Source organism: Chaetodon trifascialis, chromosome 4 (assembly GCF_039877785.1).
Source record: "Chaetodon trifascialis isolate fChaTrf1 chromosome 4, fChaTrf1.hap1, whole genome shotgun sequence".
In the NCBI taxonomy this organism is placed as follows: Eukaryota; Metazoa; Chordata; class Actinopteri; order Chaetodontiformes; family Chaetodontidae; genus Chaetodon; species Chaetodon trifascialis.
The window spans coordinates 3,846,692-3,907,069 of record NC_092059.1 but is presented as its reverse complement, the minus strand read 5'-3'; the positions used below and the strand labels follow the sequence as shown (position 1 = coordinate 3,907,069).

Genomic DNA, 60,378 nt, shown 5'->3' with positions numbered 1-60,378 from the left:
ATGCTCCTCTGATGGTCTGATGGTGAGCTTGCTAGGTACTCTGATATGGTCCTGATGTGATAGAATATTCTTAAATATCCTCTTAGATTTTCATTATTATGATGGCAGATGGTGTTTACAGTTTTCTTATTGTCAACAAATCCAATCTGTCTCTCAGCATTTTTTGATTTCTCTATCTTATCTGTGGCCCAGGAACATAGCAAGGGCATTAATCTTAAAAATAAGTCACAAATATAAAGTTAAGTTCCTTTAAAAAGGCTCTGTGGTTTCCTAAAGCAGCAGGACACTGCAGTTTTTAGCGAACAGGAGTAAACTGTGTTCATGTTGGGGATTATTTTCCATTGATTTATAGACATTTGGCGTGCTACTGTGTGTTTACAGCTCAGGACGGTGTCTGGAGTTTAAATACAAACTGCAGCGTGTGTGTTCATGGTAATGAAGGATGGTGTCTCACAGTTCAACGCTGTGGCTCACTGATCTGTTTTTGATAGGTTTTGGACTGTTTGCGCTGCCTATCAAGCCTTCCAATTTGACACAGTAAATACAGTATATGGTCCACAATGATGGCAGATTTAACTCTGGAAACCATATATCATTTTCACAGCCAAGTGTCCTTGATTTCAGACAGAAGAGGGCTCTTCATTTCCAGCTGTGACTGTTGATGCCTAGTTTGACGTTTTTTACAGTTAGCTCCATGAAACTGTTTCCAGCTGTTTTTAAACAGGAGCTCCATAAATGATCACGCGATTGCTACATACATGAAATTGCTTGTTTGTCCCAGTATTACCAGTGTGATCAGAAAATATATAAAATATAAATCCTTTCCAGGTTAAGCTTCCCTAAATCTAACACAGACAGAGCCGCTAGCGTTAGCCTAAATAGCAGCATCTTGGAGCTGCTGTGACATCACCCTTTTGGTTGCTAACCTGTAACACCAAAAACATTGGCCTTGTTTGGGAGTTGTGCAGTTGTGTGCTGCACTTTAATGGAGGTTAATCTGTTTTTCCTGCAAAAGTTAAAAACGTTGTGTCCAAGAATGTCCCACACACTTGATGAGACAGCCCAGAGCGAGTTAACAAAACATAATGGAGCTTGAATGACCTTGACAGGAATGCTAACACAGGGTTGCTACTGTTAGGAGACATGTTGACCTGTTTGCAGCTTATATTAGAGCAAAGACACAGTTCAGTCCATTCTTACATAGGAGAGGGTTTAAAAAAAGAGACAACCAAAGACTGTATGAAGCATCACTCCATCTACAGCCCCATGCACAGCGATTGAACACGTGGAGAGATTCAAAGCCCGTCCATCCTGCTGTGTCTAGTTACCATTGCCTCACTATGATTGGACCATCGGTGTTAAGGGGAGGGACAGAGAACAGTCAGTTCATTGCTGGTTTTGGTCTTTTTGCCAGCCTAGGGACTTTTTTTGATCTTATTACATGTTTGATGTTTGCACTTTATCCATATTATTTAGGACAGTTTCTTAATCTAGTCTTAATCTTAATCTTAGTCTATGTTTGAAAACATCACCTGAGTGAACAAATATTCTTCCCCTCACTCATTACAATTGAGTCACTGCTCCATGAAATCATGACATTCAGTTTTGACAAAATCATGCAGATTTTAACAGATTTCATAAGAGAATGTTTATTCTTTTAATGTCTGGTGAAATACGTGATGCTCGTGATAAGAGTCAACAGTTTTATGGTCCAAAATGGCCGTTTCTGTTGAAAACGCCATTAAAAAGACGATCACACTGCAGAGTTAACGACCTGAGCGATTGGATGGTTAACGCATCAACATATTCTCCAGAGTCAAATAAAGCGTCACATAAATTTCTGAACTGCACGTAATCTCAAAGTGCTGTCTTTTAAGGTAAACCCTTATCTACGGTGAGACTTTGTCAATGCTCTGTCTCAAAGTCCACCTTAAAATGTCAAGTGAGGTCCACTTTTGGATTTGTCCCTAGTGCTGCAAATTACACATCACTCCTGGATACAAAACATCTGGGCAACAAAGGACTTGGAGGAGTTTAAACTGAGGCAGCTGTGAGGAAACTCGGCAGACGAACAGATTTCTTCAACATGAATCCTGCTCCGGTGCTGTTGGCGTTGTCTTTGCTGGCAACAGTGGCAGCTCAGTCTCACGACCATCATGACATGGCCTGGGTCAACGGCTACCGCCAGAGCTTCAACTTCCAGTGTCCACACGGAGAGGTCATCGTGGCCATCAGAAGCTACTACAGCGAGCAGGACGGCTCGGACCGCTTGTGGTCGTTTGAGTGCCAGCCAACACCTGAGGGTCTCGGGGAGCCCAGCGACTGCTGGTGGGATGACATCTCCCGTGCTGGGATGGAGTGGTGGGTGATTTACTTACTTATTGAACACCTGCTTTCTAATGTCTTTGATTGTACATTTGTGAGCTGGGGTTGGAGACAGTCACGTCTGTTCAGGGTTTATGATGAAATCCATATGTGTTACATGCATTTAGAGAACTTAGGATGCATTAAAAGTTTAAACATCACATTAATTTCATGTCAGTAGTTTTCACAGTAGGATGTCTAACCTGTACAGGGATGCACAGAATTCACTGTACTGTTGCTGCAGGTTTCTCTCCTGCTCATAATCTTTCTGCAAACAACATTACGCCGTCTTAGTCAACAGAGAATTAACAAGCAGTGATATGAATAAATGATGCAGAATGATGGACGACTACAGTAATTCAGAAATGCACTGAAAGGAGGTGAGTAAATCAGTCATTTGGGAACATGTGAGTCAGATTACATGTTTGCAGTGAATGTTGCAGTGATGTAGGCTTTCAGCAGTTTTCTTTTACCCTGCACAGCAGCTGTGGTCATGTTCGGATTTGCTTATTTTATTCATTTATTCATTGAGGTCCAAAGCAGCATTTCAACAGGACATTTATTACAGGCAAATCCACGTGAAAGCCACGTAACAGGCACATCTTAGGTCCATCTGTCACTTCTTGTTCCAATCAGCAGGAGGAAGTACCGATCAAAGATAAAGATGCCTTCACTTTTAAGTTATGTCCCTTCACTCCTTAACAAACTTACACCAATAACACTGCTAAAGGTCACTATTAGCAGACAACAAAGGCCTTTTGGAGGCTTGAGTGGAGTTTGCTGCTGAAACTGTTGTATGAACAAAACACCTGTGTTGTTGGTGGATTGCACACAAATGGAAGACCTCCAGCTCATCTAAAGCATGAAGACACAGCTGCAACCAGAGGATGTTTGATCTGTCGCAACTTCAAACTTAACCTTGCTATGATTTACACACCCCTAACTTAAAACAGGTTCCACCACACAAATTATGCGTGGTCTTCCGTAGGGGAGAGTCAAAATTTACGCTCAGTAACTGCCAGGAGTGACTGCTGTGTAGCTAACTGAGATAGCTATCTTAACAAACAAAACGAAAACATTAGTGTGCTAACAAATGACCCTGTTAGAGTGATTAGAGGTAATATGGAAAATGGTCCAGACATTAACCTGATAAAACGCTGTTTAGTAATAGTTTTCCTGGGAAGATTCACTTCAAAATAACACAACAGACCTCAAATAACAAAATGTTAGCCAGGTTAGCATGATCGGATACTTCCCGCTCATTCTAAAGCACATGAATACTACTAACTCTGACACACACATATTTCTCCATGTATGCATAAATAATACATAGTTGATAACTTTTGATTGGTGCAACGCATGTTTCCTAGCACCTGATTTACACAAGACTGAAGTCTTTTTTAGCTAAGACACTTACTCAGTTTTAATTTTTGCAAGCACGCCCAGTAAATCGCTAATTTGAAACTAGTTAGTTCTTATAAAGAACTTCCACACTGAACTTTAGCGATGGACTTGCAAATAATTGGTGCAACCTGACCTTTACAGTCTGTAAAACTTACTAAATGTCTGTGCTGCAACACAAGATTTGAACTCACACTTTCCACATGTGCATATTTTTATTACTTTGACAAAAAAAAAAAAAATCTCTCCACTGGATCAAAGCCAGGTCCTCCTGGGCCTGTATAAATCGCTGTCTCACTCCAGAAAGGCCATATGTGTCTTCACGTGACTACCTCCAGATTCATCCAACAGACTGTGTCCGTGGCCTCTCACAGATATGTATTTTATAGTCCAGCATTGTCCATAATTTTTGAAACATGCCGTTCACAAAAACTACAACAATCCACAACAGGTTCAATCAGGTGCATGAATCTGTTTTATCCACTGAAGAGGGAGAAGAAAAACATCTCTGCCTTCAATTTCCCTCCTGTGACTGGTTTCCCTTTTATGCAGCCAGGTAATCTTTTAATTTCACCTTGCAAACGCCAAAACCTCACATATTCCACTAGCCATCAACAGCACAGAAAGGTTGACATAATTAAAGGACTTGGATCGACCTTTTTGGATGGAGAATTGTTGCCTACCATCTCTGTGTGAACAGCATCTTGAATCAAACAACTTAACAGATGCTGGCTCAACTTTATCTGCACACAAGAACGCATTTGTGCTCTTCAGATTTCTTTCCAGTTAAGCTCGACTGCACCCAGCCCTCTGATTCAAAGACAAACACTGTGTATGCTCTATCGCTGCCACGCCTGCCTCCTTTTAACACAGCTGTCTGTTTGAATTACACTGGCGAGGACATTACCCTGCAGGGAAACACCCCCACTGGCTGAATGGCTGACGGCTGTGCCCATGTTGCCATGACAAACTTCTACACATTGTGCAGCTCCTGCTGCTTGGACCTGGTATTCTTGGATGTGTTGTGGTGACAGCAAAGTGTATGGGCCATAAACAAACTAGCGTCAACAAACCAGTATTTACTTCAAAACAATGTAGTATAAACTTACAAAAGTAGACTGACTGAAGAATGACTTGGAAATGACAGGAGAGTATGAGGTGTCACTTTGGATCGTTTTCAGTTTCTAAATTAAATTTGGTTTGTTTTTTATGAAACTGAATGATTCTGTCTTTGCAGGACTTCAACATGCACTCGTAACGGCCTGGTGGCAGGCGTGCAAAGCAAGTACTTTGAATCCGTCCTCGACCGGGAATGGCAGTTCTACTGCTGCTACTACAAACGCCGCTGTCCCTACTCTTGCATGTATGTTTTCACGGGGCTTTGTTGTTATTCTGGTATTTTGGAAAATACACTTTTCCCTTTCTTATCAAGAGTAAGTGAATAAGATCCGTATCACTCTCATATCTGTCTGTTAATGAAGCCAGCAAATGATTAGCTTAGCTTAGCTTAGCTTAGCTTAGCTAAGCTTAACACAAAGACTGGAAGCAGGGGAAAACAGCCAGCCTAGCTCTGGCCAAAGTTATCAAAATGTGCCGACCAGCCCCCTTAAAGCTCACTAATTAACATATTTTATCTTTTCTGTTTAGTCTGTACATCAATAGAGGTTTAAAAATCACAACCTCCTGGTTTTACCCACGTTATTGTGCCAGACCGTTTCTTAGCTGTGAGGTTGCTAGCGGAGTCTTCAGAAATACAGTATTCCCACACATTACCGCACATAATACAATTAATTTTTGTACAGATTAAACAAACAAGGTACAACAAGGTAATTAGTGACATTTAGAGGTGCTGTTAGGCAGACTTGTTGACCTTTGGACAGAGCCAGGCTAGCTGTTTGCCCCTGCTATCAGTTGCTGCAGTAAGACAAGCTAACCGTCTCCTGGCTTCATATTTAGCGCACAGACTCTAGAGTGGTATCAGTTGACAAAATGTCTGCATGACACCAAAATAAGTATATTTCCCAGAATGTGAAAGAATCTTTTTATAGGTTTCTACGTTAGTGCACAACTCGCCAACACTTTATTTTGTTGCTTTCCACAGGAAGACCACTGACATTCCTGAATACTACAGAGAAGAGGCAGAGCTGGTGGTCCCGAGTTACGGCTACTTCATCCGAGGTGCCCAGACCACCTTCACTGGAGTGCTAAGGTTTGTTCACAGCATCTGTTTAATAACTTCTGATCCCATAAAGCAGCAGTTTGGGTCTAGAATCCATGCAAACGTTGAGGAAAGCCTCTTGTGACTGAGTTGGAAGAGCTCCATAGGAAGGCCTATTGGAACAGAATTTATTGGCAGACCAAACAAAAAACAGAAGAAACAATAAAGTTTAATGATTTATGACTGTGCGACTGACAGGATTTTGTCTTGTACTCTGTTTCAGAGACCGGCAGTGGAAGTACATCCTGTGCAGGATGACAGACTTTGACTGTGATTTTGAAAATTTATAGATTGTAAGCAGCATTTTTTTTCTTATTCATAAACAATTTTAACTAAAAATGCATGTTTACTCATACAAGTAAACAAAAACATAATACTGACATTACACATAACTGGTACAATTCCTGTTTTCATTCATGTATTTACATTTGTTAAGTGGATCGACCACAGGCATGTCACATACGCCTGTACAGTCAGATTTTTTAGTCTAGCATGGAAAAAGACTGCTCATATAAAGGTAAAAGTAAACATCGACACAGAGGGTCTACGGGGGATTTGGGCTCCTCCAGATACTTTGGACAGCTTAAGCTTTCAGTTGCGGGAGGAACAGGAAGTCCTTTGGCAGCATGTGAAAGTGGTTTTTCCAAAACAAGCTCAATTATTTGATGCTGCGGTCATGGTGGTGGAAAACACAGTGTCAGGCTGTCCTCCAGCATCTCCTAGTTGACGTCACGTGACAGTGATGGCCAAACAAAATGGTTCACACCATTTTCGCGGTCTTAAGCGAGCTGCAGTGTCTGGCTGATGGGGATATTGTCTTGGAAGAAACGCTTGGAACAATCGTGTATGTGTTGGAAGTAATGAAAAGCTCTTTCAGAATCACTGGCAACATGAGCTTTGCGTGCAATGAAAAGTGCCCCACCTGCTTTCAATCGACTTCGTATCCCTCCGTTATGAAAGTGCCTCATTCAGTTTGGCTGTTTCAGCTATGGAGTGTACTGTACTGGAACTCATGTAACTATACCATGTGGAACTGGGATTAAAACCATCCCCTTGTTATGATAAAGTTGTGAGGTCATTTATTGAACGTATAGGTATGATGTATTCAATCAGCATGATGCCAAAAAATCTGTTTTCCATTTTGAAATAGCTTATATAACAGAACATTATATGTTTAAAACAGGACTTCAGATAAGAACCTTATGAGCATTAATGTAACTGAATACAACAGGCTAAACTTTTCAAGGTTGAGGAGAAAGGCTAATCTAGCTACATGAGGGCATAAGCCTCCAACAGCACACAGAGGATGAACTCAGCCGTGATGATGTCAACAGCTCCTTTGGGTTTAACTTGGCTGAAGGTAAACTCAACACTGCCTCATGCTGCCATAACACACTGCTAAAGGGTCTGACATCGAGGATTATCTCCGGCTAATCAGGCTTACATTCACGAGAGAGTCTGTCAAATATGAAAAGTGGAGGAAAAATTCGAAACAAATGTATCTAATGCAAATCAATTAATTAATACTTCAAAGAAATAGGAATTAAATTCAGAGTTGACGCAGCTATCATGTCTGACCATTCGGTAAGTATACAGCTTCAGTCAGCAGCTGGATGGTTTATCGTAGAATAAAGACTCAACACAGGTGGAAACAGGTACCCTGGCTCTCCAAAGGAACAAAATAAAAGCACCTCTAAAGTAATCAGTTACATCTTTTTTCATGAATCCGTACAAAACGTGTTAAAACAAGAAGGTGCAGTTTTACTGAGCATTATGCGACATGCGTACCTTATTTTTACTTTTGGGCAGAGCCAGGCTAGCTGTTTCCCACTGCTTTTAGCCTTTATGCTAAGCTACGATAACCAGCACCTGGCATCAGCTTCATATTTAACAAAGTATGAGAGTGGCCCCATTAAAGACAGTTGAGGTTTCCAGAAAAAGCTTGTAACTGGACCTTGAGTTGGGATTGTTTTTCATTTATATTGTTTTCTTACCATTGACTCACATCCAAATTTTCCCACTTCATCAACCAACCTCCCCACGTATGAAACGTGTTTTTCTTCCCAAACATGCCAATTCAAAGCAGCAGTGACAGAGCAAATATGGAAAAACAAAGCGCCCAGCAGGGACTTTGTCCTCATTGTCGTTCCATTGGTTTTGGAAGGGACAAGTAGAATTTCTTTACCAGCTCAACTCTCCAAAGTGCAGTTAAAACTATTGGAACTTAATGGAGTGAGCTGAGTGAAGGTCAGCCGGCTGACTGTGCCGTCTTGAAAAGAGCTGGGGACTGAGCCAGTAGCTTTCAGCGCCGTTTGTTTATGGCAACTGCTGTCTCGGGGCACAGGGCCAATCAGGCAGCGCGACACAGCTGTCCCCTGAGCCTGTGGACGGTGGCGAGCCACACGCCTGCAGAGGCCTCCTGCCCTCGGAGACCCGCAGTCCCTGTGGTGGAAACGTCCTTCCTGATCTGGGAAAGACGGGGGGGATACATTGTCCCACTCTATCCTCTCCTCCCTCCAACACGTTTCATTACAGCTGGATGAAGAACAATCCTTTCAAAACAATATTCACACTGGCTGTAATTAGAGTTTAAGGAGGAGCCACAAAGCTATTAAAGTCTCCTTACTGCAATCGCTTTTGGAATCCGTAGTTGGCCACCATATAATTAAGAGCTAAGTATACATTTATGGCAACAGAACCCCGGAGAGAAAAGGGGATTTCACTTCTGATGAAAACTGCTGTTTTCAACAGAATGCATGAGATATACTATGTCTGGATTTTTAATGCACACTTGTTGTGGTTGTGTGGAGTGGACATGACCACATGAGACATATAGGCAACCACCAGTTGGACAACTCACTGACAGCATGCAGACAAATACCATCTAAAAAAACTTCAAATACTGAATAATGATGAAACTGCACATATATGAAAATAGTGATGCAACATTTAATTTACAGTAGATAGAAATAAATAAACTGGTTTCATTCTTCATACATGTTGAAAGAAAACTATGTCTAAAATAAGAGAAAGTTGGGATTTAGACTGGCCAATGCAGCACCTTGTCGAATGTTGTCGCGTTTCGTTGCAGCAAAAGTTGAGCCTTGTTAAGCATTTTAGCTGGATGAAGCTGCGTCGTTTCACTGTAGCTGACAGACCGGCTTCATTGAAATGAATGAGAGGGCTGCAGCTTCCCCAAACACAACTCAAATCAAAGGTCTGAGAGGCTGGACTGATGATCAGCAGCGCTTTGAGATAAATGCTAAAATCACATGCTAACATGCTCACAACGTCAAAGCTAACGCGCTGATGTTTCGCCAGTATAATGTTTACCTTAATTTAGAATCATAGCATGCTAACTTTTGCTAAATAGCATTGGACAAATTTTTACATGATGATGCTACAAGATGAAAAGTCACCGACAACAGATCACCGACGTTATTACATTACATAGAAAAATGGGCGCTACATGCTAACATCAGACATACTAGCACCGAGCCAGCGATGTGTTTAAAAAACCTTTACTAGACTGCTAGACATATCAAAATAAATATCAGTGACATTATTTACTGGCCTAATTCATAAAAGCTTTTTAAGGTTTAGCTCGGTGCTAGTGTGTCTGAAGTTAGCCTGTAGCCTGTTAAAGAGCACCTCACATTCACCTGGAGTTTACTACTTCACAACTGTGAGCACCTGGTACTTTTTATCTTGTCATCACATCTTGAGGCTGATGGCTGTCTGTACCAAACTCTTATTTGCTATATGGTGTTTGTCCATTACACTGTAGCTCATCCGCTGTAAGTGCTCAAAGAAAGCACTTGTATCAATTACAGTACTTGAAATTATCAACAACAAGAACACACCCCATGACGCCTCTTCAATCAAGCATCAATCATGTCTGAATAGAAAGAGATCATGTGATGTTTTTGTGCTCACTGCCATTTCTCAGCAATCACAACCGGAAGCATGCTGGTGCAGTTAATGCCTGAGTTCATTAGCTGTGATCCAGCGAGGCCTCTGTGCTGCCAGAGCGAAGCATGAGATGAATAACAGCTTCTCATAAAAAGAGGAGACGGCACCCATCCTGAAAATCCACTCCAAAATTAAGTTTAGCTCTCCAAAACAAGCTTGTTGACTGCTCAGAGTGCAGAGCTTGGCCTAAATCCTTCTGGTGCCAGTCCAATACCTTTGTTTCTCTACCAATACTTTACATTACCGAATATCAATGTTGTTTTTTTTTAAATGTACTAAAACAAGTCAAACTATACAAGAGACCTGCTTACCACCCAGCATGTGTATCTGCACACAGTTTGACTTGACCCATGACAGCAGGCTGAGCACAGATGAGATCAATAACATGAAAAACTAATACCAAATCCAGGTTTAGTGGCATTTTGCAATAACACAAATATGATATGAAAGAGTATAATATCGTTCATAAATCCATCTGTGGAAAAAGATGTGTGCCAGGTGGCTCATTCCATATGTTATATAAGGACAGTAAATCTTTAATAAAGATGGAATTTTGTCCAAGTCCATGTCCAACTTGAGAGGCTGCGGTTAGTTCAGGCATGTGTGTAATAACAGCAGGACTGACCAGAGAAAACTTTATTTAAACAGCAGAGATTACATATAGAAAGTGTTAAAGAATATTACAGATATGAATTAAATCAAGTTAAAATGATAAAAGTACCCGTGCTGCCACATTTTCGTATGTTCACAAGGAAACCTTTATTCAACTTTGTAAAATTCACAAAGGTTTCAACTTTCAAACTAATGACATTCCCGTCAGCTGCAGCTGTTCCATGTGTTCTCTGCTAATTAGCAATTGTTAGCATGCTAACATGCTAGACTGAGCACACCTAGCATGTTGCTGTTAGCATTTAGCTCAAAGCACTGCTGTGCACTTATTTAAATTTAACTTTTTTGCTTAAGATCATGACTGAATATGTATTTACCTCTAAAAGTGGGTTTAGGTTCACTATTTAAAAATAAAATAACATGTTTTTTTACACTAAACTCACAGTATCTTTGATATTGACTGACTTACTGACAGGATATCCTGAGAGAATAACATTAACATTCAATATTACATTGATTACATGTTTTCTAATTATTCATGACAGTTACATCCACTTCAGTGCTCATATTGAATTATGTTCATATAATATTATGCGGCTTCAAAATCAATTAGCTGACCATGAAATAAGAAATGTAACTCCTGTCACACCTCATCTCCTTCAGAGACAACAAGTCAGGCACAGGGACGGTTTTTCAGACTTTGCAGCTGGTCAACATATTGTTTTAATTGAGGGAAAACACTCTGTTTTGAAGCAGTGCAGAAGTGAGGCGCTGTGTTTGGATGTGGCAGGGAGAGCCCGAGCGAGCGAGCACCATGGAGCGTGACCCTGGCCCGGCCCCGGGGCTGCACAGATAGCCTGTTTATTTTAGGGAGCCTCTGCCCGATCTCACTGCTCTCACTTGAGGACAAAAACAGCTGCCTCGATTCATGTCGGACAACCGGGGGCGCAGTGCAGGGGAGACCCACCACAGCTCAGTTTGACCAACTCTTCACTGCAGAACTGAGGTGCTTTTTGACAACATCTGAGTTATAATGGTGTGAATTCACAGTGTTTGTACACAGCAGAGAACATGAAACTGGTGGAACTTAAAGGGCCCCTTCAGTTTCTGCATCCAAACCAGCACAACTGAGGTAAATTTAATTCTGTGTCTAGTGGTTACAGAGCTAAAAAAAATAACACTGAAAAAAATCTTTCCAAAAACAAAGTCCTTGTTTCTATGGATAATCCACAGACCCTTTCTCAGGAATTTTAATAGGGGCCATTTCTCCAGAAATTCAAGTGAAAAGTCTCGACCACAGCCACCATTTCTGCAGGACTAGCTACCACTGTGGGTAAGTAAGAACACATGTTTGTTGCATTTTTGGGCTGACCGACCCTTTAAAAGCTGGATTCTTTGAAGATTTAAATGGCTTTGTTCACATTAAATCAAGAATATGAGAGTTTAGCTGAAAAACAATAAGAGCCGCAGGATAACTGCTCGGTTGCTTTAAAGTCATCGTTAGGGGGCCTGACTGAGTGGGACGGGACCACAGGATGGAAACAACAAAGTCGTCTCCTGGTGAGGTACAGTGTGATTACTTCATGTTTTGTTTTCGTGATAAAGCTAGTTTAATGTTGGCAATGGTAAGCATAGAAGAGCTGACTCAGTAATATCAGCTGCACGCTTAGCTAACATTAGCCACCCTCAGCTACTGGTCATACCAGACCAAGTTAGACTGAAGCAACAAAACTCCTGAGTGTATTGAACTGAGCAAGAGAGTTTCTTACTGCTCATGAAATCAGCTTTTCATGCACAACAACACAATTGTGTTACTTCTTCTCTCAAAAGTGACACTCTCACTTTAATAGCTGCTGCAGGACGACCACCAACATCCATTTTAAGCTGCATCACTGCGTCAGAAAGCTGGCAGCCCACCTCAGTCGGGCCTGGTGCACATGTGCCAGCATGTGCAGTATGTACAGTATGGATCCCCATAATAGAGAGGCTGTTGTTCATGTGGCAACCTGTGGCTCGTTGGGCATGGCACAGCTTAAACCTGTGGGCGTTTCCTCCAGCATGATTCTGCTCTACTCCTGGAGATAAAGGCACATTTAGTCACAATGAGGACGTGATTTGAGTGTTCATCTGAGGTTCCCGCTTTCATGACGGCAGCGCTTTGGGATTTTCACCGAGAGCTCATTCACTTCTATTCAGACTGTTAGCCATTCAGAGGAACCTCTTCAGCTGATGCACCGTGAATAACAACACTCTGCTTATTCCACCAAAGTGGATTCCTTAATGAATCTATAAACAATAATTTTGTGGGAATCAACGTGAACAATAAGCTGATGGGAATCCTAGACTTCCCGAGTGTTGGCGTTCCCAGTCGCTGGCTCTTGGGAAAGATTCTTTGCATTGAGGACTCAGGAGGGAGCTCTGCACTCGTGTTTACACAGTCAACTCGTGTTCGTCCTGGGATCACAAAATGATGGTGTCAGATAATAGAAGCTGGTTGAGATTTAAAGTTAAGAACAACAGCTTACTCACTTTTTCCCCTCTGGCTCTGTGGAGCAAAAAGTTTGGGATTTGATTTGGGAAGGCAGCCAAAGCATTGTGGGAACAAGAGGTGTAAGGTGAGCTCAGTGGCCTACTGGTTCCCAGCCTTCCCTTTGGCTTTCTCACTTTCTCTGCTCACAGCGCACCTCCAGACAAAAGCATCATTATTGCTCTTGGACTCTTCACTGGTGAATTCTTGGTAGTTAAACAGCACAGAATAAATTAGACGGTTTATGGCCTGTGATGGAGAGAGCTGAATGGATCCATGACGAGTAAGCCAGCGTCGGGTGTTTCCAGTCATTCAGACTCTTAGCGGGAAATGTTACACCACAATATTTCCACTGGAGGTTTTGTCTCTCTCATTAGCCGTGATGAGCTTGTGGCTGCATTTCCTGGAAGGCTGAGAGTAAAACAAATGGCAGCAGAGAGAGAAGCCTTTGTTTTTACAAGGTGTCAGACCTTATTCTGTGATTTTACTGGATCTCGCTGCAGGTGAAAGGTCAAGGCTGTGAGTGTAAAAGATGTTCTGTGACTTGTCAGCGTGTTAATCGGTGTGTTGGCCAGCGGCCCGGGCCGAGAGAAGAGCAGGACTCAAACAGTACTGTGTTACACAAAACAGGCTCTTCTCACAGCGTCGAGCACGTGCTCGGGTCTTAGTTGTGTGGAACCCAACGGCGACTCAGAGTGGAGATACGCTCCCACAGTTTCTCAGGATGTAGAAGATACATCACAAAGTACAGAACGGTGCTCACAGGACGCACGCACACTCTTCATATGGCAATTTGTGTTTTTCCATTAACCGAATACCCTTGATGTACCTGTGAGCTCACAGAGTCGATCTGTACGTCAGTCATTTCAACGGCTCGTCCAGGTCAACAAATAGTGTACTTTAGTGTATTGGAAATATAATTGAAGTAAAGAATTACAAGTACATTTTTCTTTTTTTTGTGCTTAATTTAAAGTATGTTTGACATATACTTTTAAAACTTCTAAATAGATGTCAGTTAAGTATATTTAAGTATATTTACAACACATTGGTGATATAATACAACTGAACTGCAAGTGTGTTTTGAATGCTCACAAATCCTGATTTTCATTTGTGTACTTGACTAATTTAGCAACTATACACACTATACACTATACAAGTATATTCAAGTATTACTCAAGTGGTGCTCAAGGATTGTCTGAGAATTAACCCTGATGATGTCATCTGGGTTTTCTCTGTGTTGGCCTGAGACTACAACAGAGCATTATACAGACTGTGGTCACAGTCTTTGAAAGACATTGAACATGCATGGAAGGTGACAAAAGGCCAGTTGCATTATGGGAAGTGTAGGATACATTTTCTGAAGCCTACTGACAAATACTGGTGACTAAAGATGGAATTATGTTTCCCTGGAGGTACACGTTAACTTCTCTGTGTTCCTTTAAGTGAACTGATGATTCAACTCCTGTCAGGAGGCCGGTCTGAAATGCAGCCAAAGACGATGGCGACGGTGAAAAATGAACAGTTACGCCAATTTATCTGAGCATGTTGGCTTACATGCAGCCCAAAGAAGGATGACTGTAGCTTAACAGTACGGCTGCCTCAACTCCTGCTTCACTGATTCTTTTTACTACGTGTTACCTTCAAGGTCCCCCGATGTTATGTTTAGGTGCAGTAGTAAATAAAGGAAAGCCAAGAACTAGATTAGAGGATCAACCAGAGCAACAGTCAGGAGGCGGTTAGCTCAGTTTACCATCATGACTGGAGGCACTGTTTGCCAAAAACGGCCATTTATACGCCTGCAGCTGCTTTTAACTGGATCAAACAGTCCTGATGTACAAATGTACATAACTTTATGTCCCTGGTACTAGCAAAAGTCTGTCTGTGACAAACTTCATTGTTTCGTGTAATTGAATAATCACAATCTACAGGCAATACTACTCTGCTGTTTCTGATGTTTGTATGTGTTTAATATGTCGAATGTCCTTGTTCATGTTTTGGAACTAGACTCTATTTAACATGATTTACAGATGTACATATGTGTTAATTTATATTTTACAGATCTATAAAATACAGAAATCATCTCTTTTATGACTCAGAAATATTTTTCCTGCATTGTCTGCTAGACTGTCACCAATCCAACCAGTTTTACCAGTTTAAATATCTTTAAAACAGACGGCAGTCAGTTGTTGGCAGACGATCACTTTTTGGCTCGACACAGAGGCGCAGACAGCCCGACTCTGTCCGAAGTTCAAAATTTTGCTTGCCAGCACCTCTAATGCTCATGAGTTAACATGTTCCATGCTAAGCTAATGCTAAGCTAAGCTAATCGCCCCCTGGCTCCTGTTCCATGTTTAATGCTCAGTGTGGTGCGTTCAGGGGACTTTCTGCCGTAGTTTTAGTTGATCTGGTTGACCAGTAGCTTATGGTGGCTGATGTTAGCAAAGCTTAGATGCTGCTGTGCAGGACTCTTCTCCACCTGTGCTTCTATGTTGTATGAGGCTATATGAGACTGTAACCATCACGATCGCTGTAGTTCACTCTCTTTGGGGGCTCCTGGAAGTGGTGCGTTCACCAGTTTTCCAGCAGTGCCTGTACATCTATTATTGGCTTGTTTGATAAGGGTGGAGCCTTTAACATGTCGTGTGTCAATGGTATAGCAGTCACACAAATCCTGAACTCTGAAATATAGACTCTCCTGTGTAAAACTAAGCTACCTCCTGTTCTCTGATCTCAACAATCTTTAAGATTTGTTGCGCAGTCAAACAGCGCAGATCTACTACAGCCTGTTTGCTGTAAATACCCATAAAATGTCAGTCGCTCTTAGCCAGCCAGACAACAAAGCACTGGAGGATAAGCACAAGTGGTGACATAAGCAGAGCCGTGATTGAGAGCTCTTACATCATCATCCTCCATTCATGGCCTTGACAAACGGTGCTGATTGCCAGTGTCCTCCATGTTGGACTTTTCCCCCTCTGTGCTCACAGCACTTTAATCACACCACCGGGAAAAGGTTTGAGAAAACTGTGAATTATGACACAAACGTTTCTAAAGATGAAACTGTGAGTCTCACAGGTGTGGCTGCATCTTCCCTGCCTGTCTGATATATTTACAGCCACCACAGAGACTCTCCTCAGGCAGCGTGTAATGGAAAAGTACTCCAGTGCCAGAAGAGCCATAGCTAGCCCTCTATTACTATGTCTGGCCTTGGATGCAGCGAGTGCAAGACAGTGAAAGATAAGGCTGTCTCCACTCGCTCTGTTCCCCAGCTGTGTTTGTCCTTAGACAGTCAGACACCTTTATCTTGCCCAGGAGTCTGGGTCAGACACAAGATCATTCTGACTGCAACGGTTCAGAACCATTAGTGTAACAGGACAGATAGTAGATTACAAACCTCGACCCCAAATCAAGATTGCAAATCTACTGTAGAACTCAGACCCATAACATCCTCTGAATGGTTCCCTCAGGGCGCCCTGGGAACTCACCTGGTAGAGCTCGTACCGTAATTCACAACTTGGGTTTGAGTCCCCATGCTGCATGTCATCTTCTCTCTCCACTGCCTTTCCTGTCTCTACTGCTGCTCTCACATAAAGCAGAAAGGCCAAAAACTAACAAATAAAATACTAAAAATGGCTTCCTCAGACAGTGTGCACCCTGTGTTAATCTGCACAAAAATTAACATGTATGAGAGGGTCTAATGTGACCGACTGGTCCTTGGCTCTGAGTAGATGCACTCAGCAGTGAATGTGATGTCATTACCACCTGACGCCCTGAGTAATGAATTGAATGGCACTGCGGTGAAAGCCAGTCAGTGCTTTACATGTGGCTGCAGCAGTGACATACAGGATATTGTCATAATCCAGTGCAGATGGTTCAAGTGATTCCATATTTTTACAGATTTAGGACACACAAACAGTCAACACCGCCTTGGAAAGAGAGAAGATTCACTGACGAGGTAAAGTGAAAGTGGCTAGTGGAGCAGATGAAACATTAGCAGACAAAGCATGACTTCATTCATTCATTTCGTCTATAATGGAGACATGAAGGCAGATAGAAACGGTGCCAGCCAGACTGTCAGCCAATCAGCTTTCATTTTCCCAGGAGATTGTACCTGTGGGAACCAATCTAAACTCTGATGGTGCCGTTATTCTACAGCCATTAGATTGTGCAATCATTACTTCATAATTATACACTATAAATGTCTAAGAAACGTCAAACTCTTGTGACAGTCCGACTGGCCTGCAGTAGAGCCACTGGTATAGGATGGTACTGTTAGCATAAAAACAATGAAGAAAATGAAGATATTTACTATAGAGTAAATAGCAGGGGGCCTAATATTGATCCCTGTGGAACACCTTTATCAACTGTGTGGACTTTTAAATTTAAAACAATCTGCAACAACAATCTGAACTCAAGCAGAAACATTTGGTTTGACTAGCTGTAAGCAAATCATATTCAACAAAATAACAATTTCGGAAGTTAATGGCAACCACAACAGAACATTTATGGTACAACAGCCACATATAAAGCTGCCTGCTGCTGCTGAAGGACATTGTTATCCCCCAGATGGTAGCTGTGAGTTCACCTCTTCTATGATGTCATGCTGATGTGGGCCAAGCTTATTTATTAAGTTCAATTTTCTTTTGACTTTTATGTTTGCTTCAACTGTAATGAATTCTGCATATTTTAAACCCACAGCGTGGAACTTTTGTCTCCCTTCTGGCAGCGAGAGTAATTACACAAACACTGTCGACGTGGCATGGTCCGAGCTGCTGAAGCCTCCATCGCTCAGCTCTGACAAACCAAACATTACTGGTTGACGTAAAACGCATCACCACTGGACCGCCAACACAGGAGCATTACCACAGACAGCAGCTCCAGGATATTGGAGAGCCAAATACAGATTTACCTGGTGGCGAGAGGAGAAGTCAGCATTGTGTGAGCTCATTTGGAAAGAGACTGACTGTAACAGACGTTCATTTATATGTAGAAGTCCCGAACTTCAGTTTTCAGTGCCATTGAGACAAACGATGAATGTATAGATACACGTATATTCCTAATCAAAGACAAATCTAAAGAATACTACAAACAGAGGTTTTTTATTCCAGGACGGTAAAAATAACCTCATTTACAAAACCCTGCAGATCAAGGTCAAAACTCTGAATTTAGGGTGAAGAGAAAATAATTTAATGTCTTTATTCTTGGAATTTTTGTGTGTACAGTCAATACCGGCCTGCTTCAAGTGAGAGTGGAAAAAGATTCAACAGCAAATATACAACCAAACGCCAAATGGCCAACCATGCGGGTAATAGGGGCAGTGATCAGTACTATTTCTCTGCTCGACAACGCCAGAGGCCATGTTTACTCTCTCATGTCAAGGTTAGAGGCTGATGAGACCATCAGCGTGAGCCATTTTGGCTGTGCGTCACGTGAGCTTCACTATAAATGACAGAGATTTAGAGGAATGCATTGAAATACATGTGGATCAGTGCATCTTTGATCAAACCGTGAAGCGGGTGATGTAGCAGTGACAGACGTTATTTGATTTATGGCAAGAAACAAGCAGGCGTTCAGGTAAAAGCAGACAACGGAGGTAAGAGAGCTCATAAAGCTCTTTCCTCTCTGTCGTTCACTGTGAAGGCTATGAAGTCAGAGATGAGGGCATCGGGGTTGGTAATGAATTGAGAGAGCAGGCAGACCATAAAGGCATATATTGATTATGTGGCAGCTAGGAATAGACATGCACCCAGAATAAAAAAAAACATTTATCTTGTCGGGGAGGAGCTTTCAGACACAGACAGACAGCCAATTACATAGAACCTTAGGACAATATGACACAGCCTACACAAAGAGCAGTAAGGAGACGCGTCGGTGTGTGAGGTGCATGCAGAGACAATCTGCGGCACCCTCAGGTGAGGCTTGTTCCTCAGGCTGAAACTCAGTAAGAAAGCAAACACGCTTAATTCCAAACATGGCGGACTGTTCCTTTAAGCTTGCAGCTTTAATTATAGCTGAAGTCTGACAGCCTTGGGTTTCCCTTTTCTTTGCATACGCATGAAACCCTTGACTCAGAAGGGCACCTTTCAGTGCTGAGCGAGTGCGTCTGAACCACATACCAGCCTTCCTGTGTTGAGTCATGAATGTCTCTGCCGCAGAAAAACCGGCACAAAAGCAAAGAGCACCTGTAGAGAGGAGGAAATGAAGAGGGGGGCACATGCCTCAAGAGGAGGAAGTGTCAGGATGTGGCGAACAGGCTGAGCGGTGACATTACACTAAACAAAGGTGGCTTTGTGAGGAAGGAGTTTGGCAGTGAAGGCATCACAGGTTAATATTCAAGCAGCCTGTGACGATATTAAACCGAGCGATGGAGCAAACAGACGTCCTCTGACACAGAAACACACTGACGGGATGCAAATAAACTCTTTCCCAGCGTTCATATGAACACTGAGCGACACGTGTTGAGATTCCTGCCAACAGCAGCTGAGAATAAACATATTAAATCTCTGCCTCATAGGAGGGGGAGCCAGATACATCAAATCAGCTCCGTATGGGAAGTTACACAAGGCTGGAACGACAAAAGACCTGAAGTAATCTTATGGTCTGACCCTTTGTTTTTTGTCTTTGTAGTGCAGCTCAGACTCATTGAGAGTCTCCTTGTGTTCTGGGGGTCTGTAGCCTCCAGTTTACTCAGCGAGTCGAGGATCTGTGGTCCACAAAGGCAGATTCAGAATCAGCTGAAAAGAGCAGCGACAGACCTTGACTGAAGAGACATGACTGCAAATGGAAATGTGACACCGAGACAGCAGACAGAGGGTTTGTCTCTGTGTGCTTGCACTCGAGTGTCTCTTTCGACATACTCCAGAGCTCTGAGAATATGTGGCTTCATGACAGGTAACAGGAAATAAATACTTCATCCCCTGAAAGTCCTATCTGAGGCAGCAGCAACAGATGCATCACTCAATTTGAGCTGATTCGTTCACGGTCCAGTCAGTGTAACTGTGAACGCTGGAATGCAGTGGTGAGACATTTACTGACCAGTGTTTGATGTCAGGTTTGGTATGTGACACATGGATGAGCAACAAATGATCTGACGCCCCCTCCCCTCAGAGTAATTCAGAAAAAACAGCCGTGGTATTTCAGCTGTGTGATGTAGGACGGTTAGAAAAGGGCTGTAGCGCCACGTTGAGGCCGGTCGGTGCTGCTCTGAGGATGCTGGAACAGGACTGAAATGCAGTTTTTCCCTTCAGTCCATCTGTGTGTGATTAACAGCTGGAAGGACAGGATGTGATTCACACTCGCCTCCTTTATTTCACTGATAACAAAGCAACTTGAAGCTGACAGCGGAGGTTTCTGAGCTGCCTGGACGGCCTGTTTTCTCAAAGCGGCTCTCTTGTACCGAGCTGACGTTCTCTGGTTTCGACACTTTCTGCTTTCTATTGTTCTTTATCAATATAACCTTCAATATGTTTGGGTTTTAACTCTGGTTAACAGACAAAACAAACTAATTGAAGAGGTCACCTTGTGAGACCTTGTGATAAATAGTTGTTTTAAAGCCATGCTACCCACGCTAACGGCCATGCTAATAGCTCCAGGGATGGCAGACAGAAGTCAGTCCTAAACACATCGTAATGACTTTAGTGACCTCCTGACTTTTCCCTCTTGTGCTGTCATCATTTTACATCATCCAGTGTTTTGGTTTCTGACAAAATACCTGCAGAACTAGTCCCATCAGCCTCAGCTGCCTAGCTAACATGCTAAACACCTGCATGTTAGCATTGTCACTGTGAGCATGCTAGCATGTTATATGTATGGATTGTTGATTTTTTTTTTAAACTGTGCAGTAACACTGTATTTGTTATCCAGTATTCTTAGAAACTGTACATATTGTACATTACATAAACTCAATTTTTATGCGAAAGTACAATTCAACATATGACATCAGTAGTTTTCTCATAATAGTACAGTACAGTATTTTTATGGCAATTAGTATTTTTATAATCTGTAAATAATGTACATATACATAGTTTTTTTATTCTGTATACAGATTTCAACCCTTCTGTGCCTCTGTTTTTGCTTTTTTAATACTTGCTGGCTGTAATAAAGTCTTATCTTATCTTATTGGTGGGACGATTAGCATGTAGCTGAAAGCACCGCTGTGTTCAGCCTCAGAGTGACGCCTCAGCTGTGGACTGTTCATCCTGTTCTAATCAGCCATCTGAAAATATGTTGGACAGATTTTTCCATTATTCTGAAAACACTCATTTGTTGTGATCCTAGTACAATGTGTACTCGCTGGAGCCTTACAGGAGCTTAATTCACAAAGAACAAAGAGGACGGGCTCTTATGTTGGTATTTGCCCTGCAGAGACTTTGGACAGGATGGGGAAACGCTGGAAATCAGTGGCATCGTTTTCTTCATGTCTCTGCTCTCTGAGGATGAAAACAGGGAATTTCCTCTCAACAAAGAAAAATATCATCAGCGTTTAGATATGTATGAAAAATGTAAACTATGATTTGGTTTTGGACCTAGAACATTTCTTTTATCTCATTTCTCCCAGATTGCAGACAGCTGCCCTGCTGGAATAACTTTAATCTTCGGTGAGGAGGTGATAAATAACTGAGGCTAACGCAGAGCGTGTTGTGTACAGTAGACACAGATTTGTGACTTATCTCCAGCATTCAGAGGGTTAGCTTATCGACACTTCTGTCAAACTGATTATGTGAAACTAGGCCTGATCTCCTCAATGCCGAATGTCGAATTCTGGAGTGAACTGATGGTTATGAAAATACATTAGTTCAGTACAATAAAACTGAAAAACATGGCGGCTAGAAATGAAGAGAAAATCAAATACTAATAAATAATGAAAAACATGAACATAAAAAATAGATTAATAAAACAAGCGAGTTTAACTCTCTGTGGAGTTATAAGTTTGCCCATTGCGCCCTCTTGTGGTGGATTATGTTCACGACGTGCTTCCGCCTTTTGCTGACGCACGTTCCGGTTGTGCAGCAGCCATTTTGTCTGTTCGGGCAAGTCTACCCTGACGGTTACGAACTGCAGTTCCACCTTAGGAAACAATTTGAAATGTTGTTGTGGCTTTTCTGTTTCACGTTATCTACCATCTGAGCGGCGGATAAAATTTGTACCACATTTTTACGAGCCGAGGGCGGCCGTCCTCTCCCAGAAAAGTCCTCAGTTCGGCGGGGAAAGCGCGGCTCGACCGAGACATGTCGTGCGAAGAAAGCTACTTGGCAATCATACGCTATCTGACCGATGAACGGGAGCCATATGCGCCGGGGACGCCTGGTAATACCAAGAGGAAAATACGCAAAGCGGCGACCTGCTACGTTGTTCGAAACGGGACTTTGTTTTATCAGCGTCGGCTGAAGGGCCAGAATGATTTCACAGAGCTGGAGGTGGTGCTGCAGGACGGCCGGAGGAAGGAACTTATCAACGAGGCGCACATTATGGAAGGAGGGGGGCACCTGAACCAGCAGCTCACCTGGGAGTCCATCTCTCAGAAGTACTGGTGGAGAGGTAAGAGCTGAGGTCAGGTCACAGCAGCTCCGTGGGTGTAGTCACAGAGAGGTGGTTCAGTGAGCCGGACAACCCGCGCTCACATTAGCTTGTAACAAATATAAATACGCCACTGTCACCGCCATAATCCTACTCACTGTCTCCATCTAGTGGTCAAAGGGCGACGTTTCAGCTTGGACAGATTGGTATTTTACTGCCAATTGAAGTATTGAAAGTTAATGTGCGTATAATTATTTATCAGGATCCTCATTGGTGTACACAGACTGGTTGCTAGTCTCTCTGGGGTCCGTACCTCAATATGACAAGTTCTATAATGATTTTAAATTTACTGACTACGTGAATGCACCACTCGGACGTTCCTGCATCTTTTTAGACAGCAAGCAAAAATGCTAAATATTAACTGGTTTCAGTGCTTCAGATGTCAATGTTATGTTTTCTGTCTTCTGTAACAGTAATATGACGGTGTCACGTTACACTCTGGGCAGTTATGGGTTAGTTAAAAATGATGGCGTCCTCTTTTTTTGACCCTCTCAGGTATCCTGAAGCATGTCAAAGACCACATCAGAGAGTGCGCCCAGTGTCAGAGCAGGCGGACCGCCGATGACGTCTCTGGACCCCGTCTGATCTCGCGGCCGGGGAGGCGCCGGACAGCCGCCAATGTACACGATGAGGAGTATGAGGAGGAGGAGGAAGAAGAGGGAGATGATAGTTTATTCGTCAACGATTCATCCTGTCAGCTGAGATCCAAGCTGACCAAGACGATGGCCAAGCATGAGCTGGTGTTTGTACGTTTCACAGATGTTTCAGGCCTAATTATTGCAAAGCTGTGATATCTCTTAACCCACAGTCACGTCGTCTGTTCATGGAGTTCCTGTATTTGCTCTTTCCAGGTGGACAGCAAAGGTGAGGTGAACCAGTTCCTGCCTAAACACAGTCAAACCATGCTGGAAAAGCTCAACCAGCAGCGCCTCAGTAATCAGTTCTGCGACATCACGCTGCTGATCGAGGGAGAGGAGTACCGCGCTCACAAAGCCGTTCTGGCTGCGTGCAGCGAATACTTCCACGAGCTGTTCTTTGAGAAGGGCGCCGTCTCCACGCACGAGGCTGTGGTCGACCTCTCCGGTGAGTTTTCGTCGCTCTGCGTTCGGGCTGTTTTGTGTAGCTGCTCGGTTTTAACCCTCATCGTCTCTCTCTGCAGGATTCACCAAAGCCAGCTTCCTGCCGCTGCTGGACTTTGCCTACACCTCCCTGCTCACCTTTAATTTCTGCATAATGGCGGATATCGCCAACTTGGCGCGGCATTTGCTGATGACGGAGGTGCTGCAGATATGCGAGTCTGTGCATAAGCAGGTGGAGGAGCAGAAGCTGACGGTGTACCAAAGAGGAGACGTGCACACTGTGTTGTCGAGCCAGCCGGCGCCGCAGGAGGGCTTGAAGGATGAGTCTGGTGCCTACGTGGTCGCCATACAGGGCGATGGCGGAACGGTGGTCGCGCACAGCGGCGTGGCTGTGGCGGGCGAGCCTGTAGCTTTTGTTGCACCTGCTGAAGAGGCCTTCATCCAGCAGCCGATGGCGGTCGTCACTGAAGCCGTAGAGGGAGACAAAGAGCATCATGGGGAGGCGGGACCAAACGAAACGGTGACTCTGATCGCTCACAGTGGACAAGCCGAGCCGGGAGAGACGGTCACGCTCATCTCTCGCAGCGCAGAGGAAATGGAGGGGGAGACGATGACTGTGGTCACCCACAGCGGGCAGGCCGGAGCCAGCGAGTCGCTCGCCGTGGTGTCTGCGTGCCTGGCGATGGAGCAGCCACAGGTCGCCGAAGCAGGAGCCTTCGTCATAAATGTGGACCCGGAAAAAGTGAGCCCCCCAGAGGTCGCCAAACTGGCATCTGAAGCAGCAGCGGCGCCTCAGGAGAAGACAGAGTCAGCACCCGTTCCCCAGAAACGCAAACGAGGGCGTCCAGCCAAGGTGAAGAAGGAGGTGGAGGAGTTCGTGCCACTGGAGGAGGAGGATCCCTCCGCAGATGAAGGCCACGGAGACAAGCAGGAGGTCATGTCTGATGATCCCAACAAAAGACGACTCAGGCAGCGCTCCATCGCTGAGGGCGGTTATGCACGTTTACACATGGGGCTGGAGGACGAAGAGGAGGCCAAGAAAGGTGCGACCCCGCCGCGAGCCGCCACGCCGAAGGTACGTCGTTCCATCAGAACGAAGCACTGAGTGTTAATGAGTTCACGTCTTGTGAAGAGTGTCAGATGTTTTGAACACGGGTGTGTTTTCAGGTGAGTCCGAGGCCTGGGAAGAGAGGAAGACCACCCAAGCAGCCAGTGGAGCCTCAGGCCGAAGGACAGTCCGAGTCAGGGGCAGACCCAGAGGCCGGCGCAGCGGAGGTGGCACAGACCGGAGAGCTCAGCACAGACGACGCCGGGACGACGGTGACGGAGCCCGAAACTGGAGCCAAGCAGGATCAAACCCCGGCAGAGAGCGCTGTCGACGGAGAGCACACGTGCTCCGAGTGCGGCGTGTCCTTCCAGAGACGCTACTCTCTCATCATGCACACGCTCAAACACGAGAAGGCTCGCGGATACAAGTGCAGCGTGAGTATGGGCGCCGTTTCCATCGTGAGGTTAACGCCGCGAAAACGTTCTGACCGCCGTCTTTCTGTGTCCCCTCAGCTGTGCAGTAAAGAGTTCCAGTACGCCGCCTCTCTCCGCGCCCACCTGGCCCGACACAAGCAGCAGAGCAGCCAGCGAGCCGCCGTCGCCAAACCCCCCGCGGAGCAGAGCGCCGACGCCAAGGCGGACAGCGACCTGGACGACAAGAACTTATCGCCGCACACCAAAAGGGAGTTTGTGTGCGACATCTGCGGGAAGACCTTACCGAAGCTCTACTCCCTGCGCATCCACATGCTGAACCACACCGGCGTGCGGCCTCACTCCTGCAAGGTCTGCGGCAAGACGTTCGCCCACAAGCACAGCCTGAAGATGCACCGAGCGCTGCACGACGTCACCAAGCAGTTCCAGTGCGAGTTCTGCAAGAAGTCCTTCGTCAGCAAGCGGAGCATGGAGGAGCACACCAGCCTGCACACAGGTGAGAGCGCGCTGCCCTTCACCTTCATCATCCTCAACGTGAACATTACGCAACAGACGTGGTTTTGTGTTAGTTTTGGTTTCATTTGTCCCGGCGAGAATGGAGGTGAATGTTAACCGAGCACATGTAGACATCCAGCAGATGATGGTGTTCAGTTCAGGTTTTTTGGGGTTTTATCAGGTACTTATACTTATATATACTTAAAATAATCAGTGTATTATCTACAGTTGATGGCGCTCAGCACAGAAGCTCATCAATGTACAGCTGTGGACAGAAAGTATTTTATCCACCTGAAACAGTCAGTATTACTTCAGTGTTGGCAGTATTTTCTTTCCTTTGGCACTTCGTAGTATTTGTTCTGTGAAGCACAGCCGTGCCCTGAACTGCTTAACACTGCAGTCAGACAGCAAAAGAAAATGAAAATGAGACGAGAGGAAACATTTATGAGGCAGAAACTACAGAAGAGGTTCTGCAGATGGAGGCTGAACAGACTGAAAGCGAGAGATTTCTTCTTCATGTCTTAACTGTTTGTTTGTAGGTATTTAGCTCCATCTGGTTTACTTTGCGCTGCTCTGGACGAGCGTGAGCAAGTTCGTTCACGGTTAAGAAAACATAACGTCAAAGGACAATAATCATAATACAGCGTCCACTTAAACTGATGCTAATTCTTAAAGATTGGCCTTTTCAGGTGGAGAGATTTTCTCTGGTAGATAGTTCATAGCTCAGGCTCGCTCTGTCTTTAAGAACTGATGTTGATATTTGTTGATAGACTTATTTATATTTTACTAAGAAAACTCTGTTCTCTTAGTTTTATTCTTTGTTCATATGTTTGTTTCACCTACTGCTGCAACAAAAAAATTTCCCAAATTGGGATCAATAAAGTCAAGTCTAAGTCCAGCAGCTGTTCACCTCCATCGTGTTGGTCGTAGGTAGAAACGTGAGAGACAGAGACGTCTTACAAGATGTGTGGATAAATCTAAAACTTAACACGAGAGAGAGCATGTTTTTGTTAAAACGAGTCTTTCTTTGCTGTTAAATCTCTCACAGGTGAGTCAAAGTACCTGTGCAACACCTGCGGAGCCACTTTCCACCGAGCCTCAGCGTTGAGTAAACACCTGAAGAAGCACCAGCCCAAACCCGATGTCCGTCCATTTGCTTGTGCTCAGTGAGTAGCTGTAGTTCTCTTTAATGACGCGTGATTGGACAGCGAGACGGTGTTTTTCTTTTCATCTTTGAAGACAGGTTACATATTTTTTCATACATGAAATAGAGGCAGATTATAATTTGCTCTCATCTTCTCCCGCATCTTTGAAGTATTAGTTGTTGGATGGTGTTTTGATGGCTTTGCTCGTGTCGCCTGCAGCTGCGATAAGCGGTTCTACGAAGCCAAAGATCTGCAGCAGCACATGAACAAGCACATGGGCCTGAAGCCGTTCCAGTGCCAGGTGTGCGGGAAGTGCTACAGCTGGAAGAAGGACTGGTACTCGCACGTCAAGTCGCACAGCGTGGCGGAGCCGTTTAAGTGAGTCTGACCGAGCCGGAGTCCATTTCCTGCTTTGGTCCGTTTGAAATGTGCGTGCTGACGTCTTATTGGTCTCCTCAGGTGCAACGTGTGTGGGAAGGAGTTCTTTGAGAAGGCTCTGTTCAGGAGGCACGTGAAGAAAGCGACGCACGGGAAGAAGGGGCGAGTGAAGCAGAACCTGGAGCGTGAGTGCGAGCAGTGCGGGAGGAAGTTCACGCAGCTCCGAGAGTACAGACGCCACGTCAACAACCACCAGGGTGAGACTCCCCGCGCGCCGGGAGGAGGCGACGTCCTGTTTGTGGAGGCTCGCTCACCTGACTGTTTGCTTCTCGTCTCTTCCAGGTGTGAAGCCATTCGAGTGTCTGACTTGCGGCGTCGCCTGGGCCGACGCCCGTTCCCTCAAGCGCCACGTCCGCACGCACACGGGGGAGCGACCGTACGTGTGTCCCATGTGCCAGGAGGCGCACATCGACGCCCGCACCCTCCGCAAACACATGGCCAAGTACCACGGCGACAACCTGCCCGGGAAGATCATGCTGGAGAAGGACACCCTCCAGTTCCACAACCAGGGCACGCAGGTGGAGCACGCCGTCAGCATCCTGGCGTCCGAGCTGCCGCCGGAGCTCCGGCCAGCCCAGCAGCAGCCGGCGGAGGAGATCGAGACGGTGCTGATCACGGAGGAGACGGTGGAGGCCGTGCAGGCCGTGGAAGCCGTGGAGGCCGCGGCCGATGGCGCGGTGGCGACGCTCTCGGATCAGGGCATCATGCAGGTCGTGAACTACGTTCTGGCCCAGCAGGCGCTCACGGGGACCAAGCTGGAGGAGGCGCCCGAGGTGATTCAGACCATGGAGGTGGAGGTCGCTCACGTTGCCGAGGTGGAGTAGCTTTGATCCACAGACTGATCAGTTTGTCACAGTCTGGATGAGATGTCAGAGGACGTTAAAAGACGTTTTTTTTTTTTTTCTTTGGAAAATGTAAATACTGTGATTTACACACACATCTGTGTGTTGAGTTGTGTGTGCGTGCGCGTCGCATTTCTGTGTTCTTTGTAAATAGTAAGAATATTTACAGATCTATGAAATGTGGCACTCAGGAGAAATAAAGGCGGGAACTGACACACCGACGGCGACGTGTATTCATCCTGTCACATTTACACCTTCAGCAGAGCAAAGATGGGTTTACTGCAGCTCCCCCTAGTGTCGGCATGAGGGACGAGCACATGAAGCTCATTTTGTGTGATGCTTAAGTTTTAATTTGACCATCAGAATCCAAATATTCAACCTGCTTCACATTAAAAAGAGTTCAAATAATTGGACACAAAGGAGTATTAACATGCAATACAGCAAGACTGGATATTTATTTCAGATTTATCCATATACCCTCGTTATATTGCAACATATTTACAATACATTGTACAAAAATATGAAAACGCAGGTTTCTGCTTTCTATCAGTGGCTACTTGGTTGAGTGAGTGTGGGCTGCGGGCGACTGTAGGTACACACATACTGAATGTACTCATCAATCAAAACAGTGTTCTTACTGGTGAAGCCACCAGTCAATATTCACATCAGTATGCTTAGTTCCTTGATGAAAATCATGCAGGGAGCATGAGCATGAAAAAAAACAACTATACAAATTTATATACATTTACATAATAAGTTCTGGCCAGTTATGAAATGAAATAAACCTCTACCAAAACATGGTTCATGAATAAAACAAAATACTCGTGCTAAGCATCCAGCAAGAGCAGAAGCCTGCTCTTAAAACGCAATCAACCACTTTTGCACAGCAGTAAAAAAAACAAGAGCCACAGACGCAAAAGGACATCAGTCATTGTATTTTAAACACTGGGTCAAGAGCATTAGGCCTATATATGGCTACATCAAATGAACGACCGTCTGTCACTGAAACACACGTACTTCACAAACACGCCATGCATTGGTCTCACAACAGACATAACAACAAAAAAAAAAAGAACAATATGAAAGTCCAGCAGAAATTGCCCATCAATTAACATAATACTTCTGACAGGAAATGTTTGACATGTATACAATCAATGCTGACTTCTGCACAGAGAACCAGTGTAGTCGACTAGCTTGCACAACCAAAATGGTGAAGACATATAAATCCATTACAAATTGAAATACACTTTTGCTCTGGCCCATAGCACAAACAGAAGCCCTACTAAGCCCTCTAATGAAAGTCGTCTCCAGTCACGCTTTAAACATGGGAATGAATCATGAACACTTAAAACTCAAAGCCTTGAAATCCTCAGCATTTCTGAAGTGCTCTCAAGAAACATGAACATAAAATGCACCTTTGAAAAACAATGAAAATAAGTGCAGTTCTATTTGAATATGTACTTTGTTCTCAGCAGTAGTGGCACTAACACCGTGTTTATCGTGAAATGCTCCATCGGCGGGCGTGAAATGACAAAAGGGAACATCGTGGGGGGGGGGGGGGGGCGGGGCTCGTCTTACTCGCCCTCCTCTTTGATGCGCTGCTGTTTGTTGCGGCGAGAATCCAGGTCGAAGGAGAAGTCAGACCACTCGTCGCGTGGCGGGAAGGAGATGGTCTGGCGCAGGGTGAAGCGCACGGCGTCGATGACGCGCTCGCCGCGGGCCTCCGAGGAGCCCACGCTGACGGTGGACGCCCCGCTGGTGGTGCGCACTATGTGGGGGGGTGGGGAAAAATCCATGGCCTGTCGGTGCTCCATGATGCCCTTCCAGATGATGTGCTGGAACTCGGTGGGGATCTTCAGCCTGGACAGGTCCTAATGGTCATTACACAGGGGAGCGTTAGTATGCGCAGGCGGAGCCACTCTTCTCTCTAACCCATCAAATGACTCGTGTTGGATAGGCAAGGGCTCACCTCCATGTTATAGTTCTCAATCTGGTAGATGTTGGTTAGGCCTTGTGCTGTGAAGTAGTCCAAGCAGCCTGCGCAGCCCAGCCGTAAGAGGAAGCTGTGGAGGGAACAGAGGAGGGGCTTGAGACGGACGTCCAGGGGTCAACGCTCACACGGCGTCTTTCACACACCGTCACATCTTTTTATCTAACGTGCAGTCGTGAAAAACACTCAAACTGTGTGTAATTCTGTCTTTCTTCCCATTAGCAGCATTATTTTTTTTAATGCCCCCCCCTTTTTTATATAGGATGTATGTATGTATGGTAGATTTTTTATTTTCTATTTTTATTTTATTCCCTTCTGTGTCTCCTTTTATATTCCTGATACTCTTTCTGCTGCCTGGAACACTTTAATTAAGTCTTATCTTATCTTAAGTATCTGCACCCACCAACACTGGCCGTAATCCTGGTTTCATCTGAACTGATCTCATTTAAAAATATTATGGGATGAGGGCGTGTTGGTGTCCGTGACGATGAAGAAGAAAACATATCTCAGCGCTGAAGATCTGCAGGTTTTCAAAGTGTTTACGAGGCAGAATTTAGATTTTTGTCTGTCTTTCTTTTTAGTACAATTTAATTCATAATAAGTCCAGTGTGAGGGCTTCAGTGACATCTGGTGGTGACACTGCAGACTGCAACCATCTGACTCCCCCCCCTCCACTCTGCTCGCTGCTGACAAACGCTGGTTCAGAGTCAGTGTTTGGTTTGTTTGTTTGTTTGTTTGTTTGTTCTATGTGATTCTGTAACTGAAGATTTTATTTTATTCTGCTAAACTCTCTGCACACTGGACCTTTAACGGCTTCATGACGTCCTGTAACTTTTCAGTAGGTGAAAAGGTGAAAAGCTGAATTTGCTCAGTTTTTTTTATTTACTGTGCAACATTTTCATCTTCATCAGGCACAAAACACAAACACACATTATACACACACAGATATGTGGATACAACAGGTGACAAAAGCAAACTTTGACACATTAACGTGAAAAACGAATTTATTATTTCTCTTGATTTCAGTTTTTCATGTATCTTTATTTCCTTCTTTTCCTCTTTTCCTTACTTTTTTATTTCCAATGATTGATTATGGCTCATTGTTTTGTTTTCTGAAGACCTTTCAGCTCAGTCATGACTTGCAGATTACTGTCACTTAACACAGTCTGTATCTATAATGTGCTGCTTTGTGCCTGATGAAGACCTGATGGACGTGTTTTGTCTCAGTGTCTCCTGTTTGGTCCAGCGCCTGCTGAGGAGGTTGTTTTAGCTAAATTCACGCTAACTTCTCAGGAGGAGACGAAGGGATCACATTCGATCACATCTCTACTGTGTCAGTGTTTTTAAAGTGCTGTGTGGAGTCATTTTGACGGGTTTCAGAGTGAACTCTGTGTCCCTCGGTGGATCGGTGAGGTACCTGGAGATGCTGCTGTCCATTGGGTATGGAGGAGGGGGGGTACAGTGGGAGGAAGGCACCAGGGGTAGCTGTGGCTGCAGTGCGTGTGTGGGGCTCAGTGAACTCATGTCAGCGTTCATGGGGATGTGAGTGCCCATCATGGGAGACACTGCAGAGACAAAAGGAGCTACTGTGAGCTTTATCTTACTGCTCTGGGACTTAGAGATTACGTAACGTCAGCTGAAACACATGGGGGGTGGGGGGGTGGGGGGGCATGCAGAGGTTACTCTTAACATGATACATGATGCATCCTAACAGGTCCTGCGGGGGAGTCTCACAGGGATCACATTCTTTTAGAGGAGGAAGCTTTGTGGGGAGGGGGGCAGAGAGGCGTTCAGGTCCCCTCCTGCCTGCCCTGACATGCTGTATAAGTCTACAATGAGCCCAGGAGGGATGGGTGGGGGGTGGGGGGGCACGACCTGAGACAGACAGGAAGAGAAGCAGAGGGGCACACTTACTGTCAGTCAGGCCTCCAGACATGCTGGACGGGGTGAGTGTGTTACGCTGCTGGGGGTTCATGAGCTGGCTGACAGACGGCAGCTTGTTGACTTTCCCGTGAGTTGGGGAGCAGGAACCATACGAGGGCTGAGACGGCACTGAAGTCCTGCGGCGGGAGAGAAGAGGTTACAGGCCGTTACCGTCAGCAGAGTTAATGACACACGACCGGTCAGTGCTGTCCTTCAACGGAGACAATGAGTAAACGTGACTGAGAATATTACAGTGATTAACTTTAATTCTGGGGCTCGTGGGGAGGGTCTCCTCCTCATGCTGACCACATGTTTCAATGATGGAAAAGCAGAGCAGGAAAAGAAAAGGACGGAGTTCAAGCGGTAAAAGCCGTTTATTATGTTGTGACAGGTAAAAGTGCAGCAGCCACAAAGAGAGCAATCTGTTTCAAACAGAGTGGTCGCAGTTCAGACGTGCTCCGTCCATCCCAGAGTGAGCATCTGCAGTCCAAACAAACACGCTAACTGTCCTGCAGTGACTTTACAAAACATGACCAGCATTCGCAAAAACATCGCAATAAGAAAGTCTCTCCCCCCCAAAAACCCCACGACATAGACAGTGTGAGTCCAGCTCTCATGATGATGCAAAGGCAAAACACATTGGCTTGAATGAGCTCTGTAGGTCAAGTACAATAGAAAAACAGACATTTATGCTTGGTTCCTGTCCAACTTCAGCCAGGCTGAATGTTCACAGACAGAATCTAAATGACATCACGACAGGAAACTCTACAAAATGTTCTTTCATGGATAAAAAATAAAGCATGCAAATCAGTCTACACATCATAATCTATGACTTCCACGTCAAGAGTGGATAAACAAAGTCCAGCGTGACACACTGACACTGTCTCTGAGGAGATAATCCACCACGGTGCAGCAGCAACACATGTTCAAAAGTCCTCAGTGCAGAATCCCAGGAAAAGGCAGAGAGGGAGGAGGAAATCAAAGTTGATAAAAAGGAGACAGGGAGGAGGTCCGTGTGACTTGGAGGAGGAGGAGGAGGAGGAGGAGGAATGTGGGGCAGAGTTTCAGGAGGAGCTGCAGCGCCGCCTCTGCTCTCCTGCAGGTTCCACGAGGTGGCTACCAAGACGGGTTTTTATCAGACTGCAGGGAGGAACCAGAGAGAAGAGAGAGAGCAGAAATAAGGGCTCGCAGACAGGAGGAAGAGGAGAAGAGTGACCCCAGAAAAGTTCAAAACCAGAGAGAACTGCACAAAGTTTGAGCTTCAAACCACGTCGACGTGCGGCACTGAGCGCAGCGTCCAGAAGATGGCAGTCTACAAACGCAGATGACAGCGCGTCAGAGCCGCTGTGTGTCGACGGCGTGAGGAAAGAAACAGGCCCGAAACGTTTGCTGCTGACAGAAGCTTTTATTTGAAAGGCTGTGACGGAAACATCGGACGAGTAGTGAATTACAGAAGAGAGTTAAGAAAAAAACATGCATGAAAAGCAAACAGAGGAGAGAAATATTCCTTTCTAACATTCAGACTGAGAGAAAAGTACGAATTTAGGATCTAAAATGTTCAGAAAACCCTCTAAACCCTGAAACGCATCACGGCTCTGAACGTCTGACAGCGTCAGAAAGCCGACAACAAACAGAAATAAAGTGAAAACCAGCAAATGCAAGCACTATCTCACTGAGGCTGTCTGCCAGTCTCTTAATGGGAAACTATAACATAAGCAATAATTATCATCATGGGGCTGTCAAACTATCATTTACACCCATCTCCTCTTTTCCATAGCTTATAGTGAAATGGGCGTGGACGAGGAAAAGTGTGTGTGAACATGTGCGTCTGAGACAGTTTTAATTACGCTCAGGTGAAGAGATGAGGCTAAGGCACGGATTTTGTTGGGTGCTGTTGTGCAAAAACCTGGCAAAGCACCCAAAGGCGTTACCACCGATCTTTGGAAGCTTCTCCTTAACAAAGCACAGCCAGGTACATTTGTCACGATTCGTCAGCTTTGGCTCGCGTCCCATGAGAGAGCAGAGGAGGAGAAAAAACAACAGCTCTGCTCGATGCAAGGTTCACCCTCCAAGCACGGAGCTGGTTCCAGGTAAACTCTCAGCTGCTGGGAAACGCTGGATAACAGCCCTTTTACAGCAATTACTATCAACTTTTACTTGATAGCTGCGATGCTTTGGTGGCAGCGATGAATCAAGAAATCTCATGCGCAGCCTTTATCAGTGCGATCTGCTGCTGCAGCAACAAGTCAGTTAAATCAGTGCAGAGTCAAACAAAAGCAACTTCATCCAAAAAAAAAAGGGTTTTATGAACAAGCAAAGGAGCGGCTGTGAGGGCGAGAAGCTCAAAAACAGCACAAGGAAACGAGTGCGCTTGAATGTGAGGGTGAACCTTTGCACGTGATGCAGGACTGTCGTTCACAACGAGCCTGAGAAGAAATGACCATCACTTCAGTATGAGAGCGAACAGGTACTCACTGCTTCTGAAGGAGATTCTGCTGCTGCTGCCTGTACGACTCTATAGTGTGCTGCGGCAGAAACTGCATGAGTTCCAGAGACTCTTTGATTTTTACCAAAATCTCATAAATTTCACGGCCTTTGATCTGTTAGAGACACAAAGAAAAGGGGGCAGCGGTCAGTGAGCAGCTCAGACTCAGAACAACGTTTAAAAGCAAATCCCTGAAACAGCAAAGAAACACTCACAGGCAAACAAAAAACCTCCTCATCTGTGGATCTTCTCTTCTTGATGGTGGACATCTGGATGCCGTGGGACACCTGGCGGAAGGCTGCAGAGAGGAGAGGAAAGCGTGAGCATCGTGGTCAGCGTGCTAACAGCTAGCCTAAGGCAGAGCAGGAGGGGGAAACAAGCGAGGGAAGGAGTGAGAGCGTAGCGGCATTCACTGAGCGCCGGGTGTTAGCGAGCGCAGCGGTTCAGGGTCCTCGACACTGGCAGCATGTCAGGTCAGACCAAAGCCTGTCAGCCCACCACCGGCCCCAGCCCTACTTACGGCGCTTCGTACCCTCACTGCTCTTTGTGGCGTCCGTTACGTGCTGCTTCCGGATGCTGTCCTCGTCCGCCTTCCGGTCGCGGCCCGGGCAGGCGCAGATCCTGGCCTCAAAGCACCGACGGCCGAGTACCTGACCACTGGGAGAAGACAGGGACACAGCGGGTCAGAAACACGCCACCGCTGAACCGCAGGAAGACAGGCGGTCACTGAGGGGGGCAGGGCTCTTACTCTCTGGTTTCCAGGGTCACGATGATGAGGATCGGGCGTCTGTTCATTCCACCCACGCAGCTCGAGTTGCACATGAAGTTGTACAAAATTGTGGTAAATTCTGTGCCCACCTGAGAAAGGAAAGCGACACGGACGGTGAGCGATTTCACTCAGCAAACAGAAACAGGAACACGCACAGCCTCACAGGTTACACCTGCGTTTAAAAGCAGCCGGTCGCTGTTAAGACTTCTGCTGATCCACTTAAATATTAATGAAATGAGGCTGCTGTATTTTAGCTTTGGAAGTGACGTCAGATGCAGCCTGAAGAGGTTTTTTGGAGCATTTGACACAGCGAGAAACTCGCCTCTACACACTGAGGAGCACAGCTTTTCTTTATCTATTTCAGGGTTAGCTTCAGTGAGAGCGGACAGTCTTTTAAAGTCAGGTACAACTGCACAATCCATTCAAGTCAACATTAGGCATTAAACATCATCTACTGGGGAGAGTGAAACAGACTCATCCACCTGATTCAAGAGTGTTTGCTGATTAATTCAATTATTCTTTTGCTGGCACTGCATCAGGGACCTTCCTGTAACTGTCAAAGCTGTCAAACGACGGCCTTTGAAAGAGTCAACGCTTTGAAGAGACACCTGAACTGAAGGATGAAATGAAAGCAGCTAATGCAGCCTGGCTTTTCATTAAATATCGTACGCTGTCATGACCTACAGAGGCCATGTGGGTTCCTGTATTAAGCTGAAGCAGCGCTCATTCTGAGGGGCTTTGGAGGACAACAGTTGGGGACGTGAGGGCTTGGACTTGATGACGGACAGCTCACCTGAGGAGGTTCATAGGGAACTAATACGCTCTGTCTTCCAGTGATGGTGTCCTCCACGTACTGGGCGTGGTTGTTTCCCTCCACGCGGATCAGGTGGCTCGGAGGAGCGATCTGACCTGGAGGCGGCACAAGTCTCGTCATTAATTGTGGACAGAAACGGCTCATTGCCGGGGTTTGTCTTTCCACTGACTCAAAGAACTGACCGTCATTGAACTCGCGGCTGAGCTCGTGGTTCGGGCAGCGCTTCACCACTTCGGTCACGTGTTCGGCTTTCTTGTAAACAGGCATGGCTCTGACGACGGCCCCCTGTGGCGGGGTGGTCAGGACTTTGATCTGGATGGGACACGTCTTGGCGATCTGGCAGTATAACTTCTTCAGGTCTGTTGAATACTGGAAGAGACAGGAGGAAACAGATTACATGAAAGTGCAGATAAATGAATGAAGAAAGAAACATTTTCGGGGAAAAGTTCATAAGAAAAATGTCTTTTTGCCTAAATCTTAAAAGCACAGATGGAGCTCAGGAACACCTGTTGACTGGACTCTGCACTTCTGGTTTCCCCCGAAGCAAAAAGGGTTAAAGGCAAGACTGTGATTATGACCTGCTTAAATAAACACACACACAAGTTTTGGTGTCACGGGTGTGTGTTGGGCAACCTTAAAGATGTCTTACAGAGAGCCTCTGGGACTTCCGAGGAGCGCCATAAAATGGACCCCTCCAGCAGCAATTAAACTGGGCCTGGCTTTCATCTTCAAGGGAGGAGTCTACTGCTAAAGTATCTGATGGCTGCTCATCACAGAGAACGAGGCTTCTGAAGCGGCTGGCGAGCCAACGTTACACAAGGTGGAGTGCAGTTTTCCTCGTGGGGTTGGACGAAAATGACTCAGTTTTTAGGACTTAAAGAAGATTCATCTCTGACGGGTGCCAAAAAGTGATGGCAGCTCACGCAAACTGGCTAACATTCAAGTTTTGTGAGCCAGGAGTCATGAAAAATGAATGTACCTTGATCCCTGGCACTGTTGGAACTGATAGCCAGTAAGCCATCAGAAAGGCTGAATTGTTACTAATGGGCATAACCCAACTGTGTAAACAAACCATTCAAATCACTGCTGTGTAAGCACAGCTCTAAATCCTCGCTGTGCAGGAGACACTGGGTGGAGGGTGGAGGGGAAAAATTCCCTGTCAGGTTCATTTCTGAGTGAAGAGAAGCAAACGCTGTGAAAACCGCTTGGGGCTGTGTTGGAGAACAACGCAACATAAAATTCCACCTCTATTAAGTGCGGTTCCAAAGAAAGGGAGCTCATCCCAGTACCCATCTGTGCTGACTTTAAATATTACACAAGCTTGGCACGGACATTTTCTGCTCCGCTCCCCAGGCACAACCTTTCCTTTCATCAGGACGAACCCAAAACAGCACCTCTCGTTCCCATAGTCGCGCTCTAACACATCACCGCCGTGCGTTTCAGCAGAGATGGGATCCGCTAATAAAGGCGAGTTAATAATAACCCAAATTCTCAGCTACGCTCTTTCCTCAAGTGACCTCATTATAAACTGTACATGCACAGGATGAACTGACACAGACTGCTGCTAATGCTCGCTGCTGGAAAGTCTTAAAGAAGACAGTGAGGTTATAAAAATAAAATCAGTGTCAAGTGTCTGATTTGCATGAATGCGTCGAGTTAGCGTGATATAAAGACAGATGAGCACAATTCAGGCTCTGGGTACGTGTACGTCAACACAATGACTGAGCGGACTTCCTTAAAATCAAAGCAGCTTTCCAAAAAAAAGAAGATGAATGGCTGAAGTTGTCCCCTCACCACTAACCCGATACCCCCTGCACGCCTCCGTCACTCAGCTAAATGAGGTGGAGAAGCCAAGCAGAGAGACCAGGGAAAGAGCAAAAGAGAAAGAGAGAGCGGCGGATTAAGAGGCAAAGCGAAAGAGAGATGTGCTGTGTGAGGGTCAGAGCGACTGTCTGCAGTAATTGCAGGGAGCTGGTTTTGTGTAGCTGAAGGCGAAAACAGCACAACTCCGACCACTAAGATCTAATCAAAGACGTGAGACGCAGAAAACCAAAGTTTGTTTAGATCATATCCTACTGTCTCAAACACACACACGAACCATCCCAGCCCTGAAGCTACAAACTTCAGGCACACACCTATGTGCTGCTGGTGCTGTTTGCTCAGCAGTGAGAGCTGGAGCTGCTGCTGATGGCTGAAAGCAGCGCCCGGCTAAAGCTAACACTGCTCAGGGCGGAGGACAGCCGGTTGACTGATGGGATTCAGTGGCTCACACAGGGTGCGGTGCTCAGGTGTTAACATGTAATTATGAGCCTTTCATTGGTCACAGTGTGCATTGCGCAGCCAAGGAACACAGAGCGCACAATGCAGAGCCGCTTAATCACAATCATTTGAAAGAAAACTTTTCTAACTGTTTGCTGGAACCACACGTGACACGTTTGCTCTCAACCGGCCCGTGTGGCCGTGAGACGGAGGGAAATAATGAATGACCCGCAGTGGCTGTGTGCGCAAACACAACCCACCCAGACTGTTGCTGCACGCCGCCGGCGGACAAATCAAACGACGCCCGTCGACTCCGCCGCAGCTCGTAAGCTGGCGCAATAATGAAAAAATGTTCTTCTGATGATCTGACTGCATGCAACATACAATTTGTCCTGATGCTTGTACAGTGCTGCATGTGTGCAATTACTTTCCAACACATGCAGCACTTGAACACACAAACACACACTTCCCGTTGAGCGCAGGTCGAGGCAGGCCCACAGCTGTAGCGTTCTTTTCTCCCTGACAGGCGCTGCGGGCGCATGCAGAAGTCAAGTCCTGACAAACATCAGGCCTTAAACAAGCACTGTTTGGCGCCTCTGGTCTTGTCTTCTTCATACCTGACATGTCATGTCATGCCTAAAGCTTCTCCCAAACCCGTTTAATTCAATAATGCAGTTTTTTTCACTCTCCTCTTTTCTCTGAAACAGAAGTAAAACACCTGTGTCTTGGAAAAAAATGAATGTGGGGCGAAATGTAAAGATTTACAGGAGAGTGACGTTCCTTTACACGTTATTCTTGAAAAGAAGAAGAGTGTTTTGTTGGAGTCATCAGCACCACAATCTCAGCGATGACATCTCTCCCGGGGCAAATCTGTACACTGACGTGTGGCGTCATGTTTATGGAGCCAGCGCTGACAGAGGCCAATACGCGTCTGTCACTCCTGGGATTAGCGGATCGAAGCCTTGTCTTCACCAGCAGAGGACTACAACTACAACTGACCTCACTGCATTGGAAACTGAAAATAAAAGGCGGGGACGTACGAAGGAAGAACATTTTTCCCTCCGCTCTTTTTCTTTTTTAATTCGCTCAAATAATTTTTAAAACCTGCGTCTGCCTTCAAGGAAGTATTAAAGCTGCAACCGTGTTTGTGTTGCTCTACAGTTCAGTCATCACACAACGGTGGTTTTTGTGTTGAGAGATCCCAGAATCTCAGTGAGGATTTGGCAGGTTCTGATCGTCGTCTCCTGATGACAGACTAATATCTTTCTTTGTATTTATACAACGACAGCGTGATCCTGCTTTCTGTTGCGGGAACTCACTGCTGCAGGAATCTGCTCGGGGTTGTTAGGGGTGAAAAAAAAGTCTTGTAATCTAAACTGTAAGAGAATGGGCTTTTCCACACCGATTATGGAGAAATCCCATAGCCCATATCATAAAAAACCTTTTCAACTCTGCCTTTTTAAAAATTTCCCCTCCACCTTTTCCCATCTGTAGCTTTTAGGGCTTGTCTCGCTGTGACGGGCGAGTCGTGACAAGCTTCTTGACACAAACAAGTCTCAGCCCCATCTCGTGAGGCGTGGGACGGGCCCGCAGATGTTCCAGGGGCAAGCTGCGTCTTGCTGCCTTTCGCTAGAACACTCTTCTCTTTGAGCATTCAAGGGCTCTCCTCCTCCTCCTCCTCCTCCTCCTCCTCCTCCTCCTCCTCCTCCGGCGCAATGTGAGATGCAACCATCAAGCTTAACTCTCTCAAAAGACAGAGCCCACTCCAAGAGCACAGGGTTCAGGAAAGAGGCACACAGTATTTACACAAGTATTATCTACAGGCCCTCAATCCATTACTGTAATCCCCCCGGCTCTAAAGCGTCCCAGTGATAGCCCAAACCATGACATTCTTCTTCTTCGACGACTATATGTGGTGGCAGGTAATACACATGGCAAACACAACCAATCTTCGGCCTCACAATAGTGGCATCAGTCCCCAACAATGGCTGCCTCGTTTGCGACACTACATTAACTCAGGAAAGCGAAGGAGGTGAAATAACTTTAACTCATGTATTCACCTGGCCAGGAGTTTTTTTGTCTGCCTAAATGATAAAAAGGGAGCACCATGGAGACTGCAGGAGTGCCAACAAGGAAACTGTGTGGGAGCAGTTCTGGGAAATGTTGACGTGTTGCACCTCTGCGTGTGTGTGTCACAGTCATCCTAGACAGGAAGAGGTTAAGGTGTGGGTTAGGGATTAGGTGTGTCTCCATAAGAACAGTCATCAAAAAGCACAGTACACAGTCCACTAAGTCCCGTGGAAGATCCCGCAGGCCTTCAAAAAGGGGGCATTAGCAGATCTGTGCAGAGAGCAAAGCTGCGGTGGTGACATCTTTAGTGGCTCTCTGCCATCAGTCCGTCAGTCCAGCAGTTGAGCTATTGGGCTGAGATTATGGGAGCTTTGTGAAAGATCTCCTGAGATCAGGTGATGGAGCCTCCTTCGGGATGGGAACCAACGCTATAATCACAATTCTTTAGAATTCGGTTGACTGCTGCTGTCGACCACGAGGCACAATGACCCTCTCTGTGAGCCGCGATGGAAGATCAGCCCAACAAAACAACGTTCAGGGAGGCTGAACCGAGATAAATACCCTTCGCTTGGATTAAGTGACTGCTTTTTGCAGCTACGTAAGGCATCTTTGGCGCATGATGTTTTACCTGGTTATTAAATGAGAAAACAACTCGGAGACTGTATTAATGTTCTTTCAGTGTTTGTACACTGGAGGGATAGAAAACAGTAAACAAAGGGTCTGAAGTGTGTCTGTAGCTCAGCGTTAACAGATCAGATTGGATCTGAATGAGCTTCACCATCACGCAGGGATAATTAACAACATCTGGATGAGTTAACGGAGTCATAAATGCTGGACGCAGGTCTGGAAAGGACCACTTCATTCATCACAGTTAGCAGATTCATTCATTCTTATTTTTATTTTATCGCTGTATTTTTCAGCTCTCGTTGTCGTTTCTCATCTTCAGAGATGTATTCAGCAGTCCTGTAGGCTGATTCTGAGAAACAGAGAAACATTAAGTATGTAAAACCTCCCGCGCTTTCGTTATTTTTAGGTAATTATCCCATAAAGCAGTAAATGTAGCCCAGGCGTCAGGGAGAGATAAGCACTCTACTCATTGCAGTTATAATAAGTAACAGTCCCATTTCCACCTTAAGTCAGACCAATCAAACCAGTGTTGCATCATGTGTTATGACTGTGGGACACACAGTCTGTTGCACTACATGTGTCTCTGGTGGGGATGTGTCCTAAACCAGTGCGGCTCAGGCTGCGGGGCGTGCCGCTCACAAACCACACTCTTAACCTCCTCACAGTTGCACAGCAGACAAACACTTTTGTTTTTGGACTGTGAAAATGAGAGGGATGAGTGAGGCAGCCAGTGTGGGAATTGGGTAAATGTCACAGTCCCACACTCGGCGTGGCCAAGGAATCAGCGCCGAGCACTCCCTGAGTTCAGCCTGTTTACTTGGAAGGCACAGTGCATTAAATTCACCGCATTAAGCTCAGCAGGTTTTACAACAGTCCCTTTGGACAAATCTGACTGGGACGACAGTTATTGTTATTTAACTTACACTAATGATAGACCTTTTTAACTACCATTGCCATTTGAAATGTCTCCAAATATTTTTTTTTGCAAAGAGGGTCCATTACGTAAATCGTAAACATGTCGCACACAGCCAAAGAAGGACGCCATGCAAGTGTGACACACTGCTTATCAGCCAGGGACCCTCCAAAAAAATGACACACGAGGACAAAACCTCTGTCTGAGGGTGACACCTCTGTCACCGATGGCGTCCGCTAGGGTGCATCCATTCGCCGAACTTGTGTGGCTGTGACAGTGTCGACACACAGCAGACACATAAACAACTGAGCAGGTGGGGCTCTGATGCAACAGCTGTCCCTCAGCCCTGTCATGCATAATGACAGAGCAGGAGGAGCTGGTTGTGTAGGTTTACAGAGCATCACATGGTGACATCTAGCTGCACAGGACTTCACCACACCTGGACCAACTGTTGAGCCTGTTTACCTCTGTCATCAACAAAGTGCCAGTGAACTCTGCCTAAGCTGTGAGCTGTGAGCTTCAACATGGCCAGAACATGATCACCTGGAGCTAAGTGAGGTTCATGTGAACGTCTCTTACAGAGACAGCCTATGCTGTGAGATCATCCTCTCCAGCTTTCCATCCACTGAAGCGTAATGTCTCAGCCTTGACGAGAAAATGCCTGAGGATTAGTCATGAAGCTATACATCTCATGTGAAATTCTTCCTTGCCAGATGTGGTTGTGCAACACAGGACTTTCAAATAATGTGCACCTAAATCTGCCTGGAGCGCAGATTGTCAGATAAGGAGTTCATGGCTAGAAGTGTCACTTTAACCTCTGCTCTGACAAATCACTGCCTCACAGGATGACCTGTTACGATGACAGCTGGTGCATAAATGTGTCTCTGTGGGTCCGCATATATATGACACATACAAAACTCTATGAAACTACATGAAAAACTCATATTTCAGACATATGCCAAAGGCTTGACTCGGGTCTCCTGCTGCATGTCACCCTCTTTTTATCCCCTCCCCTTCCTGCCTGTCTCTGTCCAGCTACCACTATCCAATAAAGCAGAAATGCCAAAGAGTAGGCAGGGTACCCTAACCCTAACCCTCCTTTAAAGGTTTATCACCCAGTATGAAACAGTCAGTCACGAAAGAAAGAAAATATGAGGTCCATGCACTGTGATTACCAACTTACCTGGCTCTGAGTTGTCTTATAGGAGCATGACAGTGTACCACTGGATTAGACTTGTGCTTCCTTTTTTGAATCAACAGTTAAATTAACAGTTTGACATTTACACTTCTTTACTAAGAGTGAGATGAGACGATCGATAATTCTCTCGTGTGTACATTAAATATAAGGCTGCAAAACCTTTTTGTACAAACTGAACACAGACATACAATGTCAGATAATGAGCTTTTGAGGTGCTGGTGGGTGGATCTCGTCACATTTGGACAGAGTTGCACTGTTTCCCGTCTTTGTGCTGAACAAAGCTAATTGACAGAAGCTTTATATTTAATGGATAAATACAGGAATGGTTATTGATCTGAGTAAGCAAATAAGTGTCTTTCCCAAAATGTTGATTTATCTCTTTAAAACGTGTTAACTCTTTCCTGTCCAGTGCAGCAGCAGATACCCTTTCATGTAAGAAGTATGTGCAGAAAACTGCTGGAAAACAGATTTCAGTTTTTTAGGAAGAGCGGTGAGACATATCCTCTATCAAAAAACCCACTGGATTAAAAATGCTAGTGTTACAAAGGCTAGCTAGGAGCAGAAACTGGACTTTGGCTCTCTGTGTGTGACATGATGCAAGATTTTTTTTGAATACTGCTCGACTAAGAGGGACAAAGAAGACAAACTACTCGGATGAATGAGTGTCTTACCGTCCAGGTGGCAGACTTTGCTGTACTAGACTGCTGGAAGGACACATCAAAGGTGTGGGGCCCCGCATAATCTGTGTTGGATGGGATGGCCGGTGAGGGAGAAAGGGCATCAAAGGTGGAGCTGGGCTGGGCGTAGGGTGACGGGGCTGTCACGTTGTTCTGTGCATGGTCGTTGTTGTAGGGGCTGGTGGAGGTCGAGCCGTCGTTCTGAATGTTCTGATCCATGCTGTTCAGGAGCCCCAGGTTTGTGTACTGCGACTGGAGACAAAATAAAGGGGGACGGGGGAGAGGGGCGAGGACAGAGGAATGTTTTCAGTCATTACGGAAGAATCCCAGTGTGCTTCAAAGTGACAGACAGGAAGCAGAACCTTAAACATGCAAACAGACACACTGCTTTGTGAGACCAGCAAGGGCTGTCTGAGGCCTGTTTGATATGAAAACATGATAAAATCTTCTAAATGCATTCAAATAAATTGATGACTGACCTTTAAAAAAGAAATATGTTCTAGGTTATTAGTTAAAAATCGCTGCCATGAGTCCTGAAAGTGTGTTTAAAATGGTTTCTAACAGGAACTAATCAATAAACTAATCACAGAATACTGCATGTCAAACGAGGACTGGAGGTGGTGAAGACACTTGATGAAAGCAGGAAGTGGAGATCTTGTTTCAAAAAAAAAAAAAAAAAAGGGTCCGTGGTTTAGCAGTAACATAAACCATCTTTCCTTGTGTTGTGTTTATGGTCTGGATCCTTCCTGAACCAATGTGTTAACGCTCCTGAGATCAGCGGCCTCAGAAATGGAACACGGAAAATCTCATTTTATAACTCAATCACTCAAGTTATCAGTCGAGCTTCAGGATCAGAGCTGTGCTACAAACTTGACTACCTCGCCTTCTGATCCCTTTTCAGCAGCCACAAGTATTCAGACGGGAGGAATGGAATTAAAATATCTGCCTTTAAACTGGATGGAGAGTACACCTGGGTCTGAGCCAGCCCCTTCCTGCTTGCTCCGCTTGCCATTCACCCCATTCCTTTCCATTTATAAATGGCACATTCCTGGACGAGGTGCCATGGCTCTCGCTCTTTAGACAGCCATTAATCTCTCCAGGGCCTCTTGTTTATTTCAAGCACGGCTGACCACAGCTGTCCGGCTCACACCCACTGCACTGCCAGGTGTTAGTGGTGTGCCAGATGACCAACAAAACACAGACTAGGTGAGCTATATAACTATTAAACACGGTGGTGACATATGAAGCAATGCTGCTGCTTTATTACATACAGATCCACACACACGCACACACACACAGGCGCAGACAGACTCACACAGTCAGACAGACACACCTGAGAGAGGTCATCTGAGTCAACCTCAGTACACTTGTGCAACAGCGCCACAGGGGAGCTCGCAGTTTGGATGAGGGTCACCGTGTGCGGCGCAAGGCTGCTTAACCCCCCGGAAACAATGACACCAGGGCTTATAAGAGCTTGTCTGGAGAACAATCACGCTGGGCATGCAGGTGTTAGGAGACAAGTGTTTTGTGAATGGAACACACACACACAGAGGGAAAGAAAGGACACTCCACTCTGGTGCAGACCCTCCAGCCTTCAGCAGAGTGAGGCTTCCCCAAACGCACACTCCCTTACAATGGGCTAATTACACACATGTATTGCCAAGGAAGAAGAGAAGCTCTGTGCATCTGATCTGAAGGAGGGGAAAATGGACATGATTCAAACTGGTGTGACTAAAAATAAGTTATTCATGAACTTTTATTCACCCGCTTTAACCTCTGTGAAGGAAACCGGGGAACATTCCCTGCTTTGCATGTGGACTAACAGGATGACGCAACTTCCTGTTTAGATGGTGTTTTCCTGTATATGCAGAGTCAGCGATCATGATATAAGACGGGTTTCTTTTGAACTGTGGTGCAATTCACTGCAGTGGCACTGAGGCGCTCATCCGTTCAGAGATGACACAGCCTCCCCGGTACCTGATGCTGACGGCTGTGGAGGCGGATGTGACAGGCACCAATTATCAATGTCAAATTATTATTCTGAAGAAAAGGTCGATGTTGGCCAGAGACCAAATGCAGATAAAAGCAGAATGCCTGACACAGAATACTTTACATTAAATACAGGGTAGTGGATAATGCTCCTCGTGCTCTAAATGAATATCAGGATCAAAGATGAAGATAAAGCCATAATTGACCAGATAGTGAGGCCCAGCAGCAGAGCCTCACCTAAACTCACCGTGTTTTAATGTTTAATTGACTGGAAGTGGGATATCAGCCTTTAAGAAAGACTCTGCGAGGGAGTTTCAGGCCTTCCTTTCATCAGATCTTATTCCACTATAATACAGCAACCATTTAATAACCACTTTAGCTGCTCTTAAAAATTCCTTCTGTTTATAGCCGACGCTGTGTTTAGGCCTTTGGGATGTCAGGCTGCTAAGCAGGAACACGGTAAATCAGCAGGCTTGACATCCCAAACAGCCTCTAATAAAGTTTTTCAACGGTTCTGCTGTCTGTTTGAAGCCTTCAAGCTCATTTCTTTGTGTGAGATAAATGCTGGGGTAAGCGTGACAGACCAACGGGAAAATTAGACTGTTGACCTTCAGAGTAATGGCCTGTTGATTACAATGTAGGAATCTGAATTATCCAGAACACATAATCAAAGACTACTGAAATACATGTCGGCACTAATGCAGAAGTTATAGCCAATGCCAACACGGTGGCATTTGGTATGTCACACTGACACATTCATATTACTGTTTGTGTTGTAGTTATTGCCAGACCAATGGGCAAACGAAGACATCTTAGTAGGTTTAACAAAGATGATGATGCTCGTATATCATTATAATCAGCGTGGTTTCTACCGCAGTGACATCCTGTTGAAACATGAATGTCTGCGAGGTCTCTGTCAGTTCAGAGGTTATGACTGGTTTCTGATTAATATCTTACTTTGAGTGTCACAAGGTGCAAAAGATTCAGTGATTTCTGTTAAAACTGTGCGAGAAATACGTCCACTAGTAGACTCAGAATTGGCTTAACTGGTCAAGTATGTGGAATTGGACTTGGGTTTTTCATTGCACATATACAAGTATAGACACCCAGCAAAGAACAAGGACAACAAAAGGAGGAACAAATAAAGAAGAATGTAAAAATTAAATTATATACACATTTCTCCAGCTATCACTATCTTAGTCAAGTGTTCTGTAGTTGTAAAAAATATAAATAGTGCAAATAAATTAATATTGAAGCAAACATACACGATTCTGCTCTACTGCAAATATAACAGGCCCTCCACGAACACCACAAACGCCACACGGTACCATAAACTAGATTCGTAATTTATGACTAAACATACACAAATTCCTGTTTCTGTGATTGTGAGATGGTCACAAAGTGTAAGTGCTGATAAAGCCAGAGCTTGTGCGACCAACAGATGACAGGAACCGGAGCAGACCTGGCCTGAGGGGGGAATAGCTCCCATTCCAGGCTCTCTGGTGACCTGCTCCATGCACCTTGGGCCAGCATGTAACAGCTTCTAGGGGACTGTGATGAGTGACCACAGGGGATGGAGGCATTAAAGGCTCAACAGGGTTGGGGGTTGAGGTGGGGCTGGGTGGGGGTCTATCTACACCTTATACCTGCTGGGGTGGGCAGAGCAGGTGATTGTATCTACGTCAACACACCATTAAAGCAATTACGATCCTGGACTAAACAGCAACGCCTGGCCAGCCACATTCTAATGGCTGCAGCGGCTCCCAGGAGACTGGGGACGGGGGAACCCGATACCTCACACACTGCAGGGATTGAGCTGGACACCACTTAAAGACCCCCTGCTCAACAACTTAAAAGACAGTGACCTGACACACCTGCTATCTGCAACCTGCAATCTGAGAGTCAGTCACCGCTCACTTGCTCTGCCTTCGGTTTGGATGCAGGTTTTGGTTGTTAAAAACACGACGAGAGAAGCACGACACAGAAGTTTGCTGAAGCAGGGAAAGACAGAAAAATGAGACCTGAGCACAGAACGGAAATGGCCAAATCTGAAACTAGAGCATGTATTTCATTTAGATTACACTTACTGACAAACGACTGTTTCGTGTTTGTTTTTTAACAAACAGTTCTGTTCTGACACACTGAAAGTCTGGCAGGGCCATTTTTCTGCCTGCCACTGAGCCGTTGTGTTTCAACTGAACTGATGCCACATCACACAGCTCCCCTCATCAGACAGCCATGTTGTCTGATTTTTAAAAAGAAGCTGAAAGTAACTTCAGTTTTACTTATTTTCATATTTCATTTACTTTAACACATGATTTCAGCGTTTACATCAAGCTCTGCAGATGCATTAATGATGAGGCCTCCACTTTCAAAGTGGGAAAAGAAACTGATTTTTTTCAAGCTAAGAAACTTAATGCAGAGTGATGCATTAAAAACTTTTTTTTGCCATTTATGGTTTGTTTTGTCTGTGAAAGAAGAACGTTCAATGTCGACGTCAGGAATCTTGAAGAAAGACGCTCGCTTCCTCCTCGTCCCACCAAATCCTCTAAATTTCTAATCAAATACAGAACAAAATAAAACCAGAATAATTTCTAATCATTAAAATAAACTCTGTTATGGTGTTTTTGTATTTACTTTTTCATTCTTTATATTTCCCTGAGCTTTTCCATGAAAGGAGCAGAAGATCCAAACCCTCCAAAGCCTTTTGGAAGTCACATTTTCTAACATGTAAAACAACAACAATCAGTCAAAGTAAACACATCGACTGACTAAATCCACGGCCAGCCAGGTAGCAGCCATTTCACATGAAGGACATGCAGTTTTCAAAGAGACTCTGCGGCTGTTTACATTCCCCCACTCTGCCACATGCACACAGATGTGCACGGCAACACACATATGCTGTCAAATGCAATGCGTTAAGTCTTTCTCAGCGTTCGTTACATGATTTTAACAGGCCATTTATGTCATTTTCATTTACTTAATCAGCATTAAACGTCTGGGTTACACCAAAAAGAATCCCTTAACAAATGATGAATCCAAGATTTTGGATAATTTGGAGGACGGATATAAGTTCCGAAATACAAGGCCTTTTACTCTTATGTGATATTTCAATAAGTCCGTGGAGCTCTGGGGGACCAACCGAAGGAATGGGCGCGATGGCAGACGGCCCATCACCGGCTCCTCGGGCGTCTTACCTCAGTGTAAGATGTGGTGGTCCCCGTCTCCAGGTACAACATGTTGGCGCTGAGATTGAGCAGAGCTGCTGCTGTTTGCTCCACTGGCTCCAGGATTCCACTAATCTCTTTTCCTCACTCTAAAGGAGTGATGTGGACTGCAGATGCAAAGTGGACGAGCAGAAGCTTCTATAGGAATCTATGGGATGGTCATATATACCGGGAAGAGAGGGGAGGGGTCTAAGGACAACCTGTCCAATACCTGAGTCCACACCCATCTCCAGAAGAAGCGCCGTCTCCTTATCCTTCCTTTGAGGCTCTGCAGGCCTCCTCAGAGCAGTTAGTTAAAGAGCGAATTACTATTTATAGAATAAGCAGCTAAAAATACAAAAAAAAAAAGTAAATACTTTTCACTTAGGAATATTTTTATCTTAATAGCACTGCTCTTCTATCATTTGTACCTGAAGTTGTTTAAAGTAAGCCCTTCAATGCACTCCTGAGTTCATCCACATGGGTAAGAACAAATAAATGTGAATGACAATAGGAAAGACTAACAAATACACAAATGAAGAGAAAAATCCATCAGGCCTGAAAGCCTCAGAGTGAGAAGTGCCGTCTGAGGTTGGGAGAGTATACCTACACCAGCTAGTTAGCATAAGAATTGCTCCCAGCTGCATCCCCTTAGCTATTCCAATGCAAAGACGCAGAAACACAATGCGACTCCTGTAGATTGCTTGTATCTATCAGAGATGACTGATGTAGATCTGTTTTGGAAACATGCATTGTGGCTCAGGTACTGTAATGGCGCTAACACTGACCACTCGAGAAATGTGACTGTTCCAATGAAACCAATGAAAATCTCGAATAAATTAATTCTATACTGTTGTAGTTTACAGCACAAAAACTTTAAATGGCTGGAGCTGTTAAGTCTCCCAGACATCACAGAGATTTTTGCTTAACAAGCAAAAAATCCTCACATGAAGGTTTGTACTTTCATCCTTTCAAAGTTGTCACATTTTCAATCATCTACTGTACGAGAAATTTGGAGTGGAGTCGTATTGCACATGCACACGAGTGGACAGTGATGACAAACAGGAGACTGCTCAGTGGGGTGCAAATCACTTCTAATACTACAGAGCCACAGGGCCAAAACACTTGCCCTGTGGTCAGAATGATTTGAAAGCTGTCTGAAAACTTTAACACAACTATGACCTGAAGTCAGCGTCTCCAATCACCAGCCACACCCTGCTCAGCCCCCCGGGGCCACGGGCCTACAGGTCAGCCTGTCACAAAGGCAAATCAACACTTTAAAGAGCCCAATTCATTGGCCTCCCGAGGGACCCAGGCGTCAGTGAAGACCCAGCCAAAGCTTCCCAGCGTGATAATTAGTTTAGCTAAACAAACTTCTAATTATTTTAAAACAACACTGGCATCTGAAAAGAAGTTAGAGCACTCAGTGTTAGGGTGAGGCTGTACTAAAATACAGAACAGCAGCTGTGTTCACGCAGGACACTCAGAGTACTGGGTACATGATGCAGCTGAGAAAATCTCTTTGAATCAGACATATTCAAATCTCTCCAGTCATAACGTCCGGTGATAATAACTCTGATATCTGAAAGTCTGTTTTCCATTCAGCTGCACCGTGGTCCCACTGTGCTCTGCTGGCTGCACCAGTTGCTGCAAAAGCTGTGGACCAGTTAGGAAACTACAAGAGTGCAACGGCCTCTTTGTGCTAGTTTTAGATGCACTGAGTCTATTGACAGACTTATTTGATTGGGAAAATAACATATAAGCAAGAAAAAACTAATTTCGAGTAAAAAATGTACTTTAAATCTAGATGTCTTGATGATAGCACTCTTTGTGTAAGCTGCCTATGAAATGGTCCTAAGTGGAATAAACACACAGGTAATATTTGGCTGGAATTTCTATGTCCAGGACATGTGGACAGAAAAACAGAAACCCTGCAGCTGAGATCCAGGCCGAGAGCTAGAGATCAACTCATATCTCAAACTCTGATTTCATATTTATCTTACACTGTTTAACAGAGCAGACAATAACGAACCCGTAATGGAAATACTTCTAACATGATGCCTGTTTGTGGCACAAAACGTTCTCTGCAGACTGCAGATTATAATTTACAAGCCTAAAAAGCAGTTCACCTGCAGCACATTGCCTGCCCATCATAAACTCAGAGTGCAGTCACTTCTCTGTTAACTGCATTACCTCAGGTGGTGAGAAAGGAGGAAGAGTGAGACCGGGCAGCAGCTAAAGAGCTGCAGATCCAGGGGCTCAGACAAAAGAGGCTTTTCTAAAGTTTTTCCCCTTTAAAGTGCCTGTTCCTTAAGTCAGCTAGATTAGTTCAGTATCAAGTGTCAGGCTGCAGTGGCCACGAAGGCACAGACACCTGACCTGAAAACAGTGCAAGCTCCCATCCACAATGACAGACGCAAGAGAGAGAGAGAGAGAGAGAGAGAGAGAGAGAGAGAGAGAGAGAGAGAGAGAGAGAGAGAGAGAGAGAGCATCACTTGGGTGGCAAGTCCTAAAACCCTCACAATGAGCTGCCACAAAATCCTGAAATGCTCCGGTTTAAAAGACATTTAAGCTTGAGCTGTTCTTCGTTAAACTCATTTATCTGCTGGACAAACTCATTTTAAAAGCTTCCAAAAACACTGTAAAGGGGGAAGTTTGTAATTCGACCGCAGCAGAGACGGGGTTATTTTGGTGACCAATGAGCACAGTGAGCTGTGTGTGTGAAATAAACATAAGTATTCGGACGGATGTAAACTCAAGGTGCTCCACAACAGCCCGGTTTAACTTCAACTTGACAAAAAAAGCCCAACAGATGTTTTTATTTCTCTGTAGCTGAGAGCAGAATTCAGTTCCACACTTTTAGAGGAAAACGCTGAAATACAACAACACAAAACACAGTGACTATATCCACTGAGGATCAGGGAAATACACTGATAAACACAGACTTGATAACAGTACCATAGACGAGTACTTTACTTCATACAAACACTGCTATCATCCATTTAATGACTCAATGACCACTTTAAACTTTTTAGGAACGGAGGGAAGTTACTCTGCGCTTCAACAACAGGACCATCCTTCTAGTTTGGGTTTCTAGGCCTTCAAAAACTTCAACAGTGGTACTTTACTGGTACTCTCAGGGTGGAGACTGAAGTACTGCACAGAGCTGACTGGTAAACACAGGCCACAAGATGCACACAACACATGCACATGTTGTTCAGACTGCTGCAAAGCACTGGCTGCAGAAGTTTTCTCTACGACTCTGAAAACTGAATAACTAAAGAGACGCTCTATTTGCTGTTTGTTTTTCAACACTTCTTTAGAAACAGGTGTTTTCAATCTCTTTGCACGTCCGCTTTCCAAACGTCCGTCACGCCACGGTGCATTTCTAAGACCTCTGTGATGTTGTCGTCATCTCAAACAAAGATGCTGCTGTTTAATCTGTTATTGGTCTAATATGCGTAATCACTACAGTTCCTCAGATGCAGAGAAAATTCAACTTAGTTACTCGCTGCTCATTAGTTCCTGGTACTCTTTGGTCACCAAGGCCCAGAAACAAAGCAAAATGAATACTGGTCCCAAAGCTGGTCCTATCATGGAGTATTGTTCTTTGTGTCTTCATACCATTTCTGATATCAAAGAAAACCATTTACTTGTAATACTGCTGTTTAAATGATGTGTCCTGCTCACTTCAGTCAACAACTGCCCTTTTTTTCCTCCAACTGAAAACTCAGTCTGGTTTAACTCTTATGCATGTTGGAAAGTACTGAATTAAAATCTGATATTTAAAAAAATCTATATGGATAACTGGTGTTTATGGGATTACTGCTGAAGGATTTATTCCTGCACTCTCTCTCAAAGGGTGTGACCTGCAAGTTTTCAGTTGAAGCTGGCGTGATATAATACTGCTGCATAAAGGTAGAGTTAAGCCTGGTCTAGGCTGCAGGACCCATGTCAGAAAATGTAAAAGTGCTAGAGATAAGGGTAATAGGGGCTCATGTGGTATCATCCCCACATCCACAGCCAGACAAGGTTTCATACTGACTCACTGACTCAACAGTTATTCAAGTGGACCGTGGCAAGCATTCGTTCCTTGGTGCTACGCCTTAAAAAACACTTCTTAATGTGCTGGAGGCAAACTGGTGGAGCATGAAAAAAAATAAAAGAAGCGCTTATTATCGTTGGGTGTTTAATGCACAGGCTTACTTTGGATTTAATACAATAAGAGTCCCTACTAAATAATCCAAGTTAAGCTTGAAGTTACTCTTGTTACTCAACTTAAAAAAAAGAAATAGAACATTAGTGGAGTAGGTTGGGAGGTACAGCTACCGACAGCGTCTGCGTATTCAGACAAAGGGCAAGATGGACTTATTGTTAATATACCTTTCTCAGGTAAGGTGGATGTGATGACTCATAAAGACAGCTTTGTCGATGACAAAGAAGACACATCCGATACTGACATGATAACGGAAATGATTGCACCACAATTGGCAGCTTTTTTTCAGATGACGGCATTACCATTAAATAAATTCTGTTAAACTTAGAAAACAGAGAAAAGGCATCAGCTGCTTAAACACTGAACTAGGAGGCAACTGCAATCACACACATGAGAAACCCAAAGGTGTGGTGAAAAAAGTACGAATCCAAACACAAACATGTAATTAGATCCCAGAGAAGTCGAGTGTTGATTGAGCTACTCTGCTGTAAACTAGTTTAAACTCTTATCCTGTGTCTGAAAAGGACCTCTGTGCCTCAGCTCAACACTGCGTCTTCCACGCACAGCTGATCAGAGCTTTATCTGAGTGTAAAATCAGCTGTTTGGGGTAGGATATAGCGTTTCTCCTGCCACTATTTCTGCTACATTCCATCATGTTATTCTACCCTCTGCTTGCTCCTCTCCTCCCCCCACCTTTGCGTAGAGAAGACACGTACTGATAGATGAGAGCTGGGACCTCTGCAAGAGAGGCAGGTGCTGCGTTAAATTGTTGCCCCGCAGCTACAGAAAAAAAATCCAGAAGAAAAAGGAATTTCAGATTAAACATAAACCCTACACAATACAAATAAGTCCCCCAGGGCACTAAACAGTGAGCTGCATTCTAATGACTCATGAAAGAGGCACACCTCCACACGGGTGGAGGAGGGGGAGGGCGGTTTTGCCCACCGCCCCTTTCCATCAAAACAGACACTTGACTGATTGGGGCTTGGTGATTGGCAAGCCGCCACGGCAGCGGGCTCTCAGCCCCACGCGGATGGTGGCCGAGTTGCTGGCGTGCCAATCACTGCACCACGCCCCTCTTTGGTGTAGAGGAAAGTGGGTGGTGGGGGTGGGGCCATTAATCACCAGTTCAAGAGAGCACAGGCCCCCTTGGGGGATGCACAGGGTAACATTACTCAGCTCCTTGAACACAATTTTTATTTGCTATTTTTTTTCCACCCTGGCTGGACAACAGCATTCCTACACAGGGAGGGGAACATGCACATCATCTCTCAGTAGCAGAGCTGGCAAAGATATGTCCCTGTCTGCAGCTCCAACAGGACGGTTCATACAGTGCATCAAACCAATCCCAAAAGGTTTTTATCACAGCGCTTCGCTTGGCTACTCGATAATATGAATGTCTGTTTTGTGTTATCACAGGAAGCTCATTCTGATTACACACACACACACACACACAAAAAAACACTACCTAAAGCTCATCATCAGGCATGTGACTGTCTAAATGCACATTCTACCACCGACCGCCTCTGAGGGCCACGCAGGTCAAGCACAACTAAATGAGTTAATATCACCTTACAGACAACATTTCAAGACAAAAACAGATGAAGCAGCGTAACTCACTGGCTGCTGAGCTGCTCTGCACCGCACTCTCACAACAGTCCAGGGGAAACTCCATCAGTGATATGAAAATTGAAAGTACACTTTATACTGTACAACGAAAGGAATTTACCACTGGAAGTTCCTTTAACTCAGAATGAAAGTAAGCTCAGATGGTCCATGTATTTAACAGCCACAACCAAGTGCACAAATAATAAACTTAAAAATCATCCACTAAACATTACACCACCTTGTTTTTGGTGAATTAGAGGGAAAGAGCAGCATTTTTTAATGCATGGCTTTAAGACATCATCTGTGTGTTTTTGAATGAATGGTTTAGAGAGTATCTTCCTTGGTCTCACAGGGCATAAAACCGACATCTACACTGCTTATGTGAAGGTTACTGACTCAGCACGAAATGAGCTGGAAATGAATAATGCCAGCGCCATAAAGGTCACTGCTTAAACTTTATTATTCCATAAAAAACATACTCTGCTCAGTTTCATTGAAAAATTATAGTTTCAGGTTAATTGTAATGATTACTGGTTGATTAGCATATTACATGCATAGCTCAATGGGGTCATACAATCATAAGTACATCATGAAATTTTGAATACATTTATTTTTTATATGTGCACATGCTTGGTCTGAGGCAGCAGGAAGTGCGAGTGACAAACTATACAAAGCGCTTTCCTTGAACAGCAAACCTACATACTTACAGTGAGTGTCTCATCCGGCTCATGCATGGTTATGCAGTCCATACTGATCTGAATGGTGTTGCCTGCAGACCCATCTGTTGGACTGTCTGTGAAGTTCAACTCAATGGGCTGGACTGAATGGATGGATGATCTGAAACACAAGGGACGGGTCATGCTGAGTTTATTGTTGCATTTCCAGCACGCTGATTTTCTTACATTCTTTTTTGTAGTATTCACTTACTGGTCCAGCATATCAAACAGTTGGTTAAATACATCTTGGCTGAAGGAGTCAGTTGTCTGTGCTGACTGATTCTGGGACATGGCGGTGAGGAATGAGCTCTCTCTCCAGGACAAACGAGATGAAGGGTCCCGGAGTCTGCAGGGAGACAACAGCAACCACTATGATACTCATTTTACTACTCATATTCCACACAAGCAATATGTATTTTACTGTTGTCATTTCTGAAAAAGGCACAGCTATTTTAATAAGTAGTTTTTAAAGTTGCATTGTCAGCAAACATTCAACATAGGTGTTGATGCTCAGGGCTGAGATTCGGCCACCCAGCCAGTGAGGAGAGGAGGAGGAGTCCTGCTGGCAGCCATTCATGAAGGGCGCTTCCATTGTGAAGAAGTCAGCCTGCATAATACTGAATATTTGTACTACACATAATGGTGATTATGCACCATTCAGACAGAGGCACTTTGACCTGCTCCCCTGAAACATTACACCTGCTTCAGAGCTCAGCCTGCCATTGTTCCTGCTGAAGTGGCGCACGCTGCAGTCTGAGACAGGCGGAATTCCCCCCACGGTCTATATGATAGCACTGCTGCAACTTCTGGTATGTGTACAGCTGGACGGGCTTGGGTGGGAGGAGGGTGGAGGAGATGGGGGGCCATAATCTGAAGCTGGCACTATTTTAGGTTTTGGAATTCCCCAACATAGCGTGATGAATGATATTAATACCTGACTTACAAACACAGGCATATCTAATGAAGCAAATCATTTCACTGGTGCAGGAGGAAAGTTGCTGTGTTTAGAATAAAAACTTTGCAGTCTAAAAAACATAAAAAAAAGATGTGAGATGAGGCCTAGAGATGATTCAGTTTGGACCAAATTAAAATATAACAAGACAGCTTTTGTGATATCAGCAGCACGTTGTGGAGGCTCTGACTGCTTAAGAGGAGCAATGATATGCATCTAGTAGGAATTACAGACCAAAACCATATTTGTGTTGGAAACTGGACAGACATAACTTTCCAACCATTTGTACCTGGTTAAACAAACATTTGAAACACATTGGTAAATAAACTTATTAGTAATTACTAAAAGGAATAAAAGGTACAGTAACAAAACTTTGCAAGTCACAAAATAAAAACTATTTTTGCTATGCAGCGTTAAGTCATAACAGGAGACATGACTTAAATTAATTCGAAGTGTGGGTGATTTTCTTCTTTAGCACAGCGTTAACGACGTAAGCTAGCAAGCTAACGCTAAGTTAGCTAACTCACCTACTTCGATAACAGCTAACGCTAACTTATTTTGTAAACACTCTGGAAAACAAATATTTGCCAAGCTGCTTTGACATCTTCACCAGATATTCATCTCTGAGTCGAGTTAAGCGAATGATATTCCATGTTTTACTTAGATCTAGTTAGCCTATTTAACAAGAATTAGCATAATTTCGTGATAGCAAAACAGTCGGTAATTTTCACTGCGTTGCCTTCAGCTAGCTTAGCATTTATTTCAGATAAACCTCCGTCTTTACTTTGCGCCGCTCCTGCACATCTATGCCAGCTGGAGTTCATTTAAAATACAATTACTGGAAGACTTTCTAGTAGTAAAAGCGTCGTTAACGTTACCTTCGCTATCACGAGTTTTACTACGCCTGACTGATCAGTTTCCGGTCGCCTTCATGGTGGCCCTTGTTAATTGTCATGGCAACTAGAGTCTCGCGGGAGCACCGGGCAGTTAAGATGGCGGCCACACAAACGCGATTAATTAAAATGTGGAAGTGCTGTTCACCAAAGACACATAGTCTATTTTTGTTCTATAATAACAGAATTTATTATGACGATCTCTATGATTATTAGATTAGATACTCATTTCTCACCTGAAAGTAGTGAAAAGTGTATTTCTCAAATATTTAAGCCTGTTGTACTGTATATGAGAGTTTTTAAGATTGTTTTAATTTAACTATTATGACACTTTTCCTAATGTCAAAGAGGACAATTATAGGAGAAAGACATCTACTTAATTAAAATAAAGAGACTGGCAGATATGTTCATCATAAGGAGAAGTCACTGGGAAAAAACCCCCAACAAAACAAGGTGGATGAATTAAACAAACAAGCGAGTTGCAGGTGTGGTGTGATCTCTGCTAATCAAGCAGGGAGGATTTAGGTGTGGTCTGTCTACTGAAGGACCGAGTTAAACTCCATTTGATTTTGGCTTTAAATTTCCTTTGCAACAGGTTGTTTGGCAGAACTCGTTCAACAGTCGCCTCATTACTGTGCCTAAAAGACTTTAAGCTTCGCAGCATTGTCTGTTGACCAGTTAGAATCAGAAAAGCGGTTCATCAGGTTGAACATGCAAGGCTATAAATACATGTCAGTATTGTAATAATAAGCCTACACTGACCGCTGTCCTGCACTCTTAAACATTTGCGTTTAATCCAGTTTGGTTATGTTTTCTCTGCAGTTAAATTGTGTGCAAAGTCCTGTAAGCACCTGAGAAAGTTTTTATCAGACTCAAAGGATAGTGTTAAAAAGTGCATTGTCATTAAATGCATTGCTGTCATTTATACAATTTGAATAATAATAAATGATAGATATAAATTATTATACACAAATGTCCTACGGTGCAATTTTGGTTTGGTTTTCCAAATTAATTCTTAAACTCTATTGATGAAACTCTCTTTTTTATTACATGCAGCAGTTTTTAGGACTGACTGGATAAATGGGTTTATCCCTGTTCTGGCTGTTGTTTGTCTGCTTTTGGGTGTCAGGTTACTCAGAGAGTTTCTCAGTTAGCCTGAGGCGAAGGCTGTTCAGCATCCACTTAAAGACAGCGCAGCGCCTCCAGACGAGACTGGGGCAGAGGTCAGCACTAAACAGCGATGGCCATTGTCTCTTGGCAGGTTGGGCACACCGACCGATGAAAATGCAATCAAAACAAACAGCCCAGCCGATCGGAGCCCTTCTCCAGTGTCTTTATTAATCACCTGTTCAAAGGCCTAAGACCTTCTCCCCCTCATCTGTCAGGCTGGAAGAGGGACATGACTGCAAAACAATAGAAAGCCCCAAAGTTTCTCCACCTCTTATCCGCTTATGTTTATAGAAGTGAAACAGTCTGAAGTCAAATCCTCTGGGGCAAAAGGACAGACACAAATTCCTGTAATGTCTGGAATGCAAAGAAAACCTGAGAGGAGGAGAGAACCGGAGGACCAATAAAGATACCTTGATTCTTGAAAGCTGAATAAATCTGAAAAGTAACACCACAGAAAATGAACACTACCAAAACTTTCCTGGTTCAAAAATAGATTAAGGCACAGCTGGTAGCGGGTTTTATTCTGGATGCATCATATAAAGCGTTTCATACCTGCACCAGTATAGTTATCAAGGTCCAGTAAATGAATTATTGTCAGCAACAGAGGCCGAACTTTGAGTTTGATCAAAGCTCAAAGCTTTTTGATTTCAAAACGACTTCTGTCAAACACAACTACAACGACACTGACAGAGCACACGAATACAGACAAGGTGCAAGAAAATCTACCAAACAATGAACAATATAAATTCCAACTATATGAACACATAAGATTACATATTGTAATCTCAAAAACATCCACATATTTATAATAAAACATAATAATATAATATATATTCATGTAGCATTGATTTATTATCATTTGAAAGAGATTACGACTGCATGAATGTCTCTCTGAACCCAATAATTACTAATGATCAGACATTCAGAGATGAGGGAGTGACTGACCTGTGGGCCTGTATACCTACAATATATTGATAAATTGATCTCATTGATTGATGTATCGGTTTAAAAATCACTGTATTTTATTACGCGTAGTTATTTAACTGTTGGACGTCCCGGCCGTTAGCAGAAAGTCTGACATGTTTCTTTATTTGATAGCATATATAATTATTAGGTTTTCTGTTTTCTCAACAATTGCTTTTTTTTTTTTAATTAATAAAATCTGATTTTAGTTGTCATTGATTTTTTTCTTTTTCAGAGATCTGCCTCTATGTATCAATTTTTTTAAAATCTCTGCAGCACAATCCTGTTTTAATCCTTCAAAGTATTATGTTTTCAAGTCATGTTGTGCGTGCTAATAAATAAACCAAACTACTAAATTAAACTAGTAAATATATGATCTTAGATACCAAAGAAGCAACATAATGTTCTGACATCATGTTATAATCACGACATCAATGGGCCACGATACACAAGACACAGTGTTACAGTGTGCTGCAGCTGACTGACATGCATCTGAAAACTGTATTATTCTCTTATCATTCTGGATTAAAGCATCTGCAAAACATGTGACATCAAACCGCAACATGCATTTGCACTGAAATGGCCTCCACAGTAAAGATCAGAAGAAGCCCGAGCAACCGCGACCTGTCATGTAATCTGTCTGCCTCTTCGGCCCTGATGGCCCTTTACACATGCATTGTTGCCATAAGTATGCCACACTTATAAATATATCAGGACAGAGCAGCAGCTGAGGATCCAGGCAGACACAACTGTTCACAGGTCACTTTGGACCTCCAGACAGTATCAGTGTGAGCGGTG

General features: G+C 44.5%; 3 protein-coding genes across 9 annotated transcripts; 2 read left to right on the top strand and 1 right to left on the bottom strand.

The window, feature by feature from the left end:
• The first annotated feature begins 1,535 nt into the window (after positions 1–1,535).
• On the top strand, positions 1,536–7,023 carry dpt (dermatopontin). The gene is made up of 4 exons (XM_070960080.1): positions 1,536–2,361; positions 5,003–5,128; positions 5,867–5,974; positions 6,207–7,023. Exons 1-4 carry the CDS (start codon positions 2,087–2,089, stop codon positions 6,271–6,273), a joined length of 576 nt encoding a protein of 191 aa, XP_070816181.1. The 5' UTR covers positions 1,536–2,086; the 3' UTR covers positions 6,274–7,023.
• A 14,948-nt stretch (positions 7,024–21,971) lies between these two features.
• Positions 21,972–28,365, top strand: zbtb11 (zinc finger and BTB domain containing 11). Its single transcript, XM_070961645.1, has 10 exons — positions 21,972–22,625; positions 23,160–23,410; positions 23,516–23,747; positions 23,824–24,818; positions 24,911–25,225; positions 25,304–25,718; positions 26,766–26,883; positions 27,082–27,240; positions 27,322–27,497; positions 27,583–28,365. The coding sequence occupies exons 1-10, from the start codon at positions 22,316–22,318 to the stop codon at positions 28,122–28,124; spliced, it is 3,513 nt and encodes a 1,170-aa protein (XP_070817746.1). The 5' UTR covers positions 21,972–22,315; the 3' UTR covers positions 28,125–28,365.
• Positions 28,366–29,569: 1,204 nt separating this feature from the next.
• Positions 29,570–55,893, bottom strand: tp63 (tumor protein p63). Of its 7 annotated transcripts, XM_070961652.1 has the most exons (13): positions 55,814–55,893; positions 55,594–55,723; positions 43,862–44,119; positions 36,306–36,492; positions 36,103–36,218; positions 35,289–35,398; positions 35,061–35,197; positions 34,756–34,838; positions 34,531–34,655; positions 32,047–32,192; positions 31,550–31,715; positions 30,112–30,205; positions 29,570–30,013 (listed from the first exon to the last, which is right to left on the bottom strand). In XM_070961652.1, exons 1-13 carry the CDS (start codon positions 55,891–55,893, stop codon positions 29,717–29,719), a joined length of 1,929 nt encoding a protein of 642 aa, XP_070817753.1. In that variant the 3' UTR covers positions 29,570–29,716. The 7 variants fall into 7 exon arrangements, with proteins under 7 accessions (XP_070817753.1, XP_070817747.1, XP_070817748.1 ...); XM_070961646.1 differs by lacking the exons at positions 55,594–55,723; positions 55,814–55,893 and adding an exon at positions 49,054–49,203 and having other exon boundaries at positions 31,550–31,718; XM_070961647.1 differs by lacking the exons at positions 55,594–55,723; positions 55,814–55,893 and adding an exon at positions 49,054–49,203.
• Positions 55,894–60,378: the final 4,485 nt, after the last annotated feature.

What these genes read in the sequence shown, in the direction of transcription:
- zbtb11 (XM_070961645.1), top strand. Translation starts at nt 22,316, where the DNA reads ATGTCGTGCGAAGAAAGCTACTTGGCAATCATACGCTATCTGACCGAT. An exon ending in TCAGAAGTACTGGTGGAGAG is followed by an intron (nt 22,626 to 23,159) that starts GTAAGAGCTGAG and finishes TGACCCTCTCAG; the next exon opens with GTATCCTGAAGCATGTCAAA. An exon ending in GCACACCAGCCTGCACACAG is followed by an intron (nt 25,719 to 26,765) that starts GTGAGAGCGCGC and finishes AATCTCTCACAG; the next exon opens with GTGAGTCAAAGTACCTGTGC.
- dpt (XM_070960080.1), top strand. Translation starts at nt 2,087, where the DNA reads ATGAATCCTGCTCCGGTGCTGTTGGCGTTGTCTTTGCTGGCAACAGTG. An exon ending in TCCCGTGCTGGGATGGAGTG is followed by an intron (nt 2,362 to 5,002) that starts GTGGGTGATTTA and finishes CTGTCTTTGCAG; the next exon opens with GACTTCAACATGCACTCGTA. An exon ending in CGCTGTCCCTACTCTTGCAT is followed by an intron (nt 5,129 to 5,866) that starts GTATGTTTTCAC and finishes TGCTTTCCACAG; the next exon opens with GAAGACCACTGACATTCCTG.
- tp63 (XM_070961652.1), bottom strand. Translation starts at nt 55,893, where the DNA reads ATGTCCCAGAATCAGTCAGCACAGACAACTGACTCCTTCAGCCAAGAT. An exon ending in GTGACCCTGGAAACCAGAGA is followed by an intron (nt 35,198 to 35,288) that starts GTAAGAGCCCTG and finishes GTCTTCTCCCAG; the next exon opens with TGGTCAGGTACTCGGCCGTC. An exon ending in CAGTGAGGGTACGAAGCGCC is followed by an intron (nt 34,839 to 35,060) that starts GTAAGTAGGGCT and finishes TCCTCTCTGCAG; the next exon opens with CCTTCCGCCAGGTGTCCCAC.